This window comes from Rattus norvegicus, chromosome Y (assembly GCF_036323735.1).
Source record: "Rattus norvegicus strain BN/NHsdMcwi chromosome Y, GRCr8, whole genome shotgun sequence".
NCBI classification, from domain to species: Eukaryota; Metazoa; Chordata; class Mammalia; order Rodentia; family Muridae; genus Rattus; species Rattus norvegicus.
In genome coordinates this window covers 53,720,102-53,792,190 of record NC_086040.1, presented here as the reverse complement: position 1 = coordinate 53,792,190, position 72,089 = coordinate 53,720,102, and the positions used below count along the sequence as shown (strand labels likewise).

Here is a 72,089-nt window from a genome sequence, read left to right as displayed (position 1 = left end):
GTGTTCTGGTAATACAACAAAACTAAAATAGAAGTCGTCAATGAGAGACAACAGGAGTCTCCCAGTCCAGAAATATTAAATTACACATTCACAAGTAACACATATGTCAAGAAATAACGAAACTATGTAACAGTAAGAAAAAAAGAAGAAGATAGGAAATACACTATCAAAATGTGTGAGACATAACTATAAAGGTGCTAAGAGGAAACTTTCTTTACAACACTAATTTTTAGATTAGAAACAAAGACCAGCAACCTAAATTTTTATCTACAATAGAAAATAAGAAAATAATTAATTCAATGAAAAAATAATTGTTAAAATGTACCCAAAAACACTAAATATAAGAATTAACAAAAAAAAAGCCAATGAAACACAATTAGTTTTCTTTTTTAAAGCAAAGAATTGTATTTTGTCATCTCTATTAGACCTAGATAGAAAAATATAAGGTCCATTCTGTATGGCGATTTAAAAAAAAATGTTGTGTTTTAGAGTTCATGAAGAACACTGAACCTGGTACCACAGACAAAAATTAAAAAAAAAATTCATCATTTAAACCCTTATTAATGACAGGGTTTATACACAACTTGTCTCTCCTATAATCTGTTTAATATCAGACAAGATTTCCAGGGTTGCCATATGGAGATTATGCAGTGTTGAAATGGAAGCACAGCATTGTATTCCCAACACAGACTCTGGTTGAAAACATCTTTGCTTTTATTACGAGGAAATTAGCACAAGATCCAAGCCCAGTCTCCTGAGGCATTGTCCCACCTTAGAGCCATTTCATAAGGCAGCACTTTAGGTGTGTCATATTTGTCTGCAAAAATCGAAACAGACTTGTTTGCTGCACTGTTTGTTTTGCCGTGCTGCTTGGGAGATCCTGGACCATCAGACATAATGAAAGTTCTCCCCCACACCCCCAAACTACAGCACTGCTATCAGTGTAGAGGAAATAGGAGACACAGAAACCAAAAAGGAAAAAAAAACCTGTTTTTGTTCAGAGAAGAGTCATGTAAGTAGGCCAAGCTGACCTTGGACTTTCTATGTAGCCCAGGATGGCCTTGGACTTACTATGTAGCCCAGACTGGCCATGGACTTACTCTGTAGCCCAGGCTGGCCTTGATTTACGATGGAGCCCAGGCGGTCTTTGGACTTACTATGTAGCCCAGGCTGGATTTGAACTTGTGATCTTCTCGAGTATGGAGAATATAGGTATGCACTACCACACTCAGATTTGTATCTGTTCTTATAAGTGACTCAGCTGTGGCCCCTCATTTGCCAGACTCTCTCAACATCAAGAGCATCCACAATCACCCACTAGGATAATTCCATCCTTTAAACTCATCTGTTAAGGTAAGACTTTACAGGACAGAGAGTCAGCAGGGTCCTCCTCCTTATTAGAACACATTTGTGTGGAGGGATTTGAGTGATTGTTTGAGTGACCTAGTCATACCTTAACCTGATTCTGATATTATGAGCAAGACAAAAAAAAATAAGAAAACAAAAGTAAAGGAGATGGGTCCAACACTGGGACTTGAACTTTAGCAGTTGAGGAGATGGCTCACAGGTCTCAGGTAAATGATGGGAAGGCTTTGTGTCCCATATAGAATCCATGTCCAGGGAGGTAGAGATAGGGCAGGACCCCAGAGCAAGATAGCTGTCAAGAGTAGTCATATTGGTGAACTCTGGGTTTGACTGAGAAATGCTGCTACAAAAATAAGGTAGAAGAGAAAATGGATTAGTCCCTACATCATACACTGCACGTGCATGTATGCACACACACACACACACACACACACAGACACACACACACACACACAGGAACAAAACAAAAAACCTTGAACTTAAGGCATTGCCTCCACTGTAGTAACACATAATAGGAGGTGGGTATCTAAATAAGTGTTCCTTTCCACACGCACAATGACCAACATACTTTTGAACACTCAGCCCTGGATAAGTACAATCTGCTGAGGACTTCCAGATGTTTAGTTTAGTTTCCTCGCTCTCTAACATATTCTGGTGTTCTGTTTCAGGAATCCTGAGCTGGGGCTCGGCTGACTTGAGCCTTAATCCCAGTCTTGCATCCAAGACAACTTTCAGCTGCCATGTACTGATCCTTGGAATTCCCTGCCAAAGTACCCTGACTTGCATTTCACACGAGGCCATGCCATGAAGCCAGAGAAAGTGTGGCTGTATTAATCTGCCATTAATTAGCTTATCGAGTATTGGGAAATTGGCTCGATGTTTAAACCTCACTTCCCTCAAGTATAAGTGAGCAGGCAAACAATTCCAGTTCTACAGTTCTACATTAGGAGTGAGTTAGAAAAACACATCAAAATGATTAGTGCCAATGTGTTTTATTAATGATAAGCAGTATTATTTATATGATTAGTAACATTGGAAATTATTGTACCTGGAATATAACGGTTTTCATTATCTTTGCACAGATGAGGCGAGAAAGGAATCTAGGATGCAGAAATGCTTCCTTTTTTGCTTTATTTCCAAGAAGCATATCTTTCTGCTCCAATTATTTTTGTAAAATGTACTTTACACTCCATCTCCCCTTAGGTGATTAGGTTAGAACAGGGTTTTGTGAGAGGTGTTATAAAACATTGTGTTACAGAATATATCTACAAGATCAACTGTTGAGTTCAAATGGAGGCACCCTCCATGGATAAGCCATGCTTCCCCTAAGCTATTGATTTCTTTTTTTTTTTTATTTTCATTGATTTCTTCTGATGGCTAGTCTTGGAAGAAAAAACATCGGTTGAGGAGCTTCCTCCATCAGATTGGCCTTGACTATGTCTAGGTGGCATTTCCTTGACTGTTAACTGATGTAGGAGGGCCTGGTCTACTGTGGGCAGCACCACCCTATGCAGTTGGGTCTGGACTCTGTAAAGGTAGTTGAATGTGAGCATAGAAGCAAGCCAGTGAGCAGTCTCTGTAGTTTCAGTTTCACAATCCTGTCTTGGTTTTCCTTGATCATGGGCTGGAACAGGTAAGATGAAATAAAGTTTTCCCTTCAAAAGCTGGCTTTGCTGAGTGTATTCATCAGAGCAACAGAAAACAAAAATTAAGTAAAAATCACAGTGCCAGATGTGGGATGTCTTCATGAAAGTTGCTGACCAGCGAGATCACAAAAGCCCTCACAACTTTATAGGTTGTTGCCATTGTTCTTCTTAGCCCTTCAGAACTTGATGGTAAGACCCTATTGCTGAGGACACCGAATCCTTTTGGTCACAGATCACAGAAGGGTCAATGTGAAGTTGAGGTGGAAGCATCCTCTATAAAGGCTAGCCTTCCTTGTTCAAGAAGGTGATATGTAGGCTTCCAGGGGAGAGAATCATCTACAACCTTTCTCGGGGGTGAACCATTCAAGCTAAAATGTCAGGCAAGATGTGCCCCTATTGTGTTAGTGGCATCGCAGTCATGGGATTAACCAGTGGCTTTCCAATTGGATACAAGGCATATTCCACACGAAGGAATACCCACCAGGCTCTGTAACCTGGACAAGAATCTATGGTTAGTGTGATATAGGACCTAAGAAAGAACCGAATGCTAAATACATTGTCAAACTTCCTTCCAAACACCCATATTTGTATCTATAGATCAGCGTTGCACTCAGCTCTCATCGGAGAAGAAGCTTCTGACTACCATGGGCAGAGACGTACAGCTGGACAAAGTGATGGGTATTAGTGGTGTTGAACTGTTCAGGTGGAAATAGGAGAGCTAAGACTTCTCCTTCACAGCTCAGAGAACATCATGAAAGAGTGGGTAGAAGGAATATATGAACCAGAAGATGGGGAAGTGGACAGCAAAAGGATATCTTTTAGATAGGACCTAGTCATTGAACTCTTAAACTGAAGGGGGCTGTGGTCATGGGCACAAGACTGGGCCGCTCACCACTTCATTACAGATGGGAGAGGCCATAAAGACCCTCCTCTCCCTTGGAAATCAACATTTAATGGAGGAGGGGTTCTATCTGCTGGCTTAGATTTTTCAAGACCTACTTTACTAAGATTTCTTAAACCCTTTAACCTTCCTCTAGTCCACCACCCTCCTGAGGTAGTGGAAAGGAAAGGATAATAGGGCAAACAAAGGACGATGTGGACCTGCTTAGAAATAGTTCTCTGGGACGATTTCAATCTTCATCATCAGGATATCAGTTCAGTTGACATGAATCAGCAGAGGTAGGTCGATCTACTTGCAAAAACCATTCATGAATCACCAAGGACAGATCAACCCAGAAGAAATTGCTGAGCTCTTCCAATTGGCCTGAGTTCGAGGAGGCAGCAAGAAGCCACCACTATGTCACCACAAGAAGTTCTGTGGTGCTTTTCTCTCTACAAAGTCAATTCAAACAATGGTCAGTGAAGAAGGAAAGGTGAACCAATGCCACAGCATGGTCAATGAAGACCAGTCATCAAAGTCCATCGAGCATCAGCAAAGAGTGGCAAGGCAAGCCAGTGCCATGGTGTTGCCCACTGTTGTCCAGGGTTATACGGATACCCTGTCTAAACATCACATGCACTTTTTCCTGGCAGCTACCAGAAACACCATGTGTTTGTTCTCTGCAAAACATCCTCTCCTTAGACAGTTTCCCGAAAAACATCCATGACACAGTTGAGTCTCCAAAGAAACCAGAAATTTCTGCTTCACTACATTCTTCATTCCTGTACCCTTAGATAAGTTGTTCTGTCCAGTTCCTCTGTACTCATGTAATTAATTAAACTAGGCATTACACGCAGAAATGCGACACGAAATAGGAGGGGGACTTATTCAGAATATTGGTGCCAATTGGAGAGGGAATGGCATGAGAGAAGGGATTGACCAAGGGGAAGACGGAGGAGGATGTGGGAGGAAGCAAGGGAGAACTGAAGGAGAGGATGGGAGAATGAGGGAGGGGGATGAGGGAAGGGAATTGGGAAGGGAAATACAGAAAGGAAATGACTAAAACTCATTATATAAGTATATGACATTGTTAAACAAAACCATCAAAACCGTCTTTTTAAAAAAAAATGTTTCTCTTTATAGAGGGTCAATCATTACAACTTACAGCTTATTTTTTTGTATCAATTTTGTCTTTAAGGCTTTTTTTTCCTTTGAGCAAATTGTCAGATGTGAAGTTTTAGTTCGAGTCAGTGCTGTCCAGGGTTCTGTGTAACTGAAAAATCAAGTCAATAAACACTTTGTATTTATCGTCAAAATCCCAGTGAGTTCTCTCCAGTAATTTTCCTTTTATCACACTCCACCCACAGCCCTCCTCAAAATGCTGGCTGAATTAAGTACCTGCCACTGAATGGGACACAGTGGAAGTGGGAAAAAGCATAAAAGCAAACAAAGTAGCAAACAGCAAATCTTCTTCCCTCTGCATCTGGGACTCCATTTTATGGTTTAGGAGAGTCTACTACACTGAACAAAATGAAATAGTAGAGTCTGAGGTGGTGTTTAACTTAGTGAAGAAAGGCAGGCATAGGTGCAAATGGGGGGGGGAGGCGGGAGGAGACTGTCAGGGCGGTTCCTCTCTTGAAGATGTATGTAATCACCAAAGCTGAGAATGAAGAGAACCTCCAAGTGAAAACGGCTATACTAAAATTTATGAATACAAGAGCATTTGTATCACACTGACTGAACATTCACACAAATAAATCACACCACAAGTCTAGTATGCATGTTTACACACATCTAGTGATGCTGTGTTTGGGGGGTTGTATAAACAATCATCCTGTGTGACTGGAGAGGTGGCTTGGTAGTTGAGAACCATTACTGCTCTAGCAGAGGACCTGAGATCAGACCCTGGCACAAACATGGTTGCTCACAAGCATTGATTACTCTTGTTCAGTTCTGTGCCCTGCTCCTGTCTCTTATCTTGATGAATACATCATTTGGTCTTAGTGAATCCGACTTGAGTCCTGTGGCCTCCCATGTCTTATTGACAGCTATACCTGCTTTTCTTCCCTAAGATTCTTGTGGCTTCTGTATATCTATCTTTTATACAGATACATAAAAGCAAGGGAAACACCCATATATGGAATTTTAAAAAAGGAAACAAAGAAAGAACAAAGAAAGAAAGCTGAACACCCTCCAGGTCTGCAATGTGACCATCACACTCCAGTTGCTATGCTTTCCCCATCATTATGCATCGTACCAGCTCAAACAATGGGTCAAAATAAACACTTCCTGTCTCTTTTTTTGTTGGAATTTTATGTATTTAAATTTCAAATGTTATCCCCTTTCTTGGATCCCCTCTATCCCGTTCTCTCTCCCCCTGCTTCAGTAATTATGCTTTGTTTCCCACCCATTCCCATCTCAACACCATGGCATTCCCCCCACATTGAGGAAAGGAGCCTTCACTGGACCAAGGGCTTCTCCTCCTATTGATGCAGACAATGCCATCCTCTGCTATATATTTGGCTGGAGCCGTGGGACCCTCCATGTGTCCTGTCATTATCCCTCCAATCATGGGTTATGGGCTGTCATGCATGTGCTGGTAATTTCACAGCAGGCACTGCTTCCTACAAAACATCTCCCCAGCTTGCATTTTATCCCATGTTTGGCATGCTCTTACATGTTCAACAGACCATCAAAACCCAGTCTGTGTGAAAGGACACCATTGCACTAAGAAACGAACACTGCATAGTACAAGACACAATGAATGGTAAGATATTTCACAAATGATGGGAAAGTGAAATAATGTCAGTTAAGATGGTTTGCAGTCCTCTCAGAAGACCCGGGTACAGTTCAAAGCAACTATATGAGATGGTCCCCAACTCTAGGGAGTCTGATGCCCTCTTCTGATCTCTGTGGGTCACTGCACATGGGTGTTCATACATACATACATACATACTACATATATACATACATATTACAGAGAACATGCTATACACATGCTACATATATACGACATATATATTATGCCAGTGGGTTACTTAGTAATCTCCTATCCTTGGTCAGTGTATTACACATGACCTCAGGAACCCTCAGAGGAAGTGGAACTGTCCATGTCTTTTTCTCTCTCAGTTCCCTTCTGGGGTCTAGGGTCCTCTTATTGACTGAAGCCTTTATATGATCTTTCAATTTCTGAAGCATTTCTGTTACACGAGCATCAGGTTTTTTGAATCTCTGGTCTTCATAGGGTTTTGAGCATCTGAACTACTGACGAGTCCGTCTAAGTAGTCCCCGAGGTGGAAAATCGCTCGGGTCTCTGCTGTTCAATTGCTTCCCCCATTGCGGTAGGTTGTTATAATCCAGTTGGGGGACACTGAAAGCGTTCTCAGGTGGCAGAGGCTGGGAACCTTTCAAGTTCTTCCCCCATTGGAGTCCGGTGTTATAATCCGCTTGGGGGACACTGAATGTGCTTCCAGTCTGTGGAGGCTGGGTATCCTTCAACTGATTCCCCTGTTGCACTCCGGTGTTATAATCATCTTGGGGGACTCTGAAGGCGTTCCCAGGTCCTGGAGGCTGGGAAATCGCTGGTGCATTGTTAGAGGGTCAAGTCCGGGATGAGGCTGTCTGTCCTCTCTAAAGACTACCACATGAAGGGGCAGTGAAAGTACTTGGAAGTGGTGAGTCATGGTGAGCATCATTTGAGCTGTATCCTTTGAGTATCTCTCTCTCTCCTGAGAACTGTGGACAAGTCCGTAAGGCAAAGCAGGGAAATCTCGAGTGACCATTGATCTCAGGAAACAACCAAAGCTCGAGAGGGGCTGTCCTCGAGTTTGCACGAGGCAGTAGCGAGGTCTGCATAGGGCAGTCCCGAGTTCTGCATGGGACAGTAGCGAGGTGTGAATGGGACAGTCGCGAGGTCTGCACGGGGCGGTCGTGAGGTCTGCACGGCCCAGCCACGAAATGCCTCACTTGTCAGTTCTGCTTGTAGTAGAGGAGCGATCATCCAAGCATTCTGAATGAGGAGGAACTATGTCGACTCTCTTCCTTTGAGTCCGGAGTGCTACCTGTTTTGTGCACACTGTCAGGGGTCATGACAAGTGAATACTGAAGGAGCAACATGAATGGAAGGGGCAAAGGGTGCTTCATAGACTGCTGTCAAACGCCTCTTACACCAGCATTGGTGCAGTGATGTGTCTTGGAACCTCATAACCGAATGGAAAATGCTGATCCAGACCCTTGCTCTTCAGATACTCCAGGGACTAGAAAATCACTGGTGGAGTGTGTTAGGAAATAAACATGTGATAGGATTTGAATAGAGCATAGAATGCATGGGATTGATATAAGAATTGCATGTGAGTTTCAGGTGTTACTGTGACGCTTCTGCCTTGGTGTCTCACTCACTATTTTTTCTTGTCCTAAACCTTTTAATATTCATTCTGTGATGATATTTTTGAAATATTGAGTAGGATAAACAATGGAAAGTATTTTCTCTAGTTACATATATTGAAATTCTAAATGTCTCTTGACACTGTATGCAGTTGCCTGGCCAGAAGTCCTGGGATGCTTTCAATACTGGTAAGTTGATTGAACCCAAACTTTTGCATTACAAGCTTTGCTTGTAAATAATTCTTTTGGTGACCCCCAACTAGATTGTACAAATGCCTCCTGCTGCTTACAGTCATATCTACAATCAACTTTGCTTGGAGAAAGGAGTTAATTGTTATGCCTACTTTGAATGAAGAGGAAGATCTAAAGCTACACTCCTCAGAGAAACAAGATATCAGGTACTGTAGGAAAAAATATGCATCTAGGCAACAACAATAAATGTTCCAAGCTAACCTTGCAGTAAAGTAAAGTATGGAAAATACCACACCTTTATTAGTAGTATTATTAACCACTGTTTTTGTTTATATTTCAAATATTACCTCCTTTCCATAAACCCCACCTCCACATATTCCTCCTCTTTGTCTTTAAGAGGGTGACTTCGCAAGACACATTCATTCTTTCCTCACCCCTCTAGAATCACTCTTCTCTGGGACATCAAGCACCCAAAGGACCATGTGCTTCCCCTCCCACTGATGTGAGATGAGGCAGTTCTCAGCTACATATGTAGGGTACCAGACCATGTAAAATCTATGGTTGGTGGTTAGGTCCATGGGAGCCCTGAGGGGTCTGGTTAATTGATATTGTTATTAATTACAGTCTCCTTCAGCTCCATCACCCCTTCCCCGACATTTTCAATTGGGATCTGTAGGCACATTTCAACGGTTGGCTGTGAATATGTGCATCTGTATCAGTCAGGTCCTGGCAGAGCCTCTCAGAGGACAGCCATACCAGACTCCTGTTTGCAGGCACATCTCAGCATCAACAACAGTGTCCACTTTGATGTCTGCATTTCTCTGGATGGCCTTTCTTACAGCCTCTGCTCCATATTTACCCCTGGGTACTTCCTCCATATGCCTCCCATGATAATTTTCTTCTCCCTTCTATTTGGGATTGAAGCAGTCCCTCTTTGTCCTTTCTTGTTAAGCTTCAGAGTGTATATGAGTTTATTGTGGATATTCTGAGCTCTTGGGTTAATTTCCACTTACAAGTGAGTGCATTCTATGTGTGTTTATTTGTGTTTGTATTACTTGACTCAGGATGATATTTTCTAGTTTCATCCATTTGCCTATGTCTCCTTATGGTCTCCTTTAATTCTTTAAGGGGTGTTTGTGTTTCCTCTATAAGGGTTTCTATCTCTTTACTTCTGTTGTCCTGTATTTCTTTGATGGAATTTTTTTTATCTACTTCTTAATATCCTTTAACACCATCATGTTAAGTGATTTGAAGTACAAACATTACTTTTTCTTTTCTGTTGTGTTGAGGGTATCTTAGACATGTGTTGGTGTGAGAACTGGGTTCTCATGATGTCATGTAACCTTGGTTTATATTGCTTAGGATATTATACTTCCCTCTCAAAGTTTCGTTATCTCTGGGGTTAGCTGGTTTTACTGTCTCTGATAATGGATTTATCCTCCTGTAAGCCTATGTGTCAAGACTCCAGGGACACTAACTCTCTCTTGAAGAATCTTGTGTACCAAGAGCTGTGGATCAGGTTCAGCGACAAGGAATAGATAAAAACCAGAAGTATCCCGTAACAGACTGCCCCTATGTTCCTGGGTTCTGAGGGCTCAAGGCAGTTCCTCCTTAAAAGTGGTAGTCTCTCCTGTGTTCTTGAGTTTGTCAGCACTCCTGGAAGTCCAGCCATTTCCTGGTAGTATATGGGGAGAGAGAGATGAGGTACAGGTTCAGCTCGGTAACACAGCTTTGGGTCCTCTTGGTTTTTAATCTTTCACTGAAAGATCTCACAAATGAAATTTGATTCTGTGACCAGTAAGCACCTAGGAATGATCATCTCTTTGTATTTTCAGAGATGGGACCACAAATGATTGGCACCTGGCATTTTTACATGGGTGCTATCAATTAAAATTAGGTATTGTTTTCTTTCATGTCAAATGTATTCCTAGCTGAGATAATTGGTCACTCAACAAAGCATTGCTGTTGAATATGAAATAAACTATCGTTGACAAATAAAAATATTAGACAATGTCATCTAGGTCATTGAATTGTAATATATTGAAGAACTCACATAAATACTTCATGATGGTTTAAACAATGAATGGAATGCATATTCGTTAAAAAGAAGAATAGTATAAAGTTTATTTTTACAACTTACTGAATCATGTAATAAATAATAACTCTCCATTAATGTACCAGGCTCCATAATAGTGGTATAGATTAGGAATGAATGAAAAGTATTATGAGCTTTCTCTTATAAAATTGCATTACAATATAAGAAAAAAGAAAGATGAATTCATAAATCAGTGTGTTGGAATTGAATGTATGCAAATAATAGAAGAGTATATCTTAGAAATAAGGTCATGGAGATTGTCTAAGGAAGTGACAGCTAAGTTAAATAAGATGAAAAATAATTGAACTATATTTGAGGCAATATTACTATAAGTATAATGTCAATAAAAGGAAAAGAGCTTGCATATACAAAAAGTATATGTGAGCTCTCTGCTCCCAAACCCCGTGGGAGAGGGACCTCACCGCCTGATCAGGTGGGCACTCCTGAGGCTGCAGAGTGGAGGAGACCACCAACATTGCCCACCCCTGCCCACATCCCTGGCCCAAGAGGCAACTGTATAAGGCCTCTGGGTTCCCGTGGGGGAGGGCCCAGGAGCGGCAGGACCCCTGTGCCTGAGACACTGCTGGAACATGAAGGAAACAGACCGGATAAACAGTTCTCTGCACCCAAATCCGGTGGGAGGGAGAGCTAAACCTTCAGAGAGGCAGACATGCCTGGGAAACCAGAAGAGACTGTACTCTGTGCACATCCAGACACCAGAGGAAAACACCAAACGTCATCTGGAACCCTGGTGCACGGAGGTTCCCCGAAAGAGCGGCGCAGATCTTCCCGGTTGCTGCCGACTCGGAGAGGACTTAGGCAGTACCCCACGAGCAAACTTGAGCCTTGGAACCACAGGTAGGACCAACATTTCCCCTGCAAGAAACCTGCCTGATGAACTCAAGACACAGGCCCACAGGAACAGCTGAAGACCTGTAGAGAGGAAAAACTACACGCCCGAAAGCAGAACACTCTGTCCCCATAACTGGCTGAAAGAAAACAGGAAAACAGGTCTACAGCACTCCTGACACACAGGCATATAGGACAGTCTAGCCACGGTCAGAAATAGCAGAACAAAGTAACACTAGAGATAATCTAATGGCGAGAGGCAAGCACAGGAACCCAAGCAACAGAAACCAAGACTACATGGCATCATCAGAGCCCAATACTCCCACCAAAGCAAACACGGAATATCCAAACACACCAGAAAAGCAAGATCTAGTTTCAAAATTATATTTGATCATGGTGCTGGAGGACTTCAATAAAGACATAAAGAACTCCCTTAGAGAACAAGTAGAAGCCTACAGAGAGGAATCGCAAAAATCCCTGAAAGAATTCCAGGAAAACACAATCAAACAGTTGAAGGAATTAAAAATGGAAATAGAAGCAATCAAGAAAGAACACATGGAAACAACCCTGGACATAGAAAATCAAAAGAAAAGACAAGGAGCTGTAGATACAAGCTTCACCAACAGAATACAAGAGATGGAAGAGAGAATCTCGGGAGCAGAAGATTCCATAGAAATCATTGCCACAACTGTCAAAGATAATGTAAAGCAGAAAAAGCTACTGGTCCAAAACATACAGGAAATCCAGGACTCAATGAGAAGATCAAACCTAAGGATAATAGGTATAGAAGGGAGTGAAGACTCCCAGCTCAAAGGACCAGTAAATATCTTCAACAAAATCATAGAAGAAAACTTCCCTAACCTAAAAAAAGAGATACCCATAGGCATACAAGAAGCCTACAGAACTCCAAATAGATTGTACCAGAAAAGAAACACCTCCCGTCACATACTGGTCAAAACACCAAACACACAAAATAAAGAAGGAATATTAAAAGCAGTAAGGGAAAAAGGTCAAGTAACATTTAAAGGCAGACCTATCAGAATCACACCAGACTTTTCGCCAGAAACTATGAAGGCCAGAAGATCCTGGACTGATGTCATACAGACCCTAAGAGAACACAAATGCCAGACCAGGTTACTGTATCCTGCAAAACTCTCAATTAACATAGATGGAGAAACCAAGATATTCCATGACAAAACCAAATTTACACAATATCTTTCTACAAATCCAGCACTACAAAGGATAATAAAGGGTAAAGCCCAACATAAGGAGGCAAGCTATACCCTAGAAGAAGCAAGAAACTAATCATCTTGGCAACAAAACAAAGAGAAGAAAAGCACACAAACAACCTCACATCCAAATATGAATATAATAGGAAGCAATAATCACTATTCTTTAATATCTCTCAACATCAATGGCCTCAACTCCCCAATAAAAAGACATAGATTAACAAACTGGATACGCAATGAGGACCCTGCATTCTGCTGCCTACAGGAAACACACCTCAGAGACAAAGACAGACACTACCTCAGAGTGAAAGGCTGGAAAACAACTTTCCAAGCAAATGGTCAGAAGAAGCAAGCTGGAGTAGCCATTCTAATATCAAATAAAATCAATTTTCAATTAAAAGTCATCAAAAAAGATAAGGAAGGAAACTTCATATTCATCAAAGGAAAAATCCACCAAGATGAACTCTCAATCCTCATCTTCGATTGGTTTATATACAAGTGTGCAATTTCTAGGCTTGAAAGTAAAATGATGACCGGAAGTCCCACACCCGCGGATCCCGGCCCGCAGCAGCTCTCTGCTCCCAGACCCGGTGAGAGAGAGACCCAACCGCCTGGTCAGGTGGGCACTCCTGAGGCTGCAGAGCGGAAGAGACCACCAACACTGCTCACCCCTGCCCACATCCCTGGCCCAAAGGAAACTGTATAAGGCCTCTGGGCTCCCGTGGGGGAGGGCCCAGGAGCGGCAGGACCCCTGCCGGAGACACCGCCGGACCCTGAAGGAAACAGACCGGATAAACAGTTCTCTGCACCCAAATCCCATGGGAGGGAGAGCTGAACCTTCAGAGAGGCAGACAAGCCTGGGAAACCAGAAGAGACTGCTCTCTACACACACATCTCGGACGCCAGAGGAAAAAGCCAAAGACCATCTGGAACCCTGGTGCACTGAAGCTCCCGGAAACGGCGGCACAGGTCTTCCTGGTTGCTGCCGCTGCAGAGAGCCCCTGGATAGCACCCCACGAGCAAACCTGAGCCTCGGGACCACAGGTAAGGCCAAATTTTCTGCTGCAAGAAAGCTGCCTGGTGAACTCAAGACACAGGCCCACAGGAACAGCTGAAGACCTGTAGAGAGGAAAAACTACACGCCCGAAAGCAGAACACTCTGTCCCCATAACTGACTGAAAGAGAGGAAAACAGGTCTACAGCACTCCTGACACACAGGCTTATAGGACAGTCTAGCCACTGTCAGAAATAGCAGAACAAAGTAACACTAGAGATAATCTGATGGCGAGAGGCAAGCGCAGGAACCCAAGCAACAGAAACCAAGACTACATGCCATCATCGGAGCCCAATTCTCCCACCAAAACAAACATGGAATATCCAAACACACCAGAAAAGCAAGATCTAGTTTCAAAATCATATTTGATCATGATGCTGGAGGACTTCAGGAAAGACCTGAACACACTTAGGGAAGCACAGGAAAACATTAATAAACAAGTAAAAGCCTACAGAGAGGAATCGCAAAAATCCCTGAAAGAATTCCAGGAAAACACAATCAAACAGTTGAAGGAATTAAAAATGGAAATAGAAGCAATCAAGAAAGAACACATGGAAACAACCCTGGATATAGAAAACCAAAAGAAGAGACAAGGAGCTGTAGATACAAGCTTCACCAACAGAATACAAGAGATGGAAGAGAGAATCTCAGGAGCAGAAGATACCATAGAAATCATTGACTCAACTGTCAAAGATAATGTAAAGCGGAAAAAGCTACTGGTCCAAAACATACAGGAAATCCAGGACTCAATGAGAAGATCAAACCTAAGGATAATAGGTATAGAAGAGAGTGAAGACTCCCAGCTCAAAGGACCAGTAAATATCTTCAACAAAATCATAGAAGAAAACTTCCCTAACCTAAAAAAAGAGATACCCATAGACATACAGGAAGCCTACAGAACTCCAAATAGATTGGACCAGAAAAGAAACACCTCCCGTCACATAATTGTCAAAACACCAAACGCACAAAATAAAAAAGAATATTAAAAGCAGTAAGGGAAAAAGGTCAAGTAACATATAAAGGGAGACCTATCAGAATCACACCAGATCTCTCGCCAGAAACTATGAAGGCCAGAAGATCCTGGACTGATGTTATACAGACCCTAAGAGAACACACATGCCAGCCCAGATTACTGTATCCAGCAAAACTCTCAATTAATATTGATGGAGAAACCAAGATATTCCATGACAAAACCAAATTTACACAATATCTTTCTACAAATCCAGCACTACAAAGGATAATAAATGGTAAAGCCCAACATAAGGAGGCAAGCTATACCCTAGAAGAAGCAAGAAACTAATTGTCTTGGCAACAAAACAAAGAGAATGAAAGCACACAAACATAACCTCACATCAAATATGAATATAACGGGAAGCAATAATCACTATTCCTTAATATCTCTCAATATCAATGGCCTCAACTCCCCAATAAAAAGACATAGATTAACAAACTGGATACGCAACGAGGACCCTGCATTCTGCTGCCTACAGGAAACACACCTCAGAGACAAAGACAGACACTACCTCAGAGTGAAAGGCTGGAAAACAACTTTCCAAGCAAATGGTCAGAAGAAGCAAGCTGGAGTAGCCATTCTAATATCAAATAAAATCAATTTCCAACTAAAAGTCATCAAAAAAGATAAGGAAGGACACTTCATATTCATCAAAGGAAAAATCAACCAAGATGAACTCTCAATCCTAAATATCTATGCCCCAAATACAAGGGCACCTACATATGTAAAAGAAACCTTACTAAAGCTCAAAACACACATTGCACCTCACACAATAATAGTGGGAGATTTCAACACCCCACTCTCATCAATGGACAGATCATGGAAACAGAAATTAAACAGTGATGTAGACAGACTAAGAGAAGTCATGAGCCAAATGGACTTAACGGATATTTATAGAACATTCTATCCTAAAGCAAAAGGATATACCTTCTTCTCAGCTCCTCATGGTACTTTCTCCAAAATTGACCATATAATTGGTCAAAAAACGGGCCTCAACAGGTACAGAAAGATAGAAATAATCCCATGCGTGCTATCGGACCACCACGGCCTAAAACTGGTCTTCAATAACAATAAGGGAAGAATGCCCACATATACGTGGAAATTGAACAATGCTCTACTCAATGATAAACTGGTCAAGGAAGAAATAAAGAAAGAAATTAAAAACTTTTTAGAATTTAATGAAAATGAAGGTACAACATACTCAAACTTATGGGACACAATGAAAGCTGTGCTAAGAGGAAAACTCATAGCGCTGAGTGCCTGCAGAAAGAAACAGGAAAGAGCATATGTCAGCAGCTTGACAGCACACCTAAAAGCTCTAGAACAAAAAGAAGCAAATACACCCAGGAGGAGTAGAAGGCAGGAAATAATCAAACTCAGAGCTGAAATCAACCAAGTAGAAACAAAAAGGACCATAGAAAGAATCAACAGAACCAAAAGTTGGTTCTTTGAGAAAATCAACAAGATAGATAAACCCTTAGCCAGACTAACGAGAGGACACAGAGAGTGTGTCCAAATTAACAAAATCAGAAATGAAAAGGGAGACATAACTACAGATTCGGAGGAAATTCAAAAAATCATCAGATCTTACTATAAAAACCTATATTCAACAAAATTTGAAAATCTTCAGGAAATGGACAATTTCCTAGACAGATACCAGGTATCGAAGTTAAATCAGGAACAGATAAACCAGTTAAACAACCCCATAACTCCTAAGGAAATAGAAGCAGTCATTAAAGGTCTCTCAACCAAAAAGAGCCCAGGTCCAGACGGGTTTAGTGCAGAATTCTATCAAACCTTCATAGAAGACCTCATACCAATATTATCCAAACTATTCCACAAAATTGAAACAGATGGAGCCCTACCGAATTCCTTCTATGAAGCCACAATTACTCTTATACCTAAACCACACAAAGACACAACAAAGAAAGAGAACTTCAGACCAATTTCCCTTATGAATATCGATGCAAAAATACTCAATAAAATTCTGGCAAACCGAATTCAAGAGCACATCAAAACAATCATCCACCATGATCAAGTAGGCTTCATCCCAGGCATGCAGGGATGGTTTAATATACGGAAAACCATCAACGTGATCCATTATATAAACAAACTGAAAGAACAGAACCACATGATCATTTCATTAGATGCTGAGAAAGCATTTGACAAAATTCAACACCCCTTCATGATAAAAGTCCTGGAAAGAATAGGAATTCAAGGCCCATACCTAAACATAGTAAAAGCCATATACAGCAAACCAGTTGCTAACATTAAACTAAATGGAGAGAAACTTGAAGCAATCCCACTAAAATCAGGGACTAGACAAGGCTGCCCACTCTCTCCCTACTTATTCAATATAGTTCTTGAAGTTCTAGCCAGAGCAATCAGACAACAAAAGGAGATCAAAGGGATACAGATCGGAAAAGAAGAGGTCAAAATATCACTATTTGCAGATGACATGATAGTATATATAAGTGATCCCAAAAGTTCCACCAGAGAACTACTAAAGCTGATAAACAACTTCAGCAAAGTGGCTGGGTATAAAATTAACTCAAATAAATCAGTTGCCTTCCTCTATACAAAAGAGAAACAAGCCGAGAAAGAAATTAGGGAAACGACACCCTTCATAATAGACCCAAATAATATAAAGTACCTCGGTGTGACTTTAACCAAGCAAGTAAAAGATCTGTACAATAAGAACTTCAAGACACTGAGGAAAGAAATTGAAGAAGACCTCAGAAGATGGAAAGATCTCCCATGCTCATGGATTGGCAGGATTAATATGGTAAAAATGGCCATTTTACCAAAGCAATCTACAGATTCAATGCAATCCCCATCAAAATACCAATCCAATTCTTCAAAGAGTTAGACAGAACAATTTGCAAATTCATCTGGAATAACAAAAAACCTAGGATAGCTAAAGCTATCCTCAACAATAAAAGGACTTCAGGGGGAATCACTATCCCTGAACTCAAGCAGTATTACAGAGCAATAGTGATAAAAACTGCATGGTATTGGTACAGAGACAGACAGATAGACCAATGGAATAGAATTGAAGACCCAGAAATGAACCCACACACCTATGGTCACTTGATTTTTGACAAAGGAGCCAAAACCATCCAATGGAAAAAAGATAGTATTTTCAGCAAATGGTGCTGGTTCAACTGGAGGGCAACATGTAGAAGAATGCAGATCGATCCATCCTTATCACCCTGTACAAAGCTTAAGTCCAAGTGGATCAAGGACCTCCACATCAAACCAGACACACTCAAACTAATAGAAGAAAAACTAGGGAAGCATCTGGAACACATGGGCACTGGAAAAAATTTCCTGAACAAAACACCAATGGCTTATGCTCTAAGATCAAGAATCGACAAATGGGATCTCATAAAACTGCAAAGCTTCTGTAAGGCAAAGGACACTGTGGTTAGGACAAAACGGCAACCAACAGATTGGGAAAAGATCTTTACCAATCCTACAACAGATAGAGGCCTTATTTCCAAAATATACAAAGAACTCAAGAAGTTAGACCGCAGGGAAACAAATAACCCTATTAAAAAATGGGGTTCAGAGCTAAACAAAGAATTCACAGCTGAGGAATGCCGAATGGCTGAGAAACACCTAAAGAAATGTTCAACATCTTTAGTCATAAGGGAAATGCAAATCAAAACAACCCTGAGATTTCACCTCACACCAGTGCGATTGGCTAAGATCAAAAACTCAGGTGACAGCAGATGCTGGCGAGGATGTGGAGAAAGAGGAACACTCCTCCATTGTTGGTGGGATTGCAGACTGGTAAAACCATTCTGGAAATCAGTCTGGAGGTTCCTCAGAAAATTGGACATTGAACTGCCTGAGGATCCAGCTATACCTCTCTTGGGCATATACCCAAAAGATGCCTCAACATATAAAAGAGACACGTGCTCCACTATGTTCATCGCAGCCTTATTTATAATAGCCAGAAGCTGGAAAGAACCCAGATGCCCTTCAACAGAGGAATGGATACAGAAAATGTGGTACATCTACACAATGGAATATTACTCAGCTATCAAAAACAACGAGTTTATGAAATTCGTAGGCAAATGGTTGGAACTGGAAAATATCATCCTGAGTGAGCTAACCCAATCACAGAAAGACATACATGGTATGCACTCATTGATAAGTGGCTATTAGCCCAAATGCTTGAATTACCCTAGATCCCTAGAACAAACGAAACTCAAGACGGATGATCAAAATGTGAATGCTTCACTCCTTCTTTAAATGAGGAAAAAGAATACCCTTGGCAGGGAAGGGAGAGGCAAAGATTAAAACAGAGACTGAAGGAACACCCATTCAGAGCCTGCCCCACATGTGGCCCATACATATACAGCCACCCAATTAGACAAGATGGATGAAGCAAAGAAGTGCAGACCGACAGGAGCCGGATGTAGGTCGCTCCTGAGAGACACAGCCAGAATACAGCAAATATAGAGGCGAATGCCAGCAGCAAACCACTGAACTGAGAATAGGTCCCCTATTGAAGGAATCAGAGAAAGAACTGGAAGAGCTTGAAGGGGCTCGAGACCCCAAAAGTACAACAATGCCAAGCAACCAGAGCTTCCAGGGACTAAGCCACTAACTAAAGACTATACATGGACTGACCCTGGACTCTGACCCCATAGGTAGCAATGAATATCCTAGTAAGAGCACCAGTGGAAGGGGAAGCCCTGGGTCCTGCTAAGACTGAACCCACAATGAACTAGTCTATGGGGGGAGGGCGGCAATGGGGGGAGGGTTGGGAGGGGAACACCCATAAGGAAGGGGAGGGGGGAGGGGGATGTTTGCCCGGAAACCGGGAAAGGGAATAACACTCGAAATGTATATAAGAAATACTCAAGTTAATAAAAAAAAAAAAAAAAAAAGAAAGTAAAATGATGCTATCTGGTGCTGAATAGAGGAGCCTTATTTTTTATTATGGCAGCTTGCTATTTTTGTAACATGGTGATTTGGTTGAACACAATAAAGTACAGTAGGAACTGATCTCCCCTTCTTCCTGGATGAGTGAGGAGATGATTAAATGTTGATGTCAGCATCCTTGAGCATATTCAGATGAGTTTCTGCTTCTGTTGAAAAGGATGCTGTGTTTGATTGTGGTCCGAAGCTTTGAAGCACTACTTGTCATCTCCTTCATTTGAGGTCTCACTGTTTAAACATAACAGATTTGATAGCTTGTTGGTAAGGTGAGGTCCAGCTTGTCTCCACTAGGTCATCTTCATGTGAATCGGCGGTTATACGGTTTTGTTATAGGGATATTTCATTTTTTTAATAACGGTTTAACTGACATTCATGGAGAGAATGAATCCTTAGAACTGTGCCACTAGTGAAAGGAAATCCTGTCTAGAGTATGTTTCTTTACAAAGCTGTGTCACACCATCCTTTGGGCCCTCTGCTGGAAGAGTAGAATCAAGTCTCAAATAATGCCTTTTAAATTGTATCCTGTAGTATTATAGATGTAGGACAGTACTGTATCATACCTCTGTGGATGTAAAATAGCTTGTACCTGCTTTATGATACGTAGTAGTGACCGTGCTTTATCAGAGCTGTTTTTAATGATGTTGCTCAGAATGTTTTCTTTCCATATGATGATTGAGAAGCTTAATTTAAAAAAAAATGGTGCCAGGTACCACAAGAGTAAAAAAAAAATGTATATGTGAAAGTAGTTTGTATAGATTAAGTGATGGAAGAGAGGACCAAATAAAGCTGAAGCTTAGATATCACATATGGGCTTACGGAAACAATATGAGATATGTAAATTTTTATTTATGGAAAATGTCTAAGAAATCATTGAATAGTTTTAAATAAGTTTGTTTAACTCTCTATGTACATACTAAGGGACTCTGGTTATTTATGTATTATGAAATGATACACAGAATGACTTGAAGGATGTTTTTGAAGTCAATCTGGAAGTAGTGTCGGTGATAAAGAAAAAGATTCATCATACAGCTATGTTGGAAATTTATGTGTTTTGTAGTAGACTGATTATGGGGAGGGCTGGAAGAAAGAAAGACAATGTCTTGCTTTGAGCAAATGAAAATATGTTGGAGTTATTTTCTGTGATGTGGAATATTTCATGATAAGTGTTTTTAGGAGAATTTTAAAGGAATATATTTTAAATCTATTTACTTGAAGATGCTTGAGAGAACCTCTAACTCACTAGAAATTCCTATTTACTGTTCAAGGTTTGGTGATTTAAGCCATGACTCAGACCATGAATCAATAGCTGTAATATACCAAAAAAATTAATTTAATAGACGTATTTTTTCACATTATATCTGGTAGTTCTTATTTAATTAAAAGAAAACTTATGCTTACACTAGATTCTTGTTTAGTACTTGTGGAAAAATAATTTGCCCATTTACTTACTGCAAACATTTTGGATTGCAATTAGCATTTAATCCAACTTTATGGGAGCTGACACAGGAGTTTGATTAATAGCTCATGGATGTAAATTTCACAGAAAGAGGTGATTTGCTCATATTTTGTAAAGTTACAAACTCTAGAAGAGTAAAAATATTTAATAAATATCTAGCTCTTATTCGTTTTCTCTTCAGTATTTTACCGTGTTATGATATTCATGCAAAAATTCCTTATCCAGATGATTTTTAACTATAATATCCAGTACTATTAAACATATGCACAGCATTTTACAACCATGAATAATATATGCTTTCAGAAAATTTTCATCAAATGAGCCAGAAATTCTTCATGACTTCAACACAACATGGCCATTGAGAACCGAAGAAACCACAAATAAGGAAATGCAGAAAGTGATTGACAGACGCAAAATTCTTGGTTTTAAATTTAATAATCATGCTAGTTATGGGATAGAGCTTTGAAAATAGAGTCAATGACAAGATGAGAAATACTGACGAAGAGTATTTAAATTGAATTTTTACTAAATAAAAGAAAACAGTGGATCTGAAGGAAAGCTACATTTAACAAAATGACCCTGTTCTTCGGCCACTATTTATTCAATGCTTTGTTTTATGTTTCTATATTACGTTGCAGAAACATCTCAACGATTCTGTTTATTCTTAAATAAATGAACATGCAGTTCAGCTGATCTAATATTCCATGTTATCTTAATCTTCTTCTGCATTTTTAGATATTAAAATTATAGAGAATTATTTTGACTAGAATAAAATTTTATTGTTTCTTTATCATATGAGAGAAGCAATTATTTACAGAGAATGGAGAACTGATATTTTCTAAGTAATTTCAATAGAGATTTAAACAATATATTAGATCAATCATTCATACCTTCTCCAAATGAAACTCATTAAATGTTACTACACAGATAGTACGTAAAGGGAGTGATATATAGAAATAAAAACATGGGTCCATGGTCTTTATTTCAGTCAGCTGGGTGTTTGGTGGGGTTAATCTGAGTTTGAATTTTGTGATTTATTTCTGTGTTTTATAACTTATCTTACTATATCATTTATCTTTTATGAAGATTTATATTTTATTCAGTGAGTTTATTTAATTTATATTTCATTTCAGCATTTCTGCTGATATTAGATCTTTCCAAAGTGAATGAACTAAATAAACCGATTTTGATATTTTACTAATATACCAGATTACCGCAGACGATTTGGCTATTTGAATATAGGAGAGCACTAACTATGCTTCCTTTGGTATAGAATATGAACATGAAACCAAAACACATGTTAAATAATTAAAATAAGCTATTAGATATAATGGTGAATTTTGTAATTGGATGGATTCACTATCATTATAAATAGACCTGATATGATGTAGAGAATTACAAAGAGCTAATTAATATGTGACTATTTCAATACAAACACCTAATATATAGTGACTAATTTCAGTTTCATTGATATTTTGGTTGGGTCACAAGCCTTTAACAGCTGAGGTATTTTATGTGAGCCTCTTATGTGGAGTTCTCATGCACACTAAATATATTAACTCTATAGTATGCATGAGAGTTCAGAAAGCACATAGCTCAAGTATTACATCTAGATATTATAAGCACAGAAAAACTACTGTCTTAAAATAATTTTAATTAATTTGCTAATTATTTTTTAAGTAAGTAAGAGAAAATTCTAGGATGAGAGAGGCTACTTTGTATCTTACTATGAAAATAAGTGATAGATTAAAAGAATACAGGTAGTCAATTTTTTAAACACTGTTTGACTTTTACTTAACTAGAGATTACTTTCTGCTTCACCATAAATAGTATAGTCAAATCACCAGACAAAATATACAGTATAAATGTAAATATGTGAATGTTCGGTAAGTGTTTGCGTCCTCAATGAAATAATACCAGGGAAATCACTATCGTCCAAAGAGCCAAAACCAAAGGGTCTCCATGATGTGCATCATAAATATAAATTAAATAGAAATCAGTATGCCAAAACAGTGAGCATAAAATGATGTAGAGACATAGCCATCAACAAAAGGAAGCTATATAATATTATCAGCAGAGGTTGTGCTAGTTAGCTAAGCAGGGTTTTTAAAACAAATATACAAATGTAATGAGTAGTGCATAAAATAGAAGAATGGGTAGCATTATAGCACTGTGGCTATAATGTACAAAATTAATTCCCACATAATCACTTTCCACTAAAATAATCCAGATTCTTATTCTGAAGTCATAGAAATGCTCTCAGACAGTATTAGGAAATATTAAATTTGGGGATTGCATAAAAGTTCCCTGGCTAAGGGTGGTTTTTTGCCAAGCTGAGCTTGAACTGCTGAGATCAATCCTGGTGACCCACATGGCAGAAGCTAATAAGTCTCTTCTGAAAATTTTCCTCTCAACTAACTAGAATACTGTAGCATTTGAGCACACAACTAATGAATAAACAAATGTAAGGGGAGAAGAAAAGTAAATATGTAAATACTATCACTGTGGGGAAATCACAAGGGAGATGTGGGAACAGTCACAGAGAGCATGGCAAATCTCATTATTTCAGCTGCATCAATACATGAGACCTCTTGCAGAAATATGTTCACAATATACATTTTTCTTATGCTTGTTATTCTCTATAAATTGTTTATTTTAATCATTCCAGAAAAACTAAAAATGAAAAGGTAAGGAAATCATGTTATTCTAGAAGTTATGATTTCTGCAAATTTCATAAATACCAAAAACTAGCATCTATACTCTTAGACATTGAAAACTAATAACTCTATATAACAGCTCATACACGAGATACAGTGATGAGCAATACCCAGGCTCCATGCAGGTGGAAGAGCCATGGGTGTCCAGAAGACTAAAACGAGGAAAAGTCAAAATAAGAAGAGAAAAGTATGCAGGCATAACAATGAAGGAATTGTAGAACGAGAACAGTAAAAACTCAACCAAACAAATGACAGCCATGATAAATAAAAAGAAATCTGAACCCAGGTGATCAAACTGAACCCGTAAACAGCAGAAACACAGTTCCTAGAAGCATCCAGAAAAGAAACAGAAATTTCCCACGAAAGAGGGATAGCAATTGACATAAATGCCAGAATAGTCTTCAAAAACATCCTCCAAAAACGAAAAAATGTGGCTATCTAATGAAAACTCCTAGAATTATGGAAATTGTCTTTCAAGAATGTGCTTAAAGAACATGTATGGCTTCACATTGGAGAAGGATGTTGACACTATTGTAATCCACACTCAGTCTTAGCCACAGCTCAGCAACAGCTCCTTATGTCACCTGAAAGAGGAATGATAAATTGTGTGAAAGAACCAGTGAAGGTCAGACCCAAAGGTTCTAAGTCTGTGTCCCCTAATATTCCAAGGACGTAATCAGTAAATCCCAGGAACACTATAATGCTATAAAAAAGCCATTTAAAATGAAATATACAACATATAAGGCCAGATATATTGAGTGTTGCTATGCTATTTCTGGTTTAAAAAGTCAGAGATAAAAGTTAGAGATTAGGAGATTTACATTTGAACACAAAACAAATTCTAAAAATTAATCACAATTTGGTTATTTTAAAATCACCCAATAGAGAAGTACCTGAAATTTGAATGAAAAAATTCAGATGTGAAGATCAAAGCCATAACCTACTTGGAGCCAGGCAGGCCCTGATCTATATTTCAAGCTCTTAGGATTTTGAGAAAAGTTCTCACGTTTTTCATGTTAGCCTTGTACTAACTGCTCTGAAGCTCTCACGTGTTAATCTCTGGCCTCCTATTTGTCAGCCCCTTCTCAGATTTTATGGTATAATTAAAGGCATGAGTCATTACTAGTAAATGAAAGCAAAGCAAAGAAAACAAAACAATTACACCTTTGAAAGTTATCTTTTTGTAGTGTGTGTGGCTTCATGTATGAATATGTGTGCATCTCTATGTTTATTTGCATATATGTCTGTACAAATATATGTCACACTTCACAGGTGGATAACTAGAGTCCAACTTTCCAGCATCGAATCATGGACCCAATGATGTCATGAAACTTGCACAGCAGTTACTCTTATCTTAAATCCATTTTGAACTCCCTTCCAACATTTCTTTTAAAAGCAAAATAATTTACGTCTAAAGAAATGATGTGAAGTTTAAATGTTTCAGTATATTTTTCCACAATGTCTACATAGTTTGTATTAAAATACGATAATCATTTGAGACACTAATTTCACTTTTTTTCATGTCCCTACATGAAAAATCTAGCATTGGTGTCTATAAATCAGACCTACACGTGAGAAAGGAAGATGATGCATCTTTGTTCAGAGGAGATACTCAGGCTTAGTTTGCCTTTCACAGTAAGGTGAGTTCTTGTCCCAACTTTATATTTATAACAGATTAAATTTCTAATCTACATTCAGACAATAATTTTACCTATACGCTATTTTATTCCTCATGAAAATGTAGAATATTCAGGGTTATGTATTACAAAGTAAATTATTTTATTTCCTTGGATTTAAAGAATAATACATTCTTTTTCTGATTCCACATATTCAGAAATTAAAACATGGCATAAAATATTGAGAAATAAATCAAAATAAATATTTGATAAAAAATAGTGGTGATCGTTTCAGGACATAACAGAGCTAAGTTGCATGGTTAGAAATAGTTATGTCCTGAATTTCATTATGTATATTTTTAAGTTTGTTGTTTTTTTAATTACTAAATGGTAACATCCCCTGCCCTTCTGTTTCTTTGCTATAAAGGTTATAATTAAAAATGCTGAAATGTTCAAGATGACTTCAGTAAATATGTGGCCTATAATATATTTTGATTTGAAGAATAGAACAGAATGTTTGATAGTGAGAAACTCAAGGAGAGGGGATGGGAATTCTTTTGTATTTGGAAATGCAACATTGAGAATTGCTACAGAACTGGACTATTGTGAACTCTCTGTCAAGGTGCAATGCATTAAGGGACACTGTGGCAACACAATAACAGTGCAATTCATGTCTGTATCAGTTAGATGGAACAGAAATTCTTTGTACGAATGATCAAAATAATAAAAGGCTCATTGGGTTCCTTTACCCAATGCATGTTTTAGGGGTAGATTTGGAAGTTCCTGATATTATAGTTGATATGAAAGACTTTCTGAGACCTAGACTGAAACAAACCTTATACATTTAAATCTTGTCCCGAGTCTAATGACAGAATAAAGAAAGTCCTGAAATGTAGTTACTGTGCTGGCCATTTATATAAAAATAAATTCCACACTTGGAAGTGCATTTGAAGAGCTGAGGCATCATGCTAGATGAGGAATGGTTTACTATAGCAGAAGGTGATTGTTTGTCAACCCAAGTCAAAGTTACACTCTTTGGGAATGGCTCACTGCACATCACAAGACAGAGGAGATGCTATGTCTAAACATCATACGGCAACTGCCTTCCTGAAGTGAAGAAAAATAAGTGAGGTTCCCATTGCACAAGACATACTCTGGCAAGAGACAGAAGAACGGTATGTCACAGATCAAAAAAATTTCCTCCAATTATCACTTTCCCTAGTCTATGTCACAGATGAGAAAATTCCTCAATTATCATTTTACATAGTCTATGTCACAGACCAGAAAATGTCCTCAAATTATCAGTGTACATAATCTATGTCACAGATCAGAAAATGTCCTTCAATTATCACTGTACCTAGTATATGTCACAGATCAGATAGGGTCCTCAATTATCAGTGTACCTAGTGTATGTCACAGATGAGATAATATCCACAAATATCAGTGTACCTCATCTATGTCACAGATGAGAAAATGTCCTCAATTAACAGTGTACCTAGTCTAATCAAGCCAATATTGGAAGAATCATAGAAACACAGTAACTATGTCTGAATGCGTAAAGGAACACATGCAAATGAACCTCATCTTAGCCTAGGCCTGCATCTCAGTGAGTCTCTTTTGTTAGGAAATGAAGCCTTCTCAAAACCCATTCCTTGAATATTTTCTTTGTAAGAAGAGAGAAAAGATGCATATCATCATTGTTCAGTTTGGGGAAAGATTCTAGATGATCTCCAACTTTTTGATTTTAAAATTTCGAAGTACATTAAGACTATTGTTGGTGTGATCTATTTCTCCATCTTCAATCTATACTTGAGATGAATTATTTTCAAAACTTTGGTATGTTGATTCATTAAAGTGTCTCTTTCAATACCCCATCTCCATTCCGTTGTTCTGCCAATGTAATTTCAAAAACCAGCTGATAGCTGACAAAGTCAATTCTCTCCAATTTTTTTTGAATAACCATCACTTTCTATTATCCTCCCCCTGTATCCCTTTGACTCAGTGCTGAAGTTAGACCCTCTTTATTTCTGTCAAGCTCTGTCATAATCTCTCTTAATAGACTACTAATTTCTTTTAATTTACATAAGGACATGTCAAAGACTTTTGTCCTAACACACTTGGAGACACATTCATCAGAAAGAAAACACCCCATAACTTGATCCCACTGAAATTCACTGAACATCGAGAGCAGAAAAAATGATATGCATTATTCTGTTAATTTTTTTCCTTTTTTCTTTATTAATTTGAGTATTTCTTATTTCCATTTCTATTGGTATTCTCTTTACAGGTTTCCCGACCAACACCCCCTACCCCCCCACTCCCCTTCTATATGGGTATTTCCCTCACCATCCTCCCTACATTAACCCCTCCCTCCCAACAATCACATTGACTGGGGTTCAGTCTTAGCAGGATCAAGGGCTTCCCCTTCCATGGTGATCTTGCTAGGTTATTCATTGCTACCTATGTGTTCAGAGTCCAGGGTCAGTCCATGTATAGTCTTTAGGTAGTGACTTAGTCCCTGGAAGCTCTAGTTGCTTGGCATTGTTGTTCATAAGGGGTCTCAAGCCCCTTCAAGCTCTTCCAGTTCTTTCTCAGGTTCCTTCAACAGGCATCCTATTCTCAGTTCAGTGGTTTGCTGCTGGAATCTGCCTCTGCATTTGCTGTATTCAGGCTGTGTCTCTCAGTAGAGATCTAGATCTGGCTCCTGTCAGCCTGCATTTCTTTGCTTCATCCATCTTGTCTAATTGGGTGGCTTTATATGTATGGGCCACATGTAGGGCAGACTCTGAATGGGTGTTCCTTCTGTCTCTGTTTTAAGCTTTGCTTCTCTATTCCCTGCCAAGGGTATTCTTGTTCCCCCCTTTAAAGAAGGAGTGAGGCATTCACATTTTGATCATCTGTCTTGAGTTTCATGTGTTCTATGACCTAGGATAATTCAAGCTTTTGGGCTAATAGCCTCTTATCAATAAGTGCATACCATGTGTGATTTTCTGTAGTTGTGTTACCTCAGTCAGGATGATATTTTCCAGTAAAACCATTTGTCTATGAATTTCATAAAGGCAAAGTTTTTGACAGCTGAGTAATATTCCATTGTGTAGATGTACCACATTTTCTATATCCATTCCACTGTTGAAGGGTATCTGGGTTCTTCCCAGCTTCTGGCTGTTATAAATAAGGCTGCTATGAACATAGTGGAGCACGTGTCTTTTTTATATGTTGGGGCATCTTGTGGGTATATGCCCAAGGGTGGTATAGATGGATACTCAGGAAGTTCAATGTCCAATTTCAGAAGAACCTTCAGACTGATATCCAGAATAGTTTTACCAGTCTGCAATTCCACCAACAATGGAGGAGTGTTCCTCTTTCTCCACATCCTCTCCAGGATTTGTTGTCACCTGAGTTTTTGATCTTAGCCCTTCTCACTGGTGTGAGGTGAAATCTCAGGGTTGTTTTCATTTGCATTTCCCTTATGACTACAGATGTTGCAGATTTCTTTAGGCGTTTCTCAGCCATTCGGAATTCCTCAGCTGTGAATTCTTTGTTTAGTTCTGAACCACATATTTTAATAGGGTTATTTGTCTCCCTGTGGTCTAACTTCTTGAGTTCTTTGTATATTTTGGATATAAGCCCTCTATCTGTTGTAGGATTGTAAAGAACTTTTCCCAATCTGTTGGTTGCCATTTTCTCCTAACCACAGTGTCCTTTGCCTTACAGAAGCTTTGCAGTTTTATGAGATCCCATTTGTCAACTCTTGATATTAGAGCATAAGCCATTGGTGTTTTGTTCAGGAATTTTTGTCCAGTCCCCATGTGATCGAGATGCTGCCCTAGTTTTTCTTCTGTTTGTTTGAGTGTATCTGGTTTGATGTGGAGGTCCTTGATCCACTTGGACTTAAGCTTTGTACACGGTGATAAGCACGGATCGATTTGCATTCTTGTACATGTTGACCTCCAGTTGAACCAGCACCATTTGCTGAAAATGCTATCTTTTTTCCAAAGAATGGTTTCGGCTCCTTTGTCAAAAATTAGGTGCCCATAGGTGTGTGGGTTCATTTATGGGTCTTCAATTCTGTTCCATTGGTCTATCTTTCTGTCCCTGTACCAATACTATTCAGTTTTTATCACTATTGCTCTGTATTATTGCTTGAGTTCAGGGATAGGTATTCCCCCTGAAGTCCTTTTATTGTTGAGAATACTTTTAGCTATCCCGGGTTTTTTGTTATTCCAGGTAAATTTGCATATTGTTCTGTCTAACTCTTTGAAGAATTGGATTGGTATTTTGATGGGGATTGCATTGAATCTGTAGATCGCTTTTGGTAAAATGGCCATTTTTTTTCTATATTAATCCTGCCAATCCATGAGCATGGGAGATCTTTCCATCTTCTGAAGTCTTCTTCAATTTCTTTCTTCAGAGTCTTTAAGTTCATATTGTATATATCTTTTACTTGCTTGGATAAAGTCACACCGAGGTATTTTATATTGTTTGGGTCTATTATGAAGAGTGTCGTTTCCCTAATTTCTTTCTCGGCTTGTTTCTCTTTTGTGTCGAGAAAGGCTAGTGATTTATTTGAGATAATTTTATATGCAGCCAATTTGCTGACATAGTTCTCTCGTGGAACTTTTGGGATCACTTAAATATACTATCATATAATGTTTAAATAGTGAAATATTGACTTTTTGTTTACCAATTTGTACACCCTTGATTTACTTTCGTTGTCTGATTGATCTGGCTAGAATTTCAAGAACTATATTGAATAAGTAGGGAGAGAGTGGGCAGCCTTGTTTAGTCCCTGATTATAGAGGGATTGCTGCAAGTTTCTCTCCATTTAGTTTAATGTTTCCAACTCGTTTGCTATATATAGCTTTTACTATGTTTAGATATGGGCCTTGAATTCCTAACTTTCAAGGACTTTTATCATGAAGGGGTGTTAAATTTTTTAAAATGCTTTCTCAGCGTCTAATGAAATGATCTTGTGGATTTGTTCTTTCAGTTTGTTAATATAATGGATCACGATGATGGTTTTCCATATATTAAACCATCCATGCATGCCTGGGATGAAGGCTACTTGATCATGGTGGATGATTGTTTTGATGTTTTCTTGGATTCAATTTGTCAGAATTTTATTGAGTATTTTTGCTTCGATATTCATAAGTGAAATTGGTCTGAAGTTCGCTTTTTTGATGGGTCTTTGCGTGGTTTAGGTATACGAGTAATTGTGGCTTCGTAAAAGGAATTTGGTAGTGCTCCATCTGTTTCAATTATGTGGAACAGTTTGGATAGTATTGATATGAAGTCTTCTATGGAGGTCTGATAGAATTCTGCACTAAACCCCTATGGACCTGGGATCTTTTTGGTTGGGAGACCTTTAATGACTGCTTCTATTTCCTTATTAGTTATGGGGTTGTTTAACTGTTTTTCTGTTCCTGATTTAACTTCAGTGCCTAGTATCTGTCTAGGAATTTGTCCATTTTTAATCTGTAAGCACACACACACACACACACACGCACACACACACACGGAAGTCAAAGGACAATTTGTGAGGGTCAGCTCTCTCCTTCTACCATGTGGGCCCTGGGTATCAAACTTAGGTTGTCAGGCTTGGGACAACCCTGGGTCAAGCATATTAAAACCACTATGATGCCTTTATCACTATAGGCTAGTTTTTGCTTCCTGGAATATACACATGGATTCAGGATACAAGCTCTTGTCCCTACTCTCTTCTTTCAAGATTTCAAGTTCAGTCCTTGTTTCTGCCTAGCTGTATGGTGGTTGTGAGCTTTCTTTTGGCTCCTTCCAAGCAGAGTCATAGAGGAGGATCAATAACAGTTAATCAGTATTTTCAACACATAACTGTATTATCATGGGTCCCCAGGGCAAGGTCCATCAAGGCCGGGCAATAACCAGGCTAGCTTTTACTTGCTCCTAAGAATGTTTTTTAAAGTTTCTCCTCTAATCAGCCTGGTCTACAAAACAAGTTCCAGGCCAGCAAAAGATACATTGTAAGGTCTTGTCTCAAACATAAAGTGCAACAAAATACAATAAATAAAATAAAATATAATAAACACAAGAAAAATAAAATTTTATAGCTATAGTCATAGAAAGATTATTTGATCTCAACATTTATGCTTGTATGTCAGAACAGGATTCAATGTACAATTGTTTTAAAACTCTTCCAGGCAAGTCACACATCCAGGGAGGGGCTGATGTGGAATTGCTAACCAACTGGACTAATTGAAGAAATGTTAAAAGGGTGCCACAGAGATGACATAGCAATTAAGAATGCAAACTGCTTTTACAGAAGATCTGAGTTTGGATTCAGGCTCCTGTGTCCTGTAAGCCACAACCACTTGTTATTTCAGCTCCAGGGTATCTACCTCCTGTTACTGGCTTTCTTGGACACCGTGCTCATGTGTGTATACACACAAACACACACACACACACACACACACACACACACACACACACACGGACACACACGGACACACACACAGATAACTAAAAATTAAAAAGTAGACTTTGAAAAAGCATGTTACAGAAGAATCATTTAAGGAGATGAAATAATGAGTCAGAAATTCATATCCATACACAGAAATCAGTGCATGAGGAACAAAGTAATTAAAACAGGACTAAAACTAACATTTTCAGTCATGATTGCTCTGTAACATGAAATAATAGCAATATATGTTCACATTTGAACTGAATATAAAATAGACAGCAAGCTAGACCAGATGGGAAGGAGTAATTGGAAATATAAGATTCCATGGCTACATATTAATACAACCAAAGAAGTATTTATCTAGGGGTGAGTCTGGATTCTTTGACACATATTGTAAATACCAGGTGTGGTGGGAACACATAAAACAAATGTTTTATTTTTTTTTAATACATCTCGATGCTGAGGATCAGGGAATCCAGAATATCTGCTTACATAATGCTATTAGAAAAAGAGTGGCCTCATCTTTAGAGCCCATTCTTGGGAAGTTGAAAAAAAAATCCGGGTTATGTCTACTGGGTTTGAAGAACATGTGGACTTTGACGAGTTGGTAGCCAGAGTGCCTGCAACATCTACAAAACACAGTACTGGAGAGAACAGTGAGAGACTCAAAGAAGATCACACTGTGCCTGGCCCACCTTCTGCTGACTCTTCTTCTGACAAACTTGGACAGGTAATGTCCCCACACATCCGAGGTTCATATAAACCTTCCTCTCTTGCCATAGAGATCTTGGATCTTCCACTTTTCCAGGAGTTTCTGGAACTATCGAAATGTTTCCAAGGATCTATAGGTCATTCCACATTTGCCCAGGTGTGCAAAGTCTTCCCACAGATCCTGAAAAGAAATCACACATTCTCCTCTTCCAGAAGGAGTGTCTTTTTTTATTCCATCTTTATTAAATTGGGTATTTCTTATTTACATTTCAAATGTTATTCCCTTTCCTGGTTTCCAGGCTATCATCTCCCTAGCACCTCCCACTCCCCTTCTATAGGGGTGTTCCTCTCCTGATCCACCCCCACATTCTGTCCTTTCCCAACAATCCCATTCACTGGGGAGTTCAGTCTTGGAAGGACCAGAGACTTCCCCTTCCACTGGTGCAGGACTCCCAGCTGCCGAGATGGTTATTTTCTGCCCATGTGCACACACGTGTGCTGATAAGCCCGCAAACCCTCTATTCCTGTGGGAGAATGTTGCCCTAGAGATATAAAAGCCAGGATATAGGTATCGAGGCCATGGCAGCCTGAGAGTTCTGCAGAGGCTGACAGTCTCCACTGCTCCTTCTGTGACAATTAGTGTTGAATGTCTGGGAAATCTGAAGTGGCTTTTGTTGTATTGACTGACTTGTTAGCAGAAATGTGAGAGCATCAGTAAACCACACAGAGGTGACTCATATCTCAAAGGTGACAGGCGTGTCTCTTGTGCTTGCCCAGATGTCCTTTTATGGTGTGGATGTGTTTCTCTCCCTCTCCAAGTAGTCTTTGGTGCAGGGAAAAATTCCGTTATCTCTTTCTCCATAAAATGATATTCAGCTCTGGTTTGAAAGTCAAACCAACAGCCATGTGTGCTATGGAACAATAATGAGGACAGATCCTTTTATATATGCAAATGTATTCCAAGTGATACTTTGGATTTATAATTGTAAGATTATTATCAGCAGGTAATGAAATTAAGATTTAAATATTGTGCTCCATTTAAATGGCGCTATGTATTAGGGTTTCCAGAGAAACAGAAATAGCAGAATCAATACACATTGTCTTAGTTAGCTTTCCATTGCTGTGAACAGACACAATAGCCAAGGTAACTCTTTTATTTTAAGGCTTGTTTTATTTTAATGACTGATCATGTGAGGCCACAGTGAGGTCACTTACGTGAAGGAAGCTTTATTTCTTGGTCTCTTCCTCCTTGGATGTAGTCTTGATGATCTCCTCCTTCTTGGCCTGGAGGCACTCCTCTCACCCGTTTTTGTGCTTCCTTAGTCTTAGACCTGCCAGCCTCAGCCTGGTCAGCTAGTAGCTTCTTGTGGGACACATCTACCTTCAGATTGTGGATCTGCTCCATAAGCATCCATTGGATTTTAAATACATTCCTTTTTACCTTCAGTTACAGACTGTGATACATATGGTGGTAAATCTTCTTAGATTCCCAGTATCTCCTGAGAAGCCGGTGCAGGATCCTTATCCTTCTTATCCAGGTCACCCTCTCAGGCACCCAAGTGTTGGCAGTACTCTTTCTCTTCCCTATGACCATATGCCTGCCCTTCAAGGTGTTTTTCTGGCAGTGAGCCTCAGAATGGACAGTTACAGGCTTCCAGATGATCAGGCCATCTTCAATCAGCTTCCTGATTAGCTGATGGGAGTTGGCATTGGAGATTTTATTGGTCTCATTGGGGTCCAACTGGACCTCTTTTTACTACAGTGGAGGACACTAGAGGCAAGTCTCTTCTGTAGCCTGAGCATGCTCATGGCTGCAGACACAGAAGCCAAGGTAAGTCTTATAAAGGACAAGATTCCATTGCAGCTGACTTACATTTACAGAGGTTCAGTCCATTAACATCATGGCAGGAATCATGGGAGCATCCAGGCAGACTTGGTGCTGGAGGAGCCCAAAGTTCTTGATGCACAGGCAGCAGAAAGGGATTGTCTGTACCACTGAGCATAGTTTGAGTATATACAAATCTCAAAGCAAAGCCACCACAGTGGCACAGGTCCTCCAACAAAGTCACACCTACTCCAACAAAGCCACACCTCTTCCAACAAGGCCACACCCACTCCAACAATGCCACACCTACTCCAACTAGGCCACACCCACTGCAAAAAGGCCACACCAACTCCAACAAGGCCACACCTACTCCAACAAGGCCACACCCACTCCAAAAAGGCCGCACCTGCTCCAACAAGGCCACTCTCACTCCAAAATTGCCACACCCACTCCAACAAGGCCACACCCACTCCAACAATGACACACCTATTCCAACAAGGCTACATCTCCTAATAGTATCACTCCTCATGGGTCAAGCATTCAAACATATGAGTCTATGGTGGCCCATTCCTATTCAAACCACCAAACACATTAAAAGGTTATTTGGCTTACAGGACACTGTCTGGATAATCTAACAATGGCTGTCTCATGCAAGGGTACTGAGAACCCCATTGGCTGCTCAGTCTATGATGCTTGACGGCTCAGCCATCTTAACCTTGTGCTGAAGGCACGTGAGTTTCCTGGAGGCGTTGGTCTTCAGTCTACAATGAGATATCAGCAAAGATGTACAGCAGCCACAGTAGAGATGAACTTGCCAGTGAGAGTGAATGCAGGCAGACAAAAATCAAAGCCTCCTTCTTTCACATTCTTAAATCTGGATTGCCACCAGAAGGTACCACCCACACTTAGGGCAAATATTCCTGGTTCAAATAACCTGATCAAGAAAATCCCTCACAAGAGTGCCCAGATGCATGCATTTTAATTGAATTCAGAGCCACTCAAGTCAGCAAACAAGATTAGTGATCATGTCTGCCAACTCTTTCATACAATTCATTTTTCGTGTTTGCTTTATATTTTGGGCCCGAGATTAACCAATCTGTGCCACTCATATTGCTTTGCCTTGAAGCATTCATCTGCATTCTGTTCTCACTGGAAATCAAGAATCACATTGTATGTTCACCCCTCTCCTGGCTGATCCCTGCCTCACCAAGGAACCGGTCAGGTTACTCTCATTACAGTCTCAGAGACTGGATGGCTGATAATGAGGCTTCAAGTCCATGATCAGAATCCTGGTAAATTTACTGAAGCCTGCTATCTGGCTTGTAGATGGTGCATTCTGCCTATATTTTCATGGGATAAGAAGGTCCAGCGAGCTCTCTGGGAGTTCATTTTAAACATAGGTGCACCAATAACACAGAGGAGGAGTCCATCTTTATGCCTGAAGACACACCCTCCAAAGGGCTGCTTCCCAATGATGTCATCTTTGGTGACATCTTCCTAGTGGTGGGGTAGGGGAGACATTTAGATCACAGCAACCTCTACTGTTGGAGATGGCTCTCCTCCAGCCTTCACTGGCATAATCAGGCTTCTGTGTGGAGGCAGCACAGGCAATGTAAGTCCCAAGCATGTCCCTGTTATGTCTCCTTGGCCCTAATGTCCCCTGTACTATGACCCTCACCCTGCAACAGCTGTCCTTGTGTGCACCAAAGCTCAGCTTCTCTGCTGTCAGGCACCTGGGATCTACCTCTATCTCCTTTTCAACTTATTTGTTAGCTAAATGATATGGGTCAGTAGGTAAACTGCTTGCTGTACATGCATGGAGACCTGAGCTTGGATCCCCAGAGCCAATTTACAAGTCTAAAGCTGTAGCAAGCACTCTGACCCCAGAATCAGAGAGACAGAGACCTGGGGACCTCTGAAGTTCACTGGCCACCCCATAGTCAATGTTTTACTTTCGGTTATACAGCTATGAACGGACACCATAACCTAAGTAACTCTTATAAAGACAACATTTAATTGTGATTGGCTTACAGGTTCAGAGGTTCAGTCCATTACCATCTAGGTGGGAACATGGCAGCATCCAGGCAGGTATAGTGCAGGAGGAGCTGAGAGTTCTACATCTGAAGGCTGCCAGGAGAATAATGGCTTCCAGGTATCTAGGATGAGGGTCTTAAAGCACACACCCACAGTAACACACTCACTCCAACAAGGCCACTTCCACTCCAGCAGGGCCATACCTTCTAAAGCTGCTACTCCCTGGGCTGAACGTTCATGCACACACACACACACACACACAGGCACACAGGCATGCATGCACCCAAACCTTCACAGCATCAGTTCCCAGACCCCAGTGAGAAAAGCCTACCTCAAAAAAGCAAGACAGGCACCGGCAAGATAGCTCAGCATGCAAGGTCATTTGCCACCAAGCCTGAGGATCTGAGTTCAATCCCCAAGACTCACCAGGTTGAAGATGGGACTGTCTCCTACAACATGTCCCTTGGTCTCTACATATGTGTCGTAGCATGTATGTGTCTCACCCGACTAAGTAAAACTATTTAAAAGAGGAATGACACCCAAAATTGTCCTCTGACCTCTACATGCATACACATACACAAGTCATGAGTGTACACAAACATACACACACACACACACACACACACACACACACACACACACACACACACACCACTTGTCTTGGAGACCAGTCTCATGTAGATGTTTTTCAAGATAATACTGGTCTTAGTGCAATTCATGTTCTATTGTCCAAAGAGAGACACATCTCTAATAGGGCCAGGTATGCACAAGGCTTTTCCATCTAACGAATAGGAAATGGGAACGTTATGTTTCCCAATTTCAGGATGAAAATCAATGCATTCTGCTCTGTGACCTTGCACGTTCCTGCTTATCTTCAGAAGTGATAGCCAGCCATTGATGTCACCTGGTCAATTGGAAGTGCCAATATGACACTGGGGTGAGACAGGGATGAGAGACAATCTGGTACTGGTCTACACACAAACCCACAGTTGTAGGGAGCCATTCCCCACTTCATTTGGCTTAGTAGGGACAGCATCAGAGGGAAAAGGGCTTATGCCTCTTAAATAAGAAACAAACTTATGCAGTTTCATAGGAAATAAGCTGACACAAGCTTGGGTTTCTGTTGATTCTTGTCTTGAGTGAGTGAAGACACAGTTTTCAGCTTTCCCTAATAGGCTCTGGGTTTCCTTTTAACATTCTCATCTCAATGCCCTGAATTTCCACTCTTTGGGTGTAATGCCCATATGGTGCTTGAATCACTCTGGTCAGGCCATAAGTCCTAATAGTTACTTAGTGTTTCCTTTTCAAACACACTGCTTGGGATGAGGAAGTCAGCTTGGGGTGAATCCTGAGGAACTGGACACAAGGTAAAAAACTAAGCATGGGTATAAGTTCTTGTACCAAGAGTTGGAGAATTCCTGGGATTTATTTCCAGCCCTTCTGGCCTATACTGGTGAGATTCAGGCCACAGAGAGACCCTGGATCAAAAACAAGGTCTGCATGTCACACACATGAACACATACACGCATAGCACATATGCATATATGCATACACACAAGTGGGAAAACATGTTATTAAACATCCATGCATGTAACAAATTTTCCTCAGAAAACACCCAGAGCACTTTCTTTAAAGAGGAAATAGTTGCAAAAACAGATGCAAGGGAAAAGAAGTTGTAATGGAAACGAGTCTGACACTCCTTCATTATATGGGGATACATGTAGACTTAGATTTTTTTCAAACCTACTTTAATAAGGGTTCTCAAATGCTTAGAGCCCCCTTCTAGCCCACTGTACAAAGGTAGGGGAGAAAAGATGATAAATAGGGCAAGTGAATGTGGACCTGTTTAGAAGGAGTTCTTTCGGGGCAAATTCAATCTGAGCTGTCAGGACACCAGCAGTCCAGTCCAGTAGTGTCAGGATATCAATACTCCAGTTGAAAAAAAAATGTCACCAAACACAAATCAGCACTGGTAGCACAATCTAGCAGAAACAATCAGGCCTCCACCAAACTGGCACTAGTCAGCAGGAGTGAGCAGAACCAGCTGGAATACCAGGAGCTCTTTCCACACCTCAATAAACTGAAGGTCAGTGAGAATCAAGACCAAGGAGGGATTCCAGGGCAAACAATGCAAGCACCCCATCATTGTCTACTGAGTCATACTCGTAATCTTGCCAAATATCACATTACTCACCTTAACGAAACCCCACATTAGTCTGCAACATAGGACAACCAGAAATTTCCACTTCAGACACCAGAATGTGAGTAACAAGAGCGAGACTGAGACATATGGAACAAACAGGGATATCCCCTTGAATTGTAACATGTCCCCAAATGACTGGGAGGGGAAGATACCTCTTTAACTAGCTGCTAAATTCAATTTAAATGACAGTGGCATCCAACTGGCCTGTTTCCTAAATTTGTCTCTGTTGTTACCTGATACACAGGCCTTATACTTTGTGGCTGATATTGGACCTTCATTCAATAGCTCTAGCCCTCCTTTTGCTACTTATTAGGTTCTCCTTTCTTTCACATTCAACCCCCTAACACTAGATAGGAGAGAAAAGAGGAGAGAGGGAAAGGGGTTGTAATACCATTAGACGACCTCCTGTTGATTAGGGGCATCGAGTTACTTGGGGGGCAAGTTTGATCTTCATTGTCAGGATGTTTAATTTCTTCTTTGGGCATGACTATTTAACACACTGCAACCAACAGCAGCCCACTTATGGGGCTCTAGCATTTATATGTTCTCTGAAAAGTCTCCAGCATTCCAAATGTTACAGACTTGCAAAATATATCTGCTGCTGGCAAAATCAGGCCCCTGCTAGAGCACCAGGCAAATCATAGTCACCCACTGTTGACAATCGGAAGCAACCGTATAACCCACAGCCTAGATTAAAACAAAAACATACTCTTATGTTTTTAAATTCTATGTTTGTAAATACACCAAAATTCTCACTGCAAATAGCCAGTTTCATTTGGATATTAGTATAACTGACTTTCTATTCTTTAATCCACGGAGGGCATCCTGATTAGTTTGTATCAGTCACACTAGCTTTGTTCTTTGCATATTACTGGTGTTAAGGTGCATCAGAAGACTCAGTGAGACACACCAAAAATCTTGTGAGAAAAGATTTTTTTTTCTGCCTGTCAAAAATAGGGAGCTATCCAAGACAGTTTCATCTCTTCTACTCTTCCTCCCATCCAGTTTTGGAGTCCTGCTGTGGAGGAGTGTGATGTGGTCTCTGGGGATGCAGCAGCCATCTAGTGACTACATTATAGCCAATCTGCTGAGGGCAGTAAGATGAGAAAGATGGATGAGCCAAGATGGGATATGATACAACAATTAAAACACACACACCAGGAAGGACAATGGAATATTTTTTGAAATGTTTCTGCCCAAAGAAGAGTGTAGTCAATATAATTTTAAAGTTACATTCTTTTATCTCCCCCTCTCCCCGTTTAATGTTTGATAACCAGCTGCTAAATATCTGACCTTTCTCAGGACCACACAACACAGATGATATCCACACCTGCCTTCTTCATGATTACTGTGGGTGTTAAGTTATCCTTCATGGACTAAAGGTATTTCCTTTTTTTGTGGAGCATAGGGCAAATGAGGTTTCTTCCAGAAACTTCACATTTTACAAATGCAAAATGCCACCCTATTGAGAAACAATGCAAAATCCTTCATAGCTCAACGTGGCTTCCTCTCTTCTGATTAGAAATTTAACCCACATGGCATTGTCATGGAGGTAACGTGCGCCTTAAAGAGAGACTGTGGTCTGACAGAGGAATGGCTTTCAAAGTTTCTGAGGTGGGGTTCTTGGGCTAAGGAGCTGGCTTAGCCAGTAAAGTGTTTGCCATGAAAGTATGAGGCTCTGAGTTCGGTCCCTAGAACATATGTTAAAAAATAAAAGTCAGACATGGTGGCCTGGAATCCTGGTACCAGAGAGGTGGACAGAATGCATCCCTGATGTTCTCTGGACCACCAGCTCGACTGGTATGTTTGGGGTGTAAGTGTGAGACTTTGTTCCAAGAAAAGAAACAAGGCTGGGTGGAACTCTCTCAGTTACTTCTCTTTGCTCTGATAAAATACTGTGTGAACTATCTCAGGGAGGAAAGGGTTGACTTCAGCTTGATCAGTGCCCATCATGGAAGAAAGTCAGGGCAGGAACTCAAGGCAGAGACTTGAAGGCAGCAACTGAAGCAGAGGCCATGGAGGAACAACTGCTTACTGGCATGTTCCTCATTGCTTGGTCAATGTGCTTTCTTCTGTAACCAGGACCGCCCACCCAGAGGTGGCGCCATCCACAGTGGGCCTCCACACACCAATCATTATTTCAAAAGATGCCTCACAGATCTGTCCACAGGCAAATGCAATGGAGGGAAATCCTCAGCTGAGGTCCCCTGTAGTAAAAAAAAAAAAAAAAAAAGAAAAAAAAATAATAAATCTTGACGCGGAGTTACTCACCTCAATGGTTTCTGTTCCCGAATGAAAAAAATACGCCCAGCCTCTTTATCTAAAGCAGCCCATAGCTGGACAGCTGCCTACCCTCCATGCTGTAGAATCCACCTTCCAGCAATAACTCCAAGTTATTATTTACTAATTTCTATGCTTCATCTTGGCTGTTCTTGACTCTAAGAAGCAGCCCTCTGGGCCATGATCTCTTAGCACTTTTATCGGCAGCTCTGCCCTTCTGCATGTTATTTCTCTTCCATGGCTGCCTCTTTCTCTCCTCCACATTCTCCTAAGGGATGGCGCACCTCTCTCTCCTGCCTGCTCTAGGACCCAAGTCCGGGAACCCTAAATCTCCTCTCTCTCTCTCTCTCTCTCTCTCTCTCTCTCTCTCTCTCACTCTCTCTCTCTCTCTCTCTCTCTCTCTCTCTCTCTCTCTCTCTCTCTCTCCTTCGCAGCTATAGGCAGCTAGCATCTTTATTCACCAATCAGAAATAACCTCAGACAGGTTCCCAGAACTAGGTGCAGACTTTCTCCTGCAAATTTATTTGGGGAACCCAATTAGTATTAGAAATTAGCAGCTAAAGTCTCCTCTTCCCAGGTGTGTCAACTTGACCACTGAAGCGAGTTGAGCCAGTGACTGAGGAAGACAGCTAAGGTTGACCTCTGATCTCCCATTCTTATGCTTATGCAACCACACACACGTATGTATTCATTTATTTAATTCCAGAACAGGATATTGGCGTAGAAGGCAGGGAGAGTGGATCTGGGGACAAGTAGATAAAAGAGAAACAGATATTTGTAATTACCACAGAGAGCTCCCTTCTTTCCTCTCAGAAAAAAAGAGACTACAGCCAGAGTGTCCTTTGCCTAACTCTGTAGGGGCTTCTCAAGGGCAAACTCCAAACCTGCAGCGTTTCCCCCCAAGTCTTTGTTCCATGATGCGGCAGTGTGCATTAAGTTGAAAATAAAAACAAAAACAAAAACAAAAAACAACAACAAAAATCCCCCAAATAGGTCTAAAAGTACCGAGAAAGATTAAAACCATCTTGTTTAACAAGATACACCTGTTTATTCCTGTTTGATAAACGGGTGTTTCTCCAAATGTTAGGATTTTTTAAAATTATTATTAAGCAAAATAGAAATAGAGTAGAAAGGATGAGAATGAGACAAGAAGTGGTTGCTTGTCCTCTGGAGCTATGCTGGGTAGAATCAGGCAAATTTTAATTCTGGGAAAGCTCAGGTTTGACAATGCGGGCTGTGTTTTATTTCATGGTTTCTGGTGAACTCATCTGAATTTTGGTTTTGCATACGTGCACTGAGGCAGGCATCTGTCTTGGAACTGTGTGGTATTTTGCATGCCCAGGGTGCCCTTCATTACTCAGACAGATAAACTCAGGATTCTGTCAGGTGCTAAGCACAGGTTGGTGATAGTCCCACATGGTTCTCTCTTTGGTGAGCCTGAGAGAGAACGGGTCAGGGGTCAGCTAATAATGCAGACCCTTACATGCAAGCGATAGCTTTATAATGTTTTATTTATTAAGAAATGGTAATTTACTTTAATTAATTAGTTAATTAATTAGTTAATTAATTTATTAGTGTGTGTGTGTGAGCTTGCCACTGCACATTTGTGTACCTCAGGTCCTCAGGCCTGGCAGCAAGGGCCTTGACCTGTTGAGCAACTCACCAGCCTGGAGCAAAATGCTGTTTGAGAATTTATATAGATGCATGTAAGGCATATTTGTTCAAATCCAGCCCTTCATTCAATCTGGCTCATTACCCTCTCACTGGAGTCTGGCCTCCAAAGTTTGCCCTTCAGACTCTTTGTCTTTACTTCAGGGAGGGAGCATAGAGCAGGTCTTATAAGAAAAAATGCTGTGCTTCTGAGTCGAGGGAGACTGTGAACTTGGGACAACTGCAGCTTTGTCTGATGTTTGATGTCTGGATTTTCCTTCCCTGAGATTTTTGCCCACCCCCCATCCCTGCTACTTCTTTTCTTTGCCCTCCCTTCCTGTCCTCCATCATTCCCCACTTCTTTTCCATGGTGAAGACCATTGTTTCATAACATCTTATTATTAGACATAACAGAGGCATTGACATTGGACCTTGTAGTCACATGACTTCACACAGGAGACAAAGATACTCAACATTCCAGGCTGAAGAGGTTGGTACCTGCTTCCCTCTGGTGCACCCCCTCCCTTTCTCGGATAGTTTGAATGTGAAATGCTCATCAGAGACTGTAAACGCAGAAACACAACTCTCACCTTAAGGGACTAAGTGACTTAAGGGACTAAGGATGATTTATTCTGCAGCCATGTAGACTGATCATGGTCCAGGAACACATATTTAGGTCACCCCTTATTCCTGTGTGGACACAGTTTCACGAATTTTCATAGTTTTACAGAACAAAGTAAGTTATAATGCAAGGCAAATGCAAAATACGTTGGTGGGAAAACAAGCAGGACTGTTAAAGCAAACTGGCGGGAACTTTTCTATGTCCCCACGATGCTATCTTATGACATTCTTAGCTTTTGGATTGTTGGTAACTAGGTGATTACTAAATTAATAGATTCCAAAAAGTTTTTTTTAATCTATGATATAGATTAGTTTTGACAAAGAGGAAGGCAAAGAATTATGGGGGCAAAAACTATCAGGTAACTAGCCTGTGGATCAGCAACATTTCACATCTCCTCACCACTGCACTTCTCACCAGCCAGTCAGCTTTCGCAGACAGCTTTTTCCTTGAAATTCTCGTTGAAGGGGCACACATGTTTAAACAGTTGGACCTTAGTTGCTGGCAACATTTTTCGAAGGGATTGTGGAACATCTTGGACACGGGGACAAGCTGGCAGTCATAGAGCCACAGAGGCAAACTGAGAGATTCATGGCCTGCCTGTCCCTGACTCCAGCCTGGTTCTCTATATCATGGGAGCTCAGTGTACAGTGGCAGCCTCCTATTTCTTCTGTCAGGTACTTTGTTACTACAGTAAGGACACTGATTTATGCCATTAATAGCAGTTCAACAAACTAGAAGCAGTCTTGAAAGCCAAGGGTACCGTTCTGCGTTTGTGCTGGGTGAAGAGTTGTTGAAGATGCTGTTGTCTCCTTTCAGAATGATGAGGTGACATCTTTACATGCAAATGTCTGTGAGTGTCATTGATTGGAAGGCAGGGCCTTACCCATTGTAGCCAAGTGAAGCTGAACCCATATGGACTGGAGTTGGCTTCTGCTCCATTGGTGTTGACTTCTGAGCCCATGAGAAGAATGGGAAGAAGAAGAGGTCACTATGTGACAAAAGAGCAGGGATGGACAATGTGTCCACAAGTCAAAGGGTGGTGGCATTCTGCAGAAACATGAGGAAGGGCAGGGAGCTCTCTCTCTCTCTCTCTCTCTCTCTCTCTCTCTCTCTCTCTCTCGTGTGTGTGTGTGTGTGTGTGTGTGTGTGTGTGTGTGTGTGTGTGTGTCTGAGAATTTAGGATGGGTCTTTATGTGCAGAGCTGTGAGTACTCTTCTCTGCCAGGCGAGACTCTGTTCTCTCCTCTTCCCCAAAGCTTCGTGTCTCATTCATGTCAGCAAGAGGAGAAGGGCTGATGGTGTAGGAAGTCCTTCTTAACAACCCTGGGAGCTTGTTAGAGCTGCTTAGAATTTCAGAACTTGAGGATTTCTGCTGGCAAAGGCAGGTCCACTCTGTGTAGAAGGAAGGCGACGACAGCCTGAGGGGTAGAACTGAGCCCAGCCTGCTGCGCGTTCCCTTGTGTTTCCAGTGTATCTTCATTACACAGTTTTGATTTGTCAACTCAGTTTTCGGTAGCATCACTCTGGGCCCCCTTTGCTTGTGGTTTGAATTTTGAGCTAATGCTAAAGTAACCTCTGGAAAGGGGTGGAGCTGGGAGATGTTGTTTCTTCTGTTCAAGTAAATCACAGCCTTGTAAGCAGCAGGCGAGGTTGTTGCAAGTTAACTAATTTCCTCTCTGGGTTTCGTGTATCTTCTTCTTTAAGGCTGGGACGTTGGGCAGGGATCCTGGCTGTTTCACACTGCACACTTTAGGTCTTAGGATGTGCTGCTGGGAAAACAACAGCCATTCTCTACAGCACTCCCTCCCTTAACATGGGACCTTTGGTATCCAAAGGACAGCACTCAGCAAGAATGTTCTTTTCTCTGGCTTTAGATACATTGACTGAATGAATGTTGTTTCGGGACCTCTGGTCGTTTATTTATTTATTTATTTATTTATTTATTTATTTATTTATTCATGGGTTGTTTTGAGAATCTACTGGAATTGAAGCATTCCCTTCTGGATCTCAGAATATTCAGGAAGCTTAAGAAACCTATAAGGCTTAGGATTCTCGAAGGTTATGATGCTCAGGTCCTGTTCCAAAGAGCAATAAGATGAGAACAATTGACCCGGTGGTCAGGGGCAGCCATGATGAAGGGGGCTTCTTGGGTGGAGCTACCTGCTAGTTGGGCTGATATCTACAGGATGTAGCTATTTGAGTGTCTTCCATGCTGGAGTGGGTTTTCCACTGATAGAGTTGTCTGAGCCACTCGTCTGCTCCTGAATAGCCATGATAAGGTAGACCTGGCTGGAATCCTTTGTAGTTGGAGGCCTACATGAAGTGAACACACATTGTTCAGGTCTACCCAGGATAGGTCATGTAACATAAGCTGCTAGACATTCATGTAGGTTAAAAAGTAGCAGAAGTCACCCTATGTTAACATAACCAGAACTAGGTACCTAAGGGAGCAAAGCTAATGCTGTGTAGTGAGGACAGGTACTAGAGGACCCAGGGAAGGAAGGAAGTTCGTCATCCTCGCCCCTCATCCCTGCACCTCTGTGCTGGACTGTATACCACCAGGCAGGAAGCCATCCTACAATCCACATCTACACTGATTTACTGGCCAGATCCAATTCTTCAGGAACCTACAGCACTACAATAGCCCCACTGGTTGCAGGGAGGACACAGCCAGTAGAGAAGTTGCTTAAAGTTAAAGTAGAACTATCACTCCTATAGGGAGATGACCTTTTCATTCTCCAGGAGCCTTGCGTGAGAGCTCGTGCCTCATGGGATTCACAGTTCTTACTTCAGGGCTCAGCAAAGCTCCAGTGAAATGTAGTCATTGGTCGGGGCTGCCTTCCTTGCTAACTGAGGTGCTTTCTTTTATTTTCTGCCACAACGAAATTAACACTTAATTACGGTGGAAAGTTTTTCATCTTGTGATACACAGTGCTGAACCACGAAGGCACAGGGAAAACATCAACATCTGTTTCCACCTCTCTGCTGGAATAGGATGCTTGTTTCCTGCGGGGAAGTTGTCAGTTCCTCTGTAACACAGGTTATGTTCTGAAAGGAACATTGGAGGGGGGGCTCCAATCTGTTCTGTAGTAGTTGCATTCAAATACAATGTTGTCTATTTATCTTATCTGTCTGCCTGCCTGGCTGTCTATCTTATCTATCTAATCTATCATTTGTCTATCATCTCTCATCTATTTATCCATCCAATCAATCCAATAGGGAACTAATAATGACAGCTCACATACATAAAAAAAAAAGACCCTTTCACACTGACGATTGGAATTGTTACTATATATCCCAGTTTTTTGCATTTTATTTTCATTAGTGTATTGTTTTCAGCGCCATCCTTGCCACATAGAAAACTGTGCATTTTCTACACTATGTATCTTTTGGGGGTGCACTCTGTAAGCTAAAGATTAAATCAATCCATATCAAAGGGTTCCTCCCTGTCCTGTTTACAGATCTGAAATTAAACTGTTTTCACAAAACATTTCACACTTGCCAAGCTCATTGTAATTAGGGCTTGAGTGTGAAATTTCCCCATGGTCTCAGCTGTGGGAACACTTTGTCTCAAGCTGATGGCACTGTGTAGGAAGGTTGTGGAACCTTTCAGACTGTGCCCTAGCAGAAGTAGGTCACTGGGGCTAGAAGGAGGGAGCTGGCTGGTTTGGACCGAACTCTTGGCTGCCTGATCCACCCAAATATAAGCAGGGCTATGCAGGCTCTCAGTGCCACAGATCAATACACTGTTGCCATGTGGACATTGTCACGACAGTCTGAACCCAATGACTGTGACTGTGTGCCCTAAACAAACCTCTATTCCTTTATTTTGATTGTGTCATGAATTTTGACACCTTGACATAAAAATAATGTAAGTGTACATCTGCAAGTGTGTGTGTGTGTGTGTGTGTGTGTGTGTGTGTGTGTGAGAGAGAGAGAGAGAGAGAGAGAGAGAGAGAGAGAGAGAGAGAGAGAAAGATAGAAACAGAGAGACCTAGAGACAGAGGGACAAGAGATAGAAAGAGACCGGAACAGGGAGAAAGCGCTTTACATTAAGTACATATAATTTGCTCCTTGAATCATAAGGCAGTCAATTGGTTTGATTTATGTTCAATATTTGAATTCTTTAGAGTCATACAGTCTTATATTACGTAGCTAAAGCTAATAGTCTAAATTTTCTATTAAATAATATATTTTTTACCCTTGAGAATTTAATACATGTATACAATAAAACATGGCCATAACCCCTACCATTTCACCCTCTGCTCTCCCCAAATTCCCTGCCAATAACCATCCCTCAAAATTCATAGCTTCTTTCCCAACCTATAACCACTAAGCCCAATTAGCATTGGTTATGTACTTATGGGTGTGTGACCATCTACAGGAATGAGGGAATTCTACCAGTGACCAAACCCTCAGAGAAGAATGATTATTTTAACCCAGCAGCCATCAGCACCTGAAAAGTTCCTCAGTAAGGGATTCTGTCTAGCTGGTGGTCCTTTATAGATCTATGCCGGTGACCACAGCTGCTGTGGGCTCACGTTTGCTGCACCCATGTCATGTCCTGAAGGCAGCAAACCACAGCCATTATTCCCACCCTCTGGGTCTTACACTCTTCCCACCTCCTTGTCCAAGATGTTTCCCCAGTTCCAGGAGTTAAAAAAGACTAAGTGCTCATCCATAAATGCGGCATCTTTATTGCTTCCCACGCTAAACTGCGCTCTTAAGAAACTTTATTTTAGAGCTAGTGATGGCTCAGTGGTTAAGAACACTGACTGCTCTTCCAAAGGGCCCGAGTTCAATTCCCAGCAACCACATGGTGGCTCACAACCATCTGTAATGGGATCTGATGCCCTCTTTTGGTGGTGTGTCTGAAGACAGTGACAGTGTTCTCACATAGATGGAATAAATAAATTTAGCTTTAAAATGAAAGAAAGTTTATTTTAAATTTTTACTGGAACCAGAAACTTTTTTTGTTAACCTTTATAACATTTACACAAACACACACACACACACACACACACACACAAACACACACACACAAACACACACAAATACATGCAAACACACAAACACACATACAGAGAGAGAGAGAGAGAGAGAGAGAGAGAGAGAGAGAGAGAGAGAGAGAGATCTAAATGAAGTCAAAGAGGCCAGACACTTGTCAACAGGTTGGTGGAGAGTTAAGGGTGGAATGACCATGGAGCCTCCAGAAGGCAGGAACCAGAGAGAGTGGCTCTACCAGGTAGGGTGTCTACTGTTTTTTAAATGCCTTCATGACCAGGATTGGTGAATTGCAGACTAGCCATGTGGGTGTTAGCCTGCAAAGTGCACTTTGTATGGAGACTGAAGTGTGCTGCCCAGGCTGCCTTGGTTCCCTCTCACTTCTATGATTCCTCGGAAAGTAGGAAATATTTCACCAGGTTCAGTGGTATTATACAAACTGCAGTCATGGGACACTTTCTATGTTGCTAACTGTCTGTGGAGAATTGCTCCAAAATTCTTCAATAGCCTTGAAAGGGTTTCTGTTTAACTCATTCTAGGCTGATCTGTCTTTGTTTTCCATAAATGTTCTGTGAGATAGATAGTGATCTGCTCCTAGGAGTAAACCAATGTCTTGAGCTTCAGAATCTTCCGAATGGAGTCCTTGGATGAGGTTTGTTAGAAAGTCAACCTCCTCCCAACAGATATCTGTGCCTGGAAATGCATCCTTTATGTAGGTTTATTCTTCTGAAGTGTGTGTGTGTGTGTGTGTGTGTGTGTGTGTGTGTGTGTACATGATAGTATCGCAGAGAAGGCTGTAGAATCTGCCATTTCTTTTTTACTGTGTGTGTGCTTTCGTTTTTAAAATTGTTCTTAAGATTCATAAGAGTTTCCATACAAGCTTCATTTTTAGGGAGAGGATCTTCCAAATGCGTCTTCCTCTGGGCTCAAGAGATGAGAATGAGTCATTAGCATGGAGGGCTGAATGAGAGCTGCTGGTTGGTTCCCAGAGATGCTGTGGGCCCTAACTTTGTAAACTTGGCTCTGTGTGCCAGCCAGAGCCTCTGTATTCTTTGAGCCCCTCCTTTGGAGGTGAAGTATGCATCGTTTGTACTGTTTGCCCCAGCACTGAGTCTCTTTTGAAATTGTTTTCCCTGCCGCCCTAGACACAGTGCATTGTGAGGTCCTTCCACATGGAAAACCGCTGGCCACATTGAACGGGGAGAAGGGAGATTCACAGTAAAATACAAATGAAGAAAGCTGGAGTGACAGCCATGTATTCCATACCCTGAAAGCTAAGGGGGTGTGGAAACATGCAGGTGGCTGCAGAACTTGCAAAATTTGGTTGGCCCTCATTCCTCCACAAAACTCACATAATTTAGCACCAAATATTTGGGTCCTTTGATGGCTATCTTTCTGTAAATCCTCAGTTGGGCTGTGTGTGTCTTCGTGTATATCTCTGCATGTGTGCGTCTGTGTGTTTGTCTCTGTGTCTGTCTCTCTGTGTCTGTCTCTGTCTCCCTCTCTCCTCCCTCCCCTCCCCTAGCCCATATACCTCCCCTTCTCTTTCTCTCTTTCTCTCTTTCTCTCTCTCTCTCTCTCTCTCTCTCTCTCTCTCTCTCTCTCTCTCTCTCTCTCTCTCTCTCTCTCTCTGTGTGTGTGTGTGTGTGTGTGTGTGTGCATCAGAGATTGTCCACGGGGACAAGTGGCAATTTTGCTACCAGTCTTTGGCAATTTTGTTGTGATAAACTCTGAAAACGAGGATGGTCTTTGGAGCCATTCCCTATTGCTGGCCTTTCCCGTACAAGTCATTTGAATTCTCCTTTCTTGGTTTCACAGATTTCCTCTAGTTCGTTTTACCACACCACACCTCCATGCTTTTCTTAGTTTGCTGTCATATAGTGGGAACCTCCGAAGTTTCAATCTCACTTCTTGTGCGGCGTTCTTCCGCCTGAGAAACCACATAATCTGGAAGCTTGTGCTAAAACTGAACACTTAAAAGTTACTAGTTATTAGAAATTGTGTTTAAATTTAAAAATCATTTCCTCATTTATGTGGGCTCACCTGACACGTGTAGGCAGTGCTTACTGATTGATCATGGCGCCGTACACTTCCGACCTCTCACAGACCCTGACAAGGATTACTTCCGGTGCTGTGTGACTTATTTTTTTCTTCTTCCAATGAAGGTGCAGACTTGAGCCATTTCCGGTGTCAGCACTTAAATGACCTAGTTCCGGTTTCTCACAGGCTTCCACCATCTAGGTTGAGTCCTTGACATGGCACATCCGGGGCACGGCACAGCGTTCCGTTGGGCTGAGCAAGAGGGATCTCAGGTTTGGACTGTTTTCTCTGCCCAAAGTACATGGAATTAAATTCGCAGACTCCATGAGTCTATAGTGGCTTCTGTGAACTCTGTGTTGTTATTATCTTTTCAAATCCTCTTAGTTTTTGGCCGAGTCGCTGACAGCTGCCTCGCTCTGTGAACCGGCTGCCTTCGTTCTATTAGAGCGAATTGATCGATATGTCGTCTTCATTTTTTACTCTCCTATATCCTTTTTCTGAGAAAGGCTAATTCCCTCTGTGCGCCGGGCCTCAGGTGTTGGACGCTACCTCTTAGGAGGTCTCAGGCCCTTCCTTTGAGGCCCTGCATCCCTGCAGAAAAGGAGCTAAAGTCTTTGAAACACAATTCAGTAACTCCACAGTGACTTTTTCATGCCTTTTGAGAAATCCGAGGACAAGTCTTTCCACTGGCAGCTATTCACACACGTTGAACTCTTTAGTCGATAAATCCAACTTGCATTTTAATCCTAATATCAACAAACACATGAGTTACCAGTAGACTTATTGAAAGAATCAAGTATGAGTTCTGAAACTCCTTTCTCTCTGTCTCCGGAACAAAATGTTTCCCCTTTGAAAGCTAAAATTTCTAATTTTATTCAAGTCCATTAAAAACCCACATTATTCTTAATTTTTTGATGGGAATGACTTTAGTTATCTACAGTCTGACCTGCTCCACCCCCCTCTTTCCATGACTAAAAGGAAGGCTCTTTTAAAAACAGTTCTGCCTATGAAAACCTAGTATTTTCTCTTGTCAAATATTATTTCTTGACTTCAGCAATAATTTTTTTTAATACTAATAAGGCACCAACTGTTCTCTAGATGTCTCCCCTGCCCCCATATTACTTTATTCTTTGATAAACATGGGGTGAGTCCCCTCTATGCTCATTATCAAATGTTTCTAATTCGATTTGTGTACAAAAGCAACTTACCGTCTGTCTTTTTCTAGTGGTGTTCCTTTTCAGGGAAAGAGAAATACCAAAGCCTGCCTGAGAATTAGGATTTTTCAAAAGTCTCATCTCAGTGTGGATTCCAATTTCCAAAGTTGACATTCATTAAGGGAATGGATATGAACTTCCCATCACGGTTTGGATGTGTATTTTTATTTCATGTTATATTTATTTTCCCTTTGTTACTTGAGCTGTAAGCTACCCACAGACAAAAAGAGTTTTATCTAACCAAGTTCCCATCTTCCCCTCTCTGTGAGTAGAGATTTCTAAGGCTGAAGAGGAGAATAAAGGAAAATGAAGCGAGTCTGCAGATATTGTCCACGTACTTCCTAGAACAGGAAACAGAGAGAGACATGTTCCATGAACACGTGTATCAGATGGACCAATGAAACTGCAGGGGCCTTTGCTAGATCTAAAATCCCTGTAATGGTGTGTGTGTGTGTGTGTGTGTGTGTGTGTGTGTGTGTGTGTGTTTGTGTGTGTTCTATTTTTGTTTCTTTGTGTGTGTGTGTGATTTGGTTGCCTCATTCAGGATGGTATTTTATAGTTTCATTCATTTGCTTATGAATTTCATGATGTCATTGTATTTGATTACTGAGTTGCACTCAATTATGTAGATGAACCACATTTTCTGTATGCATTCATGTGATCAAATCATCTGGGTTCTTCCTAGATTCTGGCTATCATGACTACAGCTGCTATAAACATAGTACAACATGTGTCCTAGTTTTATGTTGGCGCATCATTTGGGAATATACCCAGGAGTGAGATATCTAAGTCCTCAGCATATACTATGTCCAATTTTCTGAGGAAAGCCTAGAGTAATTTCCGGAATATTGTACCTCATTTCCATCCCACCAATAATGGAGGAGTCTTCCTCTTTCTCCACATTGTGACCAGCATCTGCTGTTAACTGAATTTTTAATCTTAGCCATTTGCCTGGTGTATCTTTTGATTTCCATTACCTTGCTGAATAATGACGTTGAACATTTCTTTATGTATTTCTCAGCCATTCAAAATTCTTCTGCTGAAAATTATTTGTTTAGATCTGTACACCATTTATAATGGGGTTATCTGACTTTCTGGAGTATAACTTCTTGAGTTCTTTGTACATATTGAATATTAGTTCTCTTTCAGATATAGGATGGCAAAGATCTTTTTTCAAGACATTAGTTGCCATTTTGTCGTAATGACAGTGTACTTTGCCTTACAGATACTTTGCATTTTTACAAGGTCAAATCTGTCAACTCTTCATCGTAAAGCATAAGCCACTGGTTTGGTGTTCTGTTCAAGAAATTTTCCATTGTTATCATGTTTTCAAGCTTTTCCCCACTTTTCTTCTGTTGGATTCTGTATATCTCTTTTATCTAGATGCCCTTAATCCACTTGGACTTCAACTTTGTACAGCGTGATAAGAATGGATGGATTTACATTAATTTACATGTTGACACCTTGATGAACCAACACAGGTGTTCTACTTGCCTGTCTCTGTACTAATACCATATAATTTTTATCACTGTTGCTGGGTATTCAGCTTGAGGTTAAGGATGTTGATTTCCACAGAATTTCTTTTATTTTGAGAATAGTTTCCACTTCCTTGTTTTTTTCTTATTCTAAATGAACTTGCATATTTCTCTTTCTAACTGTATGAATAATTTTGTTGAAATTTTCTTGGGGATTGCATTGAATCTGTATATTGCTTTTGGCAAAGGGCCATTTTTGCTGTATCAATACTGCCAATCCATTAACATGAAAGGTCTTTCCATCTTCTGAGATTTTCTTCTTTTAGAGAAATTAAATTCTTTTCATACGGCACTTTCCCTTGCCTGGTTTGAGTTATACAGAGGTATTTTTTGTTATTTTGATTATTGTGAAGAGTGTCATTTCCATAATTTCTTTCTTGGTCTGTTTATTCATGGAAAGTTACTGATATGTTTCAGTTAATACTGTATCCAGGACTTTGCTGAAGTTGTTTATCATATTCAGTATTTCTCTGGTGGAAATTATGGAGTCACTTAAGTATACTATCATATCACCTGCAAATAGTGATATTGACCTCTTCCTTTAATATTTGTTTCCCTTTGTTCTCCTTTTGTTGTCTAATTGGTCAGGCTAGCACATTGAGTACTATATTGAATAAGTAGGGAGAGAATGAATAGCCTTGTCTATTCCCTGATTTTAGAGGGAGTGCTTCAAGTTTCTCTTCATTTAGTTTGATTTTTGGCTACTGGTTTGCTTTTCATTACCTTAGTCTTGTTGAGTAGGGGCCTTGAATTCCTACCATTGTATGACTTTGGCTATGAAGGGGTGTTTATTTTCTCAAATGCTTTCGCAGCATCTAGTGAGATGAAAATGTATTTTTTTCATTCAGTTTGATTATCTGGTGGATTATGTTGATGGAATTCCATATTGAACTATCCTTGCATTCCTCTTATGAAGGCTCCTTGATAGTGATGGATGATCATTTTGATGTTTTCATGGATTTGGTTTCCAATTATTTGATTGACTATTTTTTGTCAATATTCATAAGGGAAATTGGTATGAAGTTTGCTTTCTTTATTGGGTCTTTGTGTGCTTTAGGTTTAAACATAACTATGGCTTCATCGATGGAATTGGGTAGTGTTCCTCTGTTTGTATTTTGTGGAATATTTGGACAATACTGGTGTTTGGTTGTAGGAATTGCTGATAGAATTTTCCACTAAAATCATCTGGTCCTGGGATCTTTTCCCAATTGGGAGCCCTTTAATAATTGTTTCTAATTTTTTAGGATTCATGGTACAGTTTAGATATTTTATCTGACCCTGACTTAACTTTGGTAGCTGCTCCCTGTATAGAAAATTGATCATTTGATCCAGATTTTCTATGTTTCTTGAATATAAATTTCAGTAATAAGGTATAATGATGTTTTGAATTTCTGCAGATTCTGTCGTTTTGTTTCCCTCTCATTTCTGATTTTGTTTTTTGGATACTTTCTCTGTGCACTTTTGTCATTCTAGCTCAGGTTTATCTGTCATGTTGATTTACACTTAGATCCATCTCCTGGTTTTATTGATTCTTTGTAGAGTTCTTTTTGTTTCTCCTTAGTTGATTCTATCCTTGAGTTTGATTATTTCCTGCCTTCTGCTCCTCTTTGGTGTATCTCTTTCTTTTTGTTTTTGAGCGTTTATATTTGTTGTCAAGCTGCTAATGTATGTTCTCTCCAGGTTCACTTTGGATACTCTCAGAGCTTTGAGTTTTCCTCTTAGCTATACTGTCATTGCGTCCCATAAGTTTGAGTTTGTTGTGCCTTAATTTTCCTTAAATTCTAAAACATTTCTATTTTTTTTTTCTTTAATACTTCTTCTACCAAGTTACCACTGAGTAAAATATTGTTCAACATCCATGTGCTTTCTAACATTTTGTTGTTATTGAAGTCCAGCCTTAGGTCATGGGATTATTTCACTCTTTTGTATCTGTTGATGCCTCTTTTATGACCAACTGTATGATCAGTTTTGGAGAATGTGCCATGAGTTCCTCAGAATAATGTATATTCTTTGTTCAAGAATGAAATGTTCAATAGATATTTCTTAAATACATTTGGTTCAAAATCTGTTAATTTCTCTGTGTCTCCGGTTTCCCATTCCATGATCTGGCCATTGCTGAATGTGGGTTGTTGAAGTCTCCCACTACTATTTCGTTAGCCTGAGCTTTAGAAGTTTGCTTTATAAATTTGGGTGCCCTTGGATGTAACGTATAGATATTCATGATAGAGAATTGACCCTGGTGGAATTTTTTCTTTGATGAAAATGAAGTGTCCGTCCTTATCTTTTTTTTGATAACTTAAGTTGAATTTGCTACTGGAATGTATGCTCCAGGATGTTTTTACAGACCATTTTCTTGGAAAATTGTTTTCCAGCCTTTTATTCTGAGATAGTATCTGTCTTTGTCACTGAGCTGTGTTTACTTTATGTAACAAAATTCTAGTTCTTTTTTATGTATGCGGTCTGTTACTCTATGTCCTTTTTATTGGAAACTTGAGCAGGGATGCTAAGGGATATTAAGGAATAGTTATTGTGGTTTTCTGTTATTATTTTTTGGTACAGTTGGAATTATGATTGTATGACTCTCTTCTTTTAGGTTTGTTGAAAGAGGATTAATTTCTTCCTTTTTATAGGGTGTAATTTCCCTCCTTGTGTTGGAGTTTCCCATCTGTTATCTTTCATAGTACAGGATTTTGAAAATATACTGTGTAAATTTAGTTTATTATAAAATATCTTGGTTTCTCCAGCTGCGTTGATTGGGCTGGCATTTATTTTCTCTTACAGTTTTATAAAATCCGCTCTGGATCTGACTTTCATAGACTCTGGTGAGAAGTCTGGTGTAATACTTATAGGTATGCCTATATATCTTACCTGACATTTTCGGATACTCCCTTTAATATTCTTTCTTTGTTTTGTGCATTTGGTGTTTTGACTATTATGTGAAGGGAGAAATTTCTTTTTGGTCCAATCTAGTTGGAGAAATGTATGATTCTTTTATTATTATAGGCATTGCTCCCTTTAGGTTAGAGAAGTTTTCTCCTATAATTTTTGATGATATTTACTGGCCCTTTTATATGGGATTCTTTGCTCTCTTTTATACCCATTATCCTTTGGTTTGATCTTCCCATTGTGTCCCAGATTTCCTGGTTGTTTTCCATTAGGAGCTCTTTGAGCTCTACATTTTCTTTGATGGTTGTGCAAATGTTTTCTACAGTAATTTCTGCCCCTTAGATGTTTATCTTTTTTCTCTTGTATACTCTTTCTGATGCTTCTGTCTATGACTTCTGATTTCTTCCCTAGGTTTTCCACCTCCAGGGTTGTCTCTCTTTGTGCTTTCTTTATTGCTCCTATTTCCACATATTGATCCTAGATTTTTTAAATTCCTTCATCTGTTTGACTGTGTTTTCTCCCATAGGTATAGAACATTGTCATGCTTTGCTACACATGCAGCTAGAGCCACCAGTCTGTCCATGTGCAGTCTTAAGGAAGTGTTTTAGTCCCGCGGAGATCTGGTTTGTGACCACTGTTGTCCTTATTGGGTTGCAAGGCACTTCAGCTCCTTTAATACTTTCTCTATCTTCCCCAAAGGGTACCGTGTTCTCAGTTCAATGGCTGGCTGGAAGCATCAGGTAAGTATATCATGTTATTGAAGAAGCTATGATCTCTGCAAATTTCATAAATACCAAGAACTAGAATCTATACTCTTAGATATTGAAAACTAATAACTCTATATAACAGCTCATTCACAAGAAACAGTGATGAGCAATACCCAGGCTCCATGCAGGTGGAAGGGCCATGGGTGTAGAGAAGACTAAAAGGAGGAAAAGTCAAAATAAGAAGAGAAAAGTATGCAGGCATAACAAGGAAGGAATTGTAGAATGAGAACAATATAATATTCAACAAAAACAAACAATATAAGGCAAGATAAATAAAAAGAAATCTGGACCCAGGTGATCAAACTGAACCCGGCAAACAGCAGAAAAACAGTTCCTAGAAGCATCCAGAAAAGAAACAGAAATTTCCCACGAAAGAGGGATAGCAATTGACATAAATGCCAGAATAGTCTTCAAAAACATCCTCCAAAACTGAAAGAATGTAGCTATCTAATTAAAACTCCATGATTTATGGAAACTATCTTTCAGGAATGTGTTTAAGAAACATGTATGGCTTCACAGTGGAGAAGGAAGTCGACACTAATGTAATCCACACTCAGTCTTAGCCACAGCTCAGCAACAGCTCCTTATGTCACCTGAAAGAGGAATGATAAATTGTGTGATAGAACCAGTGAAGGTTTGACCCAAAGGTTCTAAGTCTGTATCCCATAATATTCCAAGGAGGTAATCTGTAAATCCCAGGAACACTATAATGCTATAAAAGAAAGCTATTTAAAATGAAAATAAACAACATATAAGGCCAGAAATACTGAATGTTCCATTGTTTTTTCTGGTTTAGAAAGTCAGAGATAAAGGTTAGAGATTAGGAGATTTACATTTGAACACAAAACAAATTCTAAAAATTAATCACAATTTGGTTATTTTAAAATCACCCAATAGAGAAGTACCTGAAATTTGACTGAAAAAATTCAGTTGTGAAAATCAAAGCCATAACCTACTGTGTTCCAGGCATGCCCTGATCTATATTTCAAGCTCTTAGGATTGTGAGAAAAGTTCTCATGTTTTTCATGTTAGCCTTGTACTAACTCCTCTGAAGCTCTCACATGTGAAGCTCCGGCCTCCTACTTTTCAGCCCTTCTCAGATTTTATAGTATAATTAAAGGTATGAGTCATTACTAGTAAATGAAAGCAAAGAAAACAAAACCACCTTTGAAAGTATATGCTTTTTGCAGCGTGTGTGCCAGCATGTATGAATGCGTGTGCATCTTTGTGTTTATTTGCTTGTATGTCTGCACATGTATATGTCACACTTCACAGATGGATAACTAGAGAGTGCAATTTTCCAGCATCGAGTCATGGACCCAATGATATCATGAAGCTTGCACAGCAGTTAGTCTCATCTTAAATCGATTTTGAACTCCCTTCGAACATTTCTTTTAAAAGCAAATTAATTTACCACTAAAGAAGTGATGTGAAGTTTAAATGTATCAGTATATTTTTCCACAATATCTACATAGTTTATATTAAAATAAGATAATAATTTGAGACACTAATTTCACTTTTTTACATGTCCCAACATGAGAAATCTAGCAATGGTGTCTATAAATCAGACCTACACATGAGAAAGGATGATGATGCATCTTTGTTCAGAGGAGATACTCAAGCTTAGTTTTCCTTTCACGGTAAGGTAAGTTCTGGTCCAAACTTTATATTTATAACAGACTTAATTTCTAATTGTATAAAGACACAATAATTTTACCTGTACGCTATTTTATTCCACATGAAATTGTAGAATATTCAGGGTTATGTATCACAAGATAAGTTATTTTATTTCCTTGGAGTTAAAGAATAATACATTCTTTTTTCTGATTCCACATAATCAGAAATTAAAACATGGCATAAAATATTGAGAAATAAATAAAAATTAATATTTGATAAAAAAATAGTGGTGATCATTTCAGGATATATCAGACCTAAGTTGCATGGTTAGAAATAGTTATGTCCCGTTTTTCAGTATGTTTATTTTTAAGTTTGTTGTTTTTTAATTACTAAATGGTAACATACCCTGCCCTTCTTTTTCTTTGCTATAAAGGTTATATTTTAAAATGCTGAATTGTTCAAGATGACTTCAGTAAATATGTGGCCTATAATAAATTTCGATTTGAAGAATAGAACAGAATGTTTGATAGTGAGAATCTCTTATGTATTTGGAAATACAACATTGTGAATTGCTACAGAACTGGACTATTGTGAACCCTCTGTCTAGGTACAATCCAGTAGGGGACACTGAGGCAACACAATAAGAGTCATGTCTGTATCAGTTAGATGGAGGAGAAATTCTTTGTACGAATTATCAAAATAATAGAAGGCTCATTGGGTCCCTTAACCCAACGCATGTTTTAGGTGTAGATTTGGAAGTTTCTGATGTTATAGTTGACATAAATACTTTCTGGGACCTAGACTGAAACATACCTTATAAATCTAAAATCTTGTCTAGAGTCTAATGACAGAATAAAGAAAGTCCTGAAATGTAGTTACAGTGCTGGCCATTTGTATAAAAGTAAGTTCCACACTCAGAAGTGCATTGGAAGAGCCGAGGCGACATGCTAGATGAGGAATGGTTGACTGTAGCAGAAGGTGATTGCTGGTCAACCCAAGTCACAGTGACACTCTTTGGAAATGGCTCACTGCACATCACATGTCAGAGGAGGTGGTATGTCTAAACATCATAGGGAAACTGCCTTCCTGAAATGAAGAAAAATAAGTGAGAGAGTTTCCCATTGCCCAGGACATACTCTGGCAAGAGACAGAAGAACAGTATGTCACAGATCAAAAAAAAATTGCTCCAATTATCAGAACGGTGCAATTATCATATATGTGAAGAGACCCTGTGGTGGTTTGAATATGCACTGCCCAGTAAATGGCACTCTTAGGAGGTTGGCCTTCTTGGAGGAGGTGTGTCCCTGTGGGGTGAGTTCTTGAAATACTTCTCCCAGCCATGTTGGAGACAGTCTGCTCCTGGATTCTTTTAGATGAAGATGTAGATCTCTCAGCTCCTTCTCCAGCACCATGTCTGTCTGCACACTGCCATGCCCTCTGCCTTGATGATAATGGACTGACCCTATAAACCGGTAAGCCTGCCCCGATTACATGATGTCCTTGGTCATGGTGTCTCTTCTGAACAGTGGAAACCTAACTAAGACCCCAGACTGGATAGTTCATGGGATTGCTCAAATGTCCTTGGCACCATCACTCTTTTATCTTCTGCAATGGCCCAACCCAATCTCTATCCAGTCCTTGGTGCTCCTCCAGTCTTGGTTCTCACAGGACTCCCCTATACAAGGCACTTTCCCTCAGAGTCTCCTAGTGTCTACAATACCACCAGCCATGACATCCTCTTCATTGATAGTGTGAAGTCTATTCTCAAGGATGGGCACCTAGTCTCCCATGTGGTTTTGTAGAGTAGCAAAGCATCTCCAGGGACAGGGCACAGATTCTGGGGCTTAGAGAGACGGCTCAACCATGAAGAACACTTGTTACTATTGCAGAGGACCCAGGTTCTATTCCCAGCATCCATATGATGGCTCACATTTGAACTGTTAGCCAGTTTCAGGAGATCTATTGCCCTTTCCTGGCCTCTTCAGACATCAGGCAGGCACGTGGTGCACACAGTTCCATGTAGCCAGAACACTCACACATTTGATAATATAAACACATCTGATTTTTAAAAGATATGACCCTTGGATTATGGGCATGGGTGATTCTGAACATGGATCCTAACAGCTCTCTTTTAAGGGGAGGAGGGACACCAAGAGTTTGAGACCCAGTGGCTGTAGGTGAGGGAGCACCGTATGGGCATGTCAGTATAATACCTCCTGGTTTGGAAGTGTTCATCTCACGGCTCTGGTGGTGCTTATGAGGCAGAGGTATCAGCACTGAGTTTCTGAACAGTCAGCACTGGGGTAAGTCGGCAGGTGAATGACTATGTCTTTCTTCAAATACAAAGAAATAGGTTCTTTTCTGTCATCATAGTGTTCTAAAAACCCCTGTAGTCAAGATGAACTTTATTTGAAATCTTACAATGGAGATGGGGGGCTGTGAGCTCACAGGTCATTAAGGAAATATTTGATGAGCCAAGAAGAAAGTGCCAAAGTTAACATTATAAACACGATTAATGAGCAGGGTGGCTGCAAAAATTCATAAAAGAAAATAACAACACAACACGCAGACCCTCGTCTCTGTTGGCCTGACATGCTGCTGACAGTGTGTTGATTTGTCTGTTTTAAATGGTTGAGGCTCTAGGCTTACCCACATGGCCGATGTTGTCTCTCATCTGAACTTGACAGGAATAACTTTATGTTTTTGTGTACACACATTCCTAATTCCATAATCACTTTAGCTGATGTGGGCTCATTGGTTTGCCAGCCAGTCAGGGATGTAGAGGATTAATGTGTTTCTTCTTTAAAAACAACAACAAGAACAACAACAACAACAAAGACAACAAAAGCAGCAGCAACAAATACACCCCAAAACAAACAAACAAAAAACCAACAAGTTTGTATTTTTTTTAAAAACTGCAACAACTTCATATTCAACAGTAAAGTAAACGGTAATTTATGTTGTAATACCATTAGACGACCTCCTGTTGATTAGGGGCATCGAGTTCTTTGGTGGGCAACTTTGTCTTCATTGTCAGGATGTTTAATTTCTTCTTTTGGCATGACTATTTAACAAACTGCAACCAACAGCAGCCCACCTAATGGTCTCTAGCTTTTATATGTTCTCTGAAAAGTCTCCAGCTTTCCAAATGTTACACACATGCAAAATCTATCTGCTGCTGGCAAAATCATGCCCCTGCAAGTGCACCAGGCAAATCATAGTCAGTCACTGTTGACAATCAGAAGCAACCCCACACCCCACAGCCTGGATTAAAACAAAAACAAACTCATAATATTTCTATGTTTTTAAGTACACCAAAATACTCACTGCAAATAGCCAGTTTCATTAGGATATTAGTATAACTGACTTTCTATCCTTTAATCCATGGAGGGCATCCTGATTAGTTTGAATCAGTCATGCTAGCTTTGTTCTGTGCATGTCACTGGTGTGGAGGTGCATCAGAAGACTCACTGAGACACACCAAAAATCTTCTGAGGAAAGATTTTTTTTCTGCCTGTCAAAAATAGGGAGCTATCCAAGACAGTTTCATCTCTCTTCCTATCCTCCCATCCAGTGTTGTTCTGCTGTGGAGGAGTGTAATGTGTTCTCTGGGGATGCAGCGGCCATCTTGTGACTACATTATAGCCAATATGCTGAGGGCAGTAAGATCAGAAAATTGGATGAGCCAAGAGTCCTGTGGGATGGCTGGGCTGTTGAACTGATACTGTGTGTGCTTTGGTGTTTCTTTCCAAGTAAATCACACCCTTGGGATGAAGGGATACTAATTGGTTTTATATTACTGTGAGCTGACACATTCCCAACAGATATATTTATTGTGTTTGCCCTTGTAAGGCCAGAATTATTGCCAGCCTCATTTGAACTCATCTTCTGTCCTATCAGAACCCCACATTGCCAGCCCCTCCCCAGGCCCTCCTTAGCAATTAGCAACCACACACTCAAATAAGGTCCAATGTCCCAGGAGGTAGATGTGATACAACAATTAAAACACACACACCAGGAAGGACAATGGAATATTATTTAAAATGTTTCTGCCCAAAGAAGAGTGAAGTCAATATATTTTAAAGTTACATTCTTTTATCTCCCCCTCTCCCCATTAAATGTTTGATAACTATCTGCTAAATATCTGACCTTTCTCAGGACCACACAAAACAGATGATATCCACACCTGCCTTCTTGACGATTACTGTGGGTGTTAAGTTATACTTCATGGACTAAAGGTATTTCCTTTTTTTGTGGAGCATAAGTCAGATAAGGTTTTCTCCAGAAACTTCCCATTTTACAAATGCAAAATGCCACGCTATTGGGAAACAATGCAAAATCCTTCGTCGCTCAACATGGCTTCCTATCTTCGGATTTGAAATTTAACCCACATGGCATTGTCATGGAAGGAATGTGCGCCTTAAAGAGAGACTGTGGTCTGACAGAGGAATGGCTTTCAAAGGTTCTGAGGTGGGGTTCTTGGGCTAAGGAGCTGGTTTAGCCAGTAAAGTGTTTGCCATGGAAGTATGAGGGTCTGAGTTTGGTCCCTAGAACCCACGTTAAAAAATAAAATTCAGACCTGGTGGCCTGGAATCCTGGTACCAGAGAGGTGGACAGATGCATCCCCGATGTTCTCTGGTCCACCAGCTGGACTGGTATGTTTGGGCTGTAAGTGTGAGACTTTGTTGCAAGGAAACAAAGCAAGGCAGGGTGGAACTATCACAGTTACTTCTCTTTGCGCTGTTGTCCTGAGCTGTCTCTTGCCAGCAAGAATACATGGGGACACACGAATCCTTACTGCAGCTAAACGTTTATTGAATCTTAAGGTGAGGTGACGCGCGCCGACATGGCACGGCTTATATACACCCTAGGGCGGCACATCCACACCTGATTGGTTGCTTACACACGATCTTATTAGGCATGCCCCGGAGTTGGCAAAGACCTGTCACCAAGGCACTCTTGCACAGGTGCACACAGTTAACTTCCTGAAAGGAAGTCGGCTGGCACGGCGGAGGCCAGTGCCATCTTGTAATGGCAAAACTATCTCAGCCTCCCACGTGGGGCACAGTGGAAGCCAGAATCATCTTGTGGTGGCGAATGTTATTGCAGCCCTCTACTGTGTGAACTATCTCACGGAGGAAAGGGTTGACTTCAGCTTGATCAGTGCCCATCACAGAAGAAAGTCAGGGCAGGAACTAAAGGCAGAGACTTGAAGGCAGCAACTGAAGCAGAGGCAATGGAGGAACAACTGCTTACTGGCTTTTTGCTCATTGCTTGGTCAACGTGCTTTCTTTTGTAACCAGGACCTCCCACCCAGAGGTGGTACCATCCACAGTGGACCTCCACACACCAATCATTATTTCAAAAGATGCCTTCGGAGAGAGGGTTAAAAGCAAATGGGAAGTGAGGGACATACCATAACTCTTCTGTATTATTATCAAAATGGTTTTTTTTTTCGGGGTTGGGATACTTGGGGTGAGAAGAAAGGAAAGGTGATGCTTTATTTGACACATTTTCTTACCTCATTCTGTGCCCCTGTAAAGGGCCCAGTCTTATCTGTCATGCCTGGCCATTTTCCTGTCACTACTCCACTGCCTTTCTCATGCAGTTCTTAATTGGGGATCCTGCTTTCCACTCTAGTTTTCATCTTGACCAGATTCAGCTCATTTCCCTGTGATCCTGCTCTGAAACATACACAATTTTTTTCTTTTGTTTCATTTTCAAACTTTTAAATGTTTATGTCAATTTCTGTTTAACCTGTTTTATGGAAGCCTTAGAGGAGAATTTTTCATGGATGTCTATTTTGATTGGAATGAGAAAATAATGAAAAAGAACTCTTTAATTTTACAAGACATTTTCATTATTAAGTATTTCTCTTACATAAACCCTAGATTATCTCCCTGTCTTGTCCTGAGTTCTTTCTTCCCATTGCTATTTGAATACTGCCTCTTAGGACTTAGTGCAGAACCAAAAATACTGGCATACAAGAGGAAGAAATTGATTCTTCTACTCTTTTCTAACCCCTTTTTAGATGTATCTTCCTACTCCCTTGAGCTACTTGAATTAATTTGGATCACTGTACTCAATAGTATAGTAATGTAGTACTTGGGCTTTTGAAATTATCTGTCATTATTGCCTTGACATAGTTTTACAGCTCAGGGTTGGGCCCAGTTACATTTTGGAACTTTAGTCCAAGAAGTTTGTGAACTTGGAAAAAACCTAGACAGCAGCTATCAATACTTTCAAATGGTATTTTAATACATGAGGGCTATAAAAACCTTTAATAAATCATGGAAAAGTAGTCTGAGATTCCTGTTTCTGTAAAGTACTTGAAAAACTTGAAAGGGAGAAAGTCCAAGTCCCACTCACTTTTGTTTTCACATAGGGTGCTCTAATGTGCCTTTGGTTTGGGGCCTTTTCTGGTTAGAATGTATAGTTGTTCATGGTAGTTTGCATTAACGGTTTGATTCTATTAATATACCCTTTTGTTATTGTTTTTGTTTTTGTCTTCATCATTCCCATTAGGGCCATGGTTCCCACACTTTGTATAGATAAAAGGTGGGTTCAGCCCAGCTATTATTGTCCTGGGGAACAACCCACAATTTTGGGAACAAATGTTCACAATTATATAGTTGACCAAGGTTTGAAATTCTTCCTTGCCATCACTTTCTTGTAGCAACATAGTTGTCTCTTTTTTTTTTTTTTTACGGATCTGGGGACCGAACCCAGGGCCTTGTTCTTGCTAGGTAATTGCTCTACCACTGAGCTAAATCCCCAACCCCACAACATAATTGTTTACTTCCGCTTCAATTAATTGTATTGACCACCCTATAATACCATTATGCATCTGTGTGTAGGGGGCGAGGGATTCTTTAAATTTTCTGTGGTATGTGGTTTTTTTTTTTCCCTAAATTATTTCCCACCACCACATGAGCACAGCACACTACCTGGCATTATTGCATTCTGGGATCATTGGGGAAGGGTAGCGTGAAATTCATCACTGTTCTTTGTTTCAGAGATTCTTATTTTTAATAAGTAATCCTTCCTTTTGAAATAGCTAATTAACTCTTGTATTCTCCTTCATATATGGCTGCTGCTGAGAATACATTGCATTTTTCCATTGATAAACAATAACAAATCCCATAAAGGCACGAACATACATAAAAAGGGAAAAGTATTAACAAAGAAAAAATGCATTTAAAATGGAGAAAAAATATAAGCAAAATGAGATCAAAAGTTATAGTCAGAAATTATGAAATTAAAATTTTCATTATAAAATTACAAATATGTAAGGTTAGATAATACAAATATATATTCAAACAAAGAGAAACATTAAATGCAATGTATGCACAAAGAGTTAACTCAAAAATGCCGTACATAAACCAAGATTGGAATGGAGAACTCACTCTTGCTACTGTAGAGGCAAAAATGGAGGAACTACCACTAGGCTTAACCCAGTCTTTATTGCATAGTGACAAACTATCAAGAAAGATGATGTTTCAAAAATACCACATAAATAAATCATCGATAATTTAAACCAATACAAAAAATAAAATAAAATATGGTAGAGCAGCCCTAGTCCATGGTGATCTGATAGGATGCATAGGATTACTTCAATATTCTGGTATCAATTGAGGCCTGTTATGTGAATGAGTATATGGTCAAATTGGAGAAGTTACAATGAGGTGCATAGGAAAAGGTATATTGTTCTGATTTAGGAAGAAGTGTTACCTAAATATCTGTTAAATCCATTTGGAATTTTTAAGTTATTAAAATCACTTTTGTTATTTTAACCATATATGGTTAGTTTCAGTTTCCATAAATTGTCCGTTGATTGAGAGGGCTGAATTAAAGTCTCCAACAATTTATTGTGTGGTGCAATATTTGCTTTGAGCTATAGTTACGTTTCTTTTACGAATTTAGATGTCCTTGCATTTGAAACATAGTTGTTCAGAATTGAAAGTTCATTTTAGTATTATTTTTTCTTTGACAAGTATGGTTCACTTCCTTATCATTTTTTATAACTTTTTTGTTGAAAGTCAATGTTGTTCAATATTAGAAAAGCTACTCCAGCTTGTTTCTTGGGAACATTTGCTTAGAATTTTTCTCCATCCTTTTACCCTGAGATACTCTGTCTTTGTCTCTCAGGTGTATTTCCTGTATGCAGCAAAATCTTGGATCCTCTTTATGTTTTCAATCTCTTAGTTTACGTCTTTATATTTGGGGAATTGTGATAGTAAATAAAGAGATAGTAAATAAAATGGACTGTTGCTTTCTGTTATTTTTTTTTGTTACAAATTTAATTACAATTCTGTGGCTGTCATCTTCTGGGTTTGTTGAAAGATTAATTCCCTACTTTTTGCTAAGGTGTAGTTTCCCTCCTTTTCTTGGAAGTTTCCATTTACTAACATTTGTAGGGTTGGATTTTTGGAAAGATATTGTGTACATTTGGCTTTGTCATGGAATGTCTTGGTTTCTCCATTCATGTTAATTGAAAATTTCAACAGATATCCTAGTCTGAAGAGGTAGAAATGAATGCACACATTTATTTTTACCTTGTCTTTGACAAAGGTGCTAAAAACATGAAATGGAAAAAAGACAGAATTTTCAAGAAATTATGGTTCAACTGGATGTCAGCATATAAAAGAATCAATTATGTAAATAAACTCCCGGGGGGGGCAAATGATCATCTTTTTAGACGCTGATAAAAATTTTTAAAAAATCAATATTTCTTCTTGTTAGATGTCTTGGAAAATATTAGGAATACAATGCCCATACTTAAACATAGTAAAAGCAATGTTACAAAAAAAAAAAAAAAAAAAAAACAGTTGACAACATCAAACTTACTGGAGAAAAACTTGAAGCAATACCACAAAAATCACGAACTAGAAAAGGTTGCCTAATCTCTACTTACCCCATCAATATAGTACTGGAAATCTTACCCACAAAAATTAGACAAAACCACAAGGGAAAACTGAAAAATTTAGAAAGCAAGAAGTTAAAATATCACGATATTAGAAGATGTGATTGTATATTTTAGTGACCCCAAAAATTCCACCAGGGTATTCCTTCAGCTGATAAACAACTTCAGAAAAGTGGCTCGATGTAAACTTAACTCAAACAAATAAGGAGCATACTACTTCAAGGATAAAAATTTTGAGGAGAAATTAAGGTAATGACAGCCTTCAAAATAGTCACAAATAATTAAAAATACCTCAGCTTGATTCTAAACAAGCAAGTGAAAGTTCTGTATGACAGGAATTTCAAGTCTCTGAAGAAAAATATTGAAGAAGGTCTCAGAAGTTGGAATAATTTCCCATGCTCATGACTGTGAAGGGTTAATATTGTAAAAATGGCCATCTTGCCAAAAGCAACCAACAGATTCAAGGCAATCATCATCAAATTTCCAACTCAATTCTTCACAGAGTTAGATAGAGCAATTTGAAAATTCAGTTGGAATAACAAGAACCCCAGGAGAGACAAAATGTTCATCAACACTATAAGAAATTCTGGGCCAATCTCTATCAATGACTTCAAGCTGTATTACAGAACAATAATAATAAAAATTGAATGGGAATGGTAAAGAGACAGTCAGGTAGATCAATGTAATAAAATTGAAAGCCCAGATATGAAGGTACACACCTGTGCCACTTGATATTTGACAATGAACCAAATCCATCCAATGGAACTATAAAATTTTCCAAAAACGGTTCTCATTCGACTGTAGGTTAGCATGTAGAAGAATGGAAATCAATCAATTCTTATCACCCTGTACAGAGCTCAAGTCGAAGAGGATCAAGTATCTCCACAAGAAACATATAATCTTAAACTATAGAAGAAAAAGTGGGGAAATTTACTGAACAGAACACCAATGGCTTTTTCCAAGATCAAGAATTGACAAATTGGACTTCATAAAGCTTTTGTAAGGAATAGGTCAATGGAATTTAGAAAAGGTAACATCAATAGGTTAAGAAAAGATCAGAACAATTCTTCCATCTGATAGAGGGCTTAAATCAATCTATACAAAGACTCAAGGAGTTAGACTCCAGAATATCAAATAGTCCTTTCAAAAATGGTGAATAGCACTAAACAAAGAATTCTCTACTGAGGAATATCAACATCCTTAGCCATCAGTTAAATGCAAGTCAACACATTCTGAGGTTACACAGCACACCACTCAGAATAGCTAAGATAAGAAATTCACAACAGATTCTGGCAAGGAGGTGGAGAAAGGGGAACTCTCCACCATTGTTGGTGAGAATGCAAGCCGGTATAACGATTCTGGAATTCAGTCTGGAATTTTCTCCCAAAGATGGATATAGTACTAACTGAGGATACCACAATCCCATTTCTTTGATATATATCCAAAAGATGCTCCAACATATAATAAGGACACATGATGCTACAGGTTGAGAGCAACCTTTCTTTTTTATAATAGCCAGAAGCTGAAAAGGAACCATATGTCCCTCAACATAGTAATGGATAAATGAAATATAGTACATTTACACACCTGTGTTCTTCTAACCTATCAAAAACAATGTTTGCATAAAATTATTAGAATAGACTAGAAATTATCATTCTGTGTGAGGTAACCCAGTAATAAAAGAACACAAATGTTATACATATATTGGAAGTGTGTATCAGCCCATTAGTTTGGAATACATAAGAAAGATTCACTGGTCATGTTAATCCCAAGCAGGAAGAAGACCAAAATGCAGATGTTACATTCCTTCTTAGAAGGGATAAAAAAATATTCATGGGAGGAAATTCAAGGATAAAGAGTTAAGCAGGGATTGAAGAAAGGGTCAACAAGAGACTTCCCCATGTGGGGACCTGTCCCGTATGCAGTCACACAAACCAGTCACTATTGCTGATGCCACCAAGTCCTTGTTGACAGGAGTCAGATATGGATGTCTCCTGAGAGACTTTGACAGAACCCTACTGACACTGGTGAGGATGATTGTAGCTAAACATTGGATTGAACAAGGGGGTTCAATGAAGTTGTTAGAGAGTATACTTAATGAGCTGAAGGGGTTTGCAAAACCCCAGGACAACAACAATATCAATCAACCAGACCCACCAGAAATTTGAGGGACTAAACTACCCACTAGTGAGTATAGATTTAGGGACCAATGACTACAGCCACATATGTGGCAGAGGATTGCTGTGTCTAACATCACTGGAAGGAAAAGCCCTTAATCCTGTGAAGGCTTGTATCCCCGATGTAGGATAATGCCAGAGCATTGAGGTTGAAGTTGATTGGTGGGAATTGGAACAACCGCACAGAAGTCGGTGAGGTATGTTATGGGAGAAAAAGGAAAGGAAATAACATTTGAAATGTAAATACTTAAAATATTCAGGAAAAATTATTAAATAAAAATATCTTGTCTCATTAAATTAATAATACAGTAATTATCATTTGCCATTTCTGATATTGACACAAATATTACAGTTTGGTACTAATTTCCTTTGGTCTCTTTTGCTGTCTATATAATATTTCCATTTTGTTATGACTTAGTTAAATAAAAATGTATTTTACAATTTAAAGGAATATAGAATGAAAAAATTATTGACATAATTGGTGACTTCCCTTTATTAAAAGTTGGACAACTCCTAGAAGAAACTTTAATGGATAATATCAAAATAAGTTTATAGGATTTGTATATCAAATATTTTTTTTTCTTAATAGCCACAGTCAGGAAATGCTTCTTATATTTATGCATTATGATATTTGATTTCGGGAAAAAACTCATTGATCTTAGATTTTATAATAATGTACATAAGTCATTTATTCTTAAATTTTTTTCACAGAAGGAAGTTATCAATGAATACATATATACAATCTAGCACACATTTCTAATATAAATAGACCAAATTAAATATGTATATTTTATGGACCAAAGATGATCAATCATGTTTAAAAGGAAGATATAACATTGAATATACCTACATTTGAAGTTGAGTTGATTCATGATTCCATGTATTTCTTTCTAGACACCTAATTAGATAAATTAGTGTTGGAAAAATCTAAACATGCATTTAGAAGGCTTAATCTTGTATACATATTTAAACAGTACTTTGAAAAATATACAGAATATATTTTCATATATATACCTAGAATACATTATATATATGTTATACATATATATATATGTATACATATATATATATATATATATATATATATATATATATATATATTAAGTTTATATATAAAGTGTATACAAACATTCTCAGTGCCCATAAATTATCATTATCACTGAAGCAATTTCCTGGTCAGATTAGAGTTGAATTATCAAACACACACATACACACATACACACACACAGTTACCTAAAATTTAAACATGTTAGCAAATAATATTCATTCAGATAAAACTAATGAAACGGATGAATTAACTTTACAAAATAATGTTCTCCCAAAAGTATGCTTTCTAGCATATAAAATATTGCCTTATGATATGTGGTAAATCTACACAAAGGAACACTACTCAGCTATCAAAAACAATGCCTTTATGTAATTCATAGGCAAAAGGAAGGAAATGGAAAATATCATCCTGAGTGAGGCAACAACCACAGAAAAACACACATGTTATGCACTCCTTGATAAGTGGCTATTAGCCCAAATTATTGAATTACCCTAGATGCATAGTACACATGAAACTCAAGACCGAAGATCAAAATATGAATGCTTCACTCGTTCTTTAAAAGGGGAACAAGAATACCCTTGGCAGGGAATTGGGAGGCAAAGATTAAAACAGAGGCAGGAGGAACACCCATTCAGAGCCTGCCCCACATGTGGCCCATACATATACAGCAACCCAATTAGACAAGATGGATGAAGCAAAGAAGTGCAGGCTGACAGGAACCGGATGTAGCTCTCTCCTGAGAGACACAGCCAGAATACAGGAAATACATAGACGAATGCCAGCAGTAAACCACTGAACTGAGAACAGGACACCATTGAAGGAATCAGAAAAAGGACTGGAAGAGCTTGAAGGGGCTCGAGACCCCATATGAACAACAATGCCAAGCAACCAGAGCTTCCAGGGACTAAGCCACTACCCAAAGGATATACATGGACTGACCCTGAGCTCCAACCTCATAGGTAGCAATGAATATCCTAGTAAGAGGACCAGTGGAAGGCGAAGCCCTTGGTCCTGCTAAGACTGAACCCCCATTGAACGTCATTGTTGGGGTTAGGGCGGTAATGGGGGGAAGATGGGGACAGGAACACCCCCCCAAAAAAGAAAAAAAAACATATACATTTAAATGAAAATTCTATACTTACAATTAAACAGAAAATCTAGATTTAAAAAAAAAACTAATGAACAATAAATATACTTACCAAAAAAAAAAAAGAAAAAAAAAAGAAAAAAAGAAAAAAAAAGAAAAAAGAAAAAAAAGAAAAAAAGAAAAAAAGAAATATGGGCAATTGCATTCTAAACACAACTATGCAATTGTATCTAAAACAAATGTGCTATTTGGATGCAGGAGAAATAAACCTGTTTTCTTTTAGAAACTGATAGCCTGTATATTATTGGTGTGGGACAGTTAATGCTTATTGTTATTTCTTTTTTTTTTTTTTCTGGAGCTGGGGACTGAACCCAGGGCCTTGCACTTGCTATACAAGCGCTCTACCACTGAGCTAAATCCCCAACCCCTATGCTTAGTGTAATTAATGAGGAGTATTTATGGGTCTTTTTTATTTTGTTGTTGCCACATACTTTTTTCCTCTTTGGATAAATTACTACAGGGTTATTTACCATTTCTGTCCTCTTGTGAATATCCCTTATTTCAGAATTCGGTTTCCCATTTTA

General features: G+C 39.6%; 1 pseudogene; it reads right to left on the bottom strand.

The window, feature by feature from the left end:
• Window positions 1-33,821: 33,821 nt before the first annotated feature.
• Window positions 33,822-34,403, bottom strand: LOC134484246 (large ribosomal subunit protein eL19-like; annotated as a pseudogene).
• Window positions 34,404-72,089: the final 37,686 nt, after the last annotated feature.